The 72089-nt window shown below is 49.0% G+C and overlaps 2 pseudogenes; one reads left to right on the forward strand and one right to left on the reverse strand.

The window, feature by feature from the left end:
- Positions 1-10084: 10084 nt before the first annotated feature.
- LOC129693677 (NXPE family member 3-like) lies at positions 10085-35498 on the reverse strand (annotated as a pseudogene).
- An 18318-nt stretch (positions 35499-53816) lies between these two features.
- On the forward strand, positions 53817-59337 carry LOC129693681 (zinc finger protein 135-like; annotated as a pseudogene).
- Positions 59338-72089: the final 12752 nt, after the last annotated feature.

Consider the following 72089-nt stretch of genomic DNA (forward strand, 5'->3'; position numbering starts at 1 on the left):
CCCCTACACATGGACACACCCACGGCCGGTACACATCATCCCCCCTACACATGCACACACCCACGTCCAACACATCATCCCCCTGCACATGCACACACCCACGGCCAACACATCATCCCCCCTACACATGCAACACACACCCACGTCCCAACACATCATCCCCCGTCCCCAACACATGCATGCACACACCCACGGCCAAACACATCATCCCCCCTACACATGCACACACCCACGGCCAACACATCATCCCCATGCACATGGACACACCCACGGCCAACACATCATCCCCCTACACATGGACACACCCACGGCCGGTACATCATCCCCCCTACACATGCACACACCCACGGTCAAACACATCATCCCCCCCCCCCTACACATGCACACACACCCACGGCCAACACCCCATCATCCCCCCTGCACATGACACACCCACGGCCCACACATCATCCCCCACATGGACACACACAACACATCATCCCCATGCACATGCACACACCCACAGCCACGGCCCACGCCCATGACACACATCATCCATCCCCCCCCCTACACATGCACACACCCACGGCCGGTACATCATCCCACATCATGGACACCCCCCCCCCTACACATGCACACACATGCACCACGGCCAACACATCATCCCCTCCCCCAAGCACACACACATGCACGCCCTACACATGCACACACCCACGTCCAACACATCATCCCCCCCCTGCACATGCACACACCCATGTCCAACACAATCATCCCCATACACATGCACACACCCACAGCCAACACCTACACATGCACACACCCACTCCCCCCCCTACACATGCACACACCCACGTCCAACACATCATCCCACTACACATGCACACCCCACGTCCAACACACATCCCCCTACACATGCACACACCCACGGTCAACACATCATCCCCCCCCTACACATGCACACACCCACGGTCCAACACATCATCGCCCTACACATGGACACACCCACAGCCAACACATCCTCCCATGCACATGCACACACCCACGTCCAACACATCATCCTCCCCCCTACACATGCACACACCCACGTCCAACACATCATCCCCCCTACACATGCACACACCCACGGTCAACACATCATCCCCCCCCTGCACATGCACACACCCACCGCCAACACATCATCGCCCTACACATGCACACACCCACGGTCAACACATCATCCTCCCCCCTGCACATGCACACACCCATGTCCAACACATCATCCCCTGCACATGCACACACCCACCGCCAGCACATCATCCCCCTGCACATGCGCACACCCACGGCAACTGGTCGGCGCTGGGCACTTTCTCCCTCGCTTTGAATTGTGGGAGATGTGGCCGCCATTGCTGTCCAGTCGCTGCCTCACCACGACCGCTGAAAACCAACGCAGAATCACTCCCTGGAGTAACTCTTACTTCTGGTTTCCTGGTCCTCCATAAATATTCTAAATGGAATTTAAACTGGAGGTGGTGGAGGGCTGAACAATAACAGCCTATTGTATTTTATCTGTTTATTTATTGTGTATATATATATGGTCTATGGTATATAGACACACTGAACTTTTATCTCCTGTTAATATCAGGAGATAAAACACTACAACCTTCAAAACTCCTTAGATTCTGGAGTAGTTCCCGAGGATTGGAGGGTAGCTAATGTAATCCCACTTTTTAAAAAGGGAGGGAGAGAGAAAACAGGGAATTACAGTCCAGTTAGTCTAACATCGGTAGTGGGGAAACTGCTAGAGTCAGTTATTAAAGATGGGATAGCAGCACATTTGGAAAGTGGTGAAATCATTGGACAAAGTCAGCATGGATTTATGAAAGGTAAATCATGTCTGACGAATCTTATAGAATTTTTCGAGGATGTAACTAGTAGCGTGGATAAGGGAGAACCAGTGGATGTGTTATATCTGGACTTTCAGAAGGCTTTCGACAAGGTCCCACATAAGAGATTAGTATACAAACTTAAAGCACACGGTATTGGGGTTCAGTATTGATGTGGATAGAGAACTGGCTGGCAGACAGGAAGCAAAGAGTAGGAGTAAACGGGTCCTTTTCACAATGGCAGGCAGTGACTAGTGGGGTACCGCAAGGCTCAGTGCTGGGACCTCAGCTATTTACAATATATATTAATGATTTGGACGAGGGAATTGAATGCAACATCTCCAAGTTTGCGGATGACACAAAGCTGGGGGGCAGTGTTGTTAGCTGTGAGGAGGATGCTAGGAGGCTGCAAGGTGACTTGGATAGGCTGGGTGAGTGGGCAAATGCATGGCAGATGCAGTGTAATGTGGATAAATGTGAGGTTATCCACTTTGGTGGCAAAAACAGGTAAGTAGATTATTATCTGAATGGTGGCCGATTAGGAAAGGGGGAGATGCAACGAGACCTGGGTGTCATGGTGCACCAGTCATTGAAAGTAGGCATGCAGGTGCAGCAGGCAGTGAAGAAGGCGAATGGTATGTTAGCTTTCATAGCAAAAGGATTTGAGTATAGGAGCAGAGAGGTTCTACTGCAGTTGTACAGGGTCTTGGTGAGACCACACCTGGAGTATTGCGTACAGTTTTGGTCTCTGAGGAAAGACATTATTGCCATAGAGGGAGTACAGAGAAGGTTCACCAGATTCCTGGGATGTCAGGACTTTCATATGAAGAAAGACGGGATAGACTCGGTTTGTACTCGCTAGAATTTAGAAGATTGATGGGGGGATCTTATAGAAACTTACAAAATTCTTAAGGGGTTGGACAGGCTAGATGCAGGAAGATTGTTCCCGAAGTTGGGAAAGTCCAGAACAAGGGGTCACAGTTTAATGATAAGGGGGAAATCTTTTAGGACTGAGATGAGGAAAACATTTTTCACACAGAGAGTGGTGAATCTGTGGAATTCCCTCCCATAGAAGGTAGTTGAGGCCAGTTCATTGGCTATATTTAAGAGGGAGTTAGATGTGGCCCTTGTGGCTAAAAGGATCAGGGGGTATGGAGAGAAGGCAGGTACAGGATACTGAGTTGGATGATCAGCCATGATCATATTGAATGGCGAATGGTGCAGGGCTCGAAGGGCCGAATGGCCTCTACTCCTGCACCTATTGTCTATGTTTCTATGTTAAGCTCACTGGCCTATAGTTTCCAGCATTTTCCCTTCAACCCTTCTTGAATAGAGGCACAACACTTGCCACCCTCCAGTCCTCTGGCACCTCACCTGTATTTAACAATGCCTCAGAAATCTTCGAGAGGGCTCCTGTAATTTCCGCTCTAGTTTCCCACAGTGTCCTTGGATATATATCTTCAGGCTCAGAGGATTTGTCTATCACAGATGATGCTTTTCTTTGATGGGCAGATTGTTGGACAAAGGCCAGAATGAAGACAAATGTGAGCTCTAAAGGGATGAATGGTTGTGAATCGTGAAGCTTGGGGATTTGGAATTGTGGTGCCAGAAGGGATGTAAAGAAATGGACAGGGAGAGGGGAGAAGCGAGGATAGCCAGGGTGTGGGTAGTGTGGGTAGTGTGGGTAGTGTGGGTAGTGTGGGTGTGGGTAGTGTGGGTAGTGTGGGTAGTGTGGGTAGTGTGGGTAGTGTGGGTAGTGTGGGTAGTGTGGGTAGTGTGGGTAGTGTGGGTAGTGTGGGTAGTGTGGGTAGTGTGGGTAGTGTGGGTAGTGTGGGTAGTGTGGGTAGTGTAGGTAGTGTGGGTAGTGTGGGTAGTGTGGGTAGTGTGGGTAGTGTGGGTAGTGTGGGTAGTGTAGGTAGTGTGGGTAGTGTGGGGTAGTGTGGGTAGTGTGGGTAGTGTGGGTAGTGTGGGTAGTGTGGGTAGTGTGGGTAGTGTAGGTAGTGTGGGTAGTGTGGGTAGTGTGGGTAGTGTGGGTAGTGTGGGTAGTGTGGGTAGTGGGGGTAGGTGGGTAGTGTGGGTAGTGGTGGGTAGTGTGGGTAGTGTGGTAGTGTGGTAGTGTGTGGGTAGGTGTGGGGTGTGTAGGTAGTTGGTAGTGTGGTAGTGGGGTAGTGTGGGTGTGTGTAGTGTAGGGTTGGGTAGTGTGGTAGTGTGGGTAGTGTGGTAGTGTGGGTAGTGTAGGTAGTGTGGTGTAGGTAGTGTGGGTAGGGTGGGTAGTGTGGGTAGGGTAGGTAGTGTGGGTGGTTTGGGGAGTTTGGTGAGTGTGTGTAGTGTGGGTAGTGTGGGGGGGGTTAGTGTGGGTAGTGTGGGTAGTGTAGTGTAGGTAGTGTGGGTAGTGTGGGTAGTGTGGGTAGTGTGGGTAGTGTGGGTAGTGTAGTGTGGGTAGTGTGGGTAGTGTGGGTAGTGTGGGTAGTGTGGGTAGTGTGGGTAGTGTGGGTAGTGTGGGTAGTGTGGGTAGGTGTGGTAGTGGTAGTGTGGGTAGTGGGGTAGTGTGGGTAGTTGGGTGTAGTGTGGGTAGTGTAGGTATGTGGGGGTAGTGTAGGGTAGTGTGGTAGTGTAGGTAGTGTGGGTAGTGTGTGGGTAGTGTGGGTAGTGTAGGTAGTGTGGGTCGTGTGGGTAGTGTAGGTAGTGTAGGTAGTGTGGGGAGTGGGGGTAGTGTAGGTAGTGTGGGTAGTGTGGGTAGTGTGGGTAGTGTGGGTAGTGTGGGTAGTGTGGGTAGTGTGGGTAGTGTGGGTAGTGTGGGTAGTGTGGGTAGTGTAGGTAGTGTGGGTAGTTGTGGGTGTGTGGGTAGTGTGGTATGTGGGTAGTGTGTGGGTAGTGTGGGTAGTGTGGGAGTGTGTAGTGTGGGGTAGTGTGTTAGGGGGTAGTGTGTGTGGGTTGTGTGGGGTTAGTGTGGGTAGTGTGGTTAGTGTGGGTGTGGGTAGTGTGTAGTGGGGGTAGTGTGGGTAGTGTGGGTAGTGTGGGTTATGTTAGTAGTGGGGTAGTGTGGGTAGTGGGGTTAGTGTGGGTAGTGGTGGTAGTGTAGGGTAGTGGTAGTGTAGGTAGTGTGGGTGTGTGGGTAGTGTGGGTAGTGGGGTAGTGTGGGTAGTGTGGGTAGTGTGGTTATGTTGTAGTGTAGTAGTGTGGGTAGTGGTGGGGTAGTGTGGTTAGTGTGGGGAGGGGGAAAACGGGGAAAGGGTGCTTTGTGGGTTTAGTTACCTCAAATTGGTGAATTTAATCTTCATACCATTGGTTTTCGACCTGCCCAGACGGAATATGAGGTGTTGTTTCTCCAGTTTGCATGTGGCCTCACTCTAGTAGTGGAAGAGGTCTGGAAAGAAATGTCAGTGTGGGAATGGGAAAGAGAGTTGAAATGTAGAGCAACCGGGAGATCCATTAAACTTGGAGGCGTAAATATTCGGTGAAGAGGTTGTCAAGTCTATGAATCTATGAATCTATTCTGTTAAGAATTGTCTTCTGTTCTCAGCATAATTGCTTTTAAAACATTATTGTATTGGAGACAGGCGCGGACTAAGTGGGCGCCTGAAGGGCCTATTTCCACACTGTATCTCTAAACTCTAAAAAACTAAACCTTAACTGATTCCTCAGCGCCCAGTGAAAAGAAAACAACTTGAAGTTGCACCTTTTAACCAGAGTTTCCAGCATGACTTCCAGTCACTAACCATTTCTTTAAGTTCTGCTAGTGAATGTCAGATGTGAAACTCATGAAAATATCTGGGGGTATTGAATTAAATCTCACTTCAAAGGTTTTGCAAGATTCATATAAATAGGCCTTGCCCTTAGTCTGTGGTATTAATAGACTCACCAGCACGATACACATCTCCAGTCTTACTGATTGTGATAGTCTTGTTTTTCACTGATCACATTTGGCCATATAGCTCTAGCTTGCATCTCCTCCCAGGATCCCAGTGTCATTTTTGTTTCCAAGAACATCTGCACATGTTGCGCATTCAAACCAAAAGTTTGTGACCTCCCATGTATCTCCAGCTCACCAACCCAGCCAGGTGGTGGAATAGCTGCCAACTACCAAGTTAATGCAGTTGTCACTGTTCCAGCAATCCAGACTTCATCTCTGGTTAGAGTTTGAACATACTACACACGACCATATGGATTTCTTTCAAGTACTCTAAGGCCACCTGCTTTAGTGTCATCTGCAAACGTACTAAGCATACCATCTCTCCTGCACATTTTCCCCTCTAATTTCTGTTGACTATTTGGGTGTTAAAAGTACAACTCCCAGCAAGGTGATCATATAACCATATAACAATTACAGCACGGAAACAGGCCATCTCGACGCTTCTAGTCCGTGCCGAACACGTATTCTCCCCTAGTCCCATATACCTGCGCTCAGACCATAACCCTCCATTCCTTTCCCGTCCATATAACTATCCAATTTATTTTTAAATGATAAAAACGAACCTGCCTCCACCACTTCCACTGGAAGCTCATTCCACACAGCCACCACTTTCTGAGTAAAGAAGTTCCCCCTCATGTTATCCCTAAACTTCTGTCCCTTAATTCTCAAGTCATGTCCCCTTGTTTGAATCTTCCCTACTCTCAGTGGGAAAAGCTTATCCACGTCAACTCTGTCTATCCCTCTCATCATTTTAAAGACCTCTATCAAGTCCCCCCTTAACCTTCTGCGCTCCAAAGAATAAAGCCCTAACTTGTTCAACCTTTCGCTGTAACTTAGTTGCTGAAACCCAGGCAACATTCTAGTAAACCTCCTCTCTACTCTCTGTATTTTGTTGACATCCTTCCTATAATTAGGCGACCAAAATTGTACACCATACTCCAGAATTGGCCTCACCAATGCCTTGTACAATTTTAACATTACATCCCAACTTCTATACTCAATGCTCTGATTTATAAAGGCCTGCACACCAAAAGCAAGATCATTCCCTTCTTATTTCTCAGCTCCACCCAGAAAGCCTCACGGTAATATCGCTTTGGACAACTGCCTTGATGTTCTCAATCAATAAAAGAACGCCCCCTCTTCTTTTACTCCCACTTGTATCCTGCCTGCCAGGGATGCAGCTGCCACTTATAACCACCCTGTTAAATGTTTATTGGTTGGCATCGTGCCGTCCCGCTCCTTATCAGCTACAATTTAATTCTACATCTGAAATAAATGGGATGAAAGACTCATCAGGGTTACATCTGGGTATGACTGGAGATTACACATTAAAAGGTGATTTCAATGAGACGTGTGTCATTTTGAGGAACTACAGAAGAAATACTCAGAGGCCTGGAGAAAATCTTTATGGCCCTGGGATAGAGTGCAGTGATTAAGCAGTACACACAGTAGGAACAACATTCAACACTACCCAGTGACCAAGACCTTGACATTACTAAATGGCCATCATCCATGTTCCTTCACATACTGTACCATTACAGAATTATAAAGTATACCAACAGGTCAGGCCAGGTTCATTATTGTCACGTGTACCAATGTACAATGCAAAGCTTTATTTTGCATGCTGTCCAAGTAAACCAGATAATATTACATGTCAATACCATCAAACCAAACTCAAGTACAATAGGTAAAGTGAAGGGAAAAATCCAGAGTGCAGAATATAGTTTTCATCGTTGTAGTGCAGCCGTTCCAGAGACAAGGTCCAATGTTGCAATGAGGTTGAGGGGAATTAGACAGTTCCCTAGTCTATGGAAGGTTCTTCCTGATTCCAAAGGAGAAGAACCGGTTCCTGAGAATGGTGGTGAGAGCTTTCAACCTTCTGTATCTGCTGCCCGAGTGGGTATAACAATGAATGGCTTGGGTGGGAAAGGTCTTAGATCATGTTGACTGCTTCCCCCCCTTCCCCCCCCCTCCCCCACACCCCCCTCCCCCACCACACACACCCCCTACCACCCTCCCACCCCCCCCCCACACACACCGCCCCCCCCCCCCCACCGCCCCCCCCCCCCACACCCCCCCCCCCCCCCCCCCCCCCCCCCCCCCCCCCCCCCCCCCCACACCCCCCCCCCCCCACCACCGCCCCCTCCCCCCCCACACCCCCCCCCCCCCACATCCCCCTCACCCCACACAACTCCCCTCCCCCCACACACCCCTCCCCCACACCCACCCCAACACCCCCCCCCCACACCCCTACCCCCTCCCCCACCACCCTGCCCCTCCCCCACCACCCCTCCCCCACACGTCCCCCCTCCCCACACACCCCCACCCCCTCCCCACACCCCACCCCCACCCCCCCCTACACCCCCCCCCCATACACACTCCCCCACACCCCCCACCTCCCCCACATACCCCCCTCCCCAACAACCCCCTCCCCCGCACCTTCCCCTCCCCCATACCCCCTCTCTCCCACACCACCCCCTCCTTCACACACCTCCCCTCCCCCCACACACCCCACCCCACACCCCCACACCAGCCACACCCCCTCCCCCACCACCCCCACCCCCTCCCCCACACACCCCTCCCCCTCCCCACACATACACCCTCCCCTCCACACACACCCCTCCCCCACACATAACCCCTCCCACTCCTGGACACCCCCCCTCCCCCACACCACCCCCCTCCCCCACACACACACCCCTCCCCCCCCCTGAGCACATACACCCCTCCCCACACAACCCCCTCCCCCACACACCCCCTCCCCCACACACCCACACACCCACCCTCCTCCCCACACACCCCTCCCCCACACACCCCCTCCCCACACACCCCCCTCCCCCACACACCCCCTCCCCCCACACACCCCCTCCCCCACACATACCCCCTCCCCACACACCCCCCCCCCCCACACACCCCTCCCCCACACTCCCCCTCCCCCACACACCCCCTCCCCCACACACCCCCTCCCCCACAACACCCCCTCCCCCACACATACACCCCTCCCCCACCACACCCCCTCCCCCCACACCCCCCTCCCCCACACACCCCCTCCCCCACACCCCCCTCCTTCACACACCCCCCCCTCCCCCACACATCACACCCCTCCCCCCACACATACACCCCTCCCCCACACCCCCCTCCCCCATCACCCACCCCCCCAGCCCCCACACACATCACACCCCTCCCCCACACATACACCCCCCCCTCCCCCCACACATACACCCCTCCCCCACACATACACCCCTCCCCCACACATACACCCCTCCCCCCTCCCCCCATACACCACACCCCCCACACACACCCACTCCTTCACACACACCCCCCCCCCCACACACACACACCCCCTCCCCACCCACACACCCCCCCTCCCCCATACACCCCTCCCCCACACACCCCCCCTCCCCCACACCCCCCTCTCCCCACACACACCCCCCTCCCCCACACACACCCCTCCCCCCGACACACTCCCAGTCCTCCACAGACTCCACCCCACACACACCCCTCCCCCCACACACCACCCCTCCCCCACACATACACCCCTCCCCCACACACACACCCCTCCCCCACACCACACCCCCCTCCCCCACACACCCCCTCCCCCACACATACACCCCCTCCCCCACACACCCCCCTCCCCCCCACACCCCCTCCCCCCACACACACCCACCCCCACACCATACCCCTCTCCCCACACCCCCCTCCCCCCACCCCCCCTCCCCACACATACACACCCCTCCCCCACACACCCCTCCCCCACACATACACCCCACACCCCACACACACCCCCCCCCCCCCCACCACATACACCCTCCCCCACACACCCCCCTCCCCCACACATACACCCCACCCCACACACACCCCCCTCCCCCACACACCCCCTCCCCCCACACATACACCCCTCCCCCACACACACACCCCCCCCCACACACACATACCCCTCCCCCACACATACACACCCCCTCCCCCACACACCCCCCCCCCCCCACACACATCCCCCCCCCCCCTCCCCCCCCCACCCCCACACACCCCTCCCCCACACATACACCCCTCCCCCACACATACACCCCTCCCCCCCACACACCCCCCCTCCCACACACACACCCCCTCCCCCACACATACACCCCTCCCCCACACATACACCCTCCCCCACACATACACCCCCCCCCACACATACACCCCCCTCCCCACACACCCCCTCCCCCCCCCATACACCCCTCCCCCACACACCTCCACCCCCCATTGGGGACCAGTGTGACTGGGACCAAACAGGTCCCACTTGGTCTAGTTTTCCTTTAATTTCCCTCCAAATTAATTTCTTCCACACAAACAAAGATTTAATATCAAAGCTAACATTATTAATGTCAGGTAATAGTTAAGAATTATAACTAATTACAATAATGGAATAGAATCAAAAGATACAGTCATAAAGATGAATTAAAAACTTTGAAATCAAAATTCGCAAAATATTTAAAATGACATTCATTTTTAGACAGATAGATTTATGATTTGTAATGTAATTGTGGTGATGCATGGTAAGCAGATGTCGTTACCTTTTATTGGAAGGGCACATGTGTGAAAGAAACACATCTATTTCATTCTTGATTATAATTTTCAGTGGGTGAATGTTATGGGGCAGGTAGTGGGCTATGGTCATTGCCCAAGCATCCACAAATACTACTTTGATGCCCGCAAACATCGTTCTCAATACTAAATGAAGTTGAAAAGTGAACCAGTCACTGTGGTTAAAAATTACATCTGGTACATAGGCCCGTACATTCGCAGTCTTTATAACGACCACCGTATCTGGATTCCTGCTGAGCAGCTGTAGGATCGATCTTCGAATATGCTGCAGCCTTCTGATGTACACTTCCACTGGGAAAGGGCCGAAATGGGCACAGATACCAATGATAATAACTGTGTTTTTCCCTCCTTCAATTTCATTCAGTTTATTTGAAATGTAGTTCACATGATGGCTTGAAAAAGGGACGAAATAGATTGGCGGGCCATGAGCAAAATATTGCAGCAGGATGTTGTTTTGCATGTCGAGGGCCCAGTGAGGGCCAGCTGATTTTGGATTGCCAAGGTCAAATATTCTGATATCTAAACAGAAAAAATACCTGAACACTTAAAATTGATAAGTCACAATATTGGTAATGTTAATATTGAAGAAACTGGGATGGGCACTTCAATCCAAACAACATCACACCAAAGGGAGCTGTCAATTTACCTGCTACCCAAGGTATAGGTTGAACAAAGGGAGCGAGATTGGTGGGGAGGACAGTATCTGTAATGGGCTAAACAATGTCCACCACTTACTGCATCCTCCTTCGTTCTTGAGCGTTTGATGTACCCCATCTAGCACTGCCATTGCACCAGAGGCATCCATATTCCACCTATGCTCCATAGAGGATGTACTTGGTCAGGCTATTGGGAATTATCCACCTTTAAGTGCTTTAAAACCATCAATACCTTCTCTTTGATAAATCATACATGGTCCAAGCCATCAACATCTATGTCCCAATTGTTTAGCTTCCACGACCTTTTCCTCAGTAAAAAAACTGATTAGACATTTTCATTTAATACGTACCTTAACTCTTGTGGCACTACACAAAGATGGCTGTGCTAATACCTAAGGGGACATATTCCCTCTCTAGCCTCCCTTTTCCTCTTAATACACCTGTGGATTTGCCTTTGTCTTGACGGCCAGTGGTGAAATCATTGGACAAAGTCAGCATGGATTTACGAAAGGTAAATCATGTCTGACGAATCTTATAGAATTTTTCGAGAATGTAACTAGTAGCGTGGATAGGGGAGAACCAGTGGATGTGGTGTATCTGGACTTCCAGAAGGCTTTCGACAAGGTCCCACATAAGAGATTAGTATACAAACTTAAAGCACAAGGCATTGGGGGTTCAGTATTGATGTGGATAGAGAACTGGCTGGCAAACAGGAAGCAAAGAGTAGGAGTAAACGGGTCCTTTTCACAATGGCAGGCAGTGACTAGTGGGGTACCGCAAGGCTCAGTGCTGGGACCCCAGCTATTTACAATATATATTAATGATCTGGATGAGGGAATTGAAGGCAATATCTCCAAGTTTGCGGATGACACTAAGCTGGGGGGCAGTGTTAGCTGTGAGGAGGATGCTAGGAGACTGCAAGGTGACTTGGATAGGCTGGGTGAGTGGGCAAATGTTTGGCAGATGCAGTATAATGTGGATAAATGTGAGGTTATCCATTTTGGTGGCAAAAACGGGAAAGCAGACTATTATCTAAATGGTGGCCGATTGGGAAGGGGGGGAGATGCAGCGAGACCTGGGTGTCATGGTACACCAGTCATTGAAGGTAGGCATGCAGGTGCAGCAGGCAGTAAAGAAAGCGAATGGTATGTTAGCTTTCATTGCAAAAGGATTTGAGTATAGGAGCAGGGAGGTTCTACTGCAGTTGTACAGGGTCTTGGTGAGACCACACCTGGAGTATTGTGTACAGTTTTGGTCTCCAAATCTGAGGAAGGACATTATTGCCATAGAGGGAGTGCAGAGACGGTTCACCAGACTGATTCCTGGGATGTCAGGACTGTCTTATGAAGAAAGACTGGATAGACTTGGTTTATACTCTCTAGAATTTAGAAGATTGAGAGGGGATCTTATAGAAACTTACAAAATTCTTAAGGGGTTGGACAGGCTAGATGCAGGAAGATTGTTCCCGATGTTAGGGAAGTCCAGGACAAGGGGTCACAGCTTAAGGATAAGGGGGAAATCCTTTAAAACCGAGATGAGAAGAACTTTTTTCACACAGAGAGTGGTGAATCTCTGGAACTCTCTGCCACAGAGGGTAGTTGAGGCCAGTTCATTGGCTATATTTAAGAGGGAGTTAGATGTGGCCCTTGTGGCTAAGGGGATCAGGGGGTATGGAGAGAAGGCAGGTACGGGATACTGAGTTGGATGATCAGCCATGATCATATTGAATGGCGGTGCAGGCTCGAAGGGCCGAATGGCCTCTACTCCTGCACCTAATTTCTATGTTTCTATGTTTCTATGTCTATGTTTCTATGTCCTCTTTTTGCCTTTCGGATTGATTTCAGTAAACTCCTGCGCTTCGTATACTCACTGAGGGAGTTGCTTGATCCCGACTGCCTATAGCTGATATAGATCTCCGCAAATGTCCTTGCATCTCCAAACTAGGCTTTGTCCAGGGACCCCGACAGTCCTTTCATCTGAGACGGAGGTTCACATGTACTTCTTCTAACCCCACCTACTACATCTGGTGTTCCCAATGTGGGCTCCAATGTACATCAGTGAAAACAAATGTAGACTTGGCGACTTAACATACTTGTTATATTTGACGAAACGTAGACTTATTTTGCTGAATACTTACACTCAGTCCACTGAGACCGACAGGATATCCTGATTGCCAACTATTTCAACACCCCTCCCATTCCCACACTGACCTTTCTGTCCTGGGCCTCCTCCATTGCCAGAGTGAGGCCATTCACAAATTGGAGGAACAGTGCCTCATATTTCATTTGGGTAGCTTACATCCCAGTGGTATGAATGATGATTGGCTAATTTTAAGTAACTTATACTTATAATCCACTCCCCTCTCCCCTGCTTCCTCAACCTAGTCATTTAACCAGTTCCCCAGTCTCCACATTGCTTCCCTCTAGAGATCACACCTCCCTAGCTAACAATGGGCCTACCAGGGTACCGCCCTGTCTGAGGGTCATTTGTGGCCAGCCCTGATCAGTCCTGGTCTTTTCTTGGCTCCAGGTCTTCATAACACCTACCCCTACTCTCAGTCTGAAGAAGGGTCCCCGCTGGGAATGTCACTCACCCTTTTTCACCAGAGATGCTGCCTGGACCACTGAGTTACGCCAGCACTTTGTGTCTATCTTCTTCTGAACTTCTACAAACTGCCCCACTGTTGTCTTCAGTAAAGTCCTCTGCAGTGAGCTGTCTCCTGGCTACCATTTCTCCCTGTCTGGCTGCAAACTACATACTGTATGCCTGTTGACTTGCTAATGCCACATCTAACGCACATATCTACGGTATTTAAACTGGTGACGGTGAATGAAAGATCAAGTGGCGGTGTGAATCCATCTCAGCTGTCTACCCTTGGCTAGCCTTGACTTCTTAGCTGTCCAATAAGAGAAAAAGGAGGTGGCCAACTAGGAAAAGGGGAGATGCAGCGAGACCTGGGTGTCATGGTACACCAGTCATTGAAGGTAGGCATGCAGGTGCAGCAGGCAGTGAAGAAAGCGAATGGTATGTTAGCTTTCATAGCAAAAGGATTTGAGTATAGGAGCAGGGAGGTTCTACTGCAGTTGTACAGGGTCTTGGTGAGACCACACCTGGAGTATTGCGTACAGTTTTGGTCTCCAAATCTGAGGAAGGACATTATTGCCATAGAGGGAGTGCAGAGAAGGTTCACCAGACTGATTCCTGGGATGTCAGGACTGTCTTATGAAGAAAGACTGGATAGACTTGGTTTATACTCTCTAGAATTTAGGAGATTGAGAGGGGATCTTATAGAAACTTACAAAATTCTTAAGGGGGTTGGACAGGCTAGATGCAGGAAGATTGTTCCCGATGTTGGGGAAGTCCAGGACAAGGGGCCACAGCTTAAGGATAAGGGGGAAATCCTTTAAAACTGAGATGAGAAGAACTTTTTTCACACAGAGAGTGGTGAATCTCTGGAACTCTCTGCCATAGAGGGTAGCCGAGGCCAGTTCATTGGCTATATTTAAGAGGGAGTTAGATGTGGCCCTTGTGGCTAAGGGGATCAGGGGGTATGGAGAGAAGGCAGGTACGGGATACTGAGTTGGATGATCAGCCATGATCATATTGAATGGCGAATGGTGCAGGCTCGAAGGGCCGAATGGCCTACTCCTGCACATAATTTCTATGTTTCTATGTTTGTACTGGGGAACCATCTATACCATTGTAAATTAAAATAAATTGTAGATTGAGGATCAAGTGGGATGTGAACTAAATAATTAGGAATGACATGATTAGGAATTAGAAGGCGAGTGGAACATTACAGATGAGGATACACTATCACCAGGATAATTCCTGGGATGGTGGGGCTGTCATATGCTGAGGGAATGGAGCGGCTGGGCCTGTATACTCTGGAATTTCAAAGGATGAGAGGGGATCTTATTGAAACATATAAGATTATTAAGTGTTTCTACACGCGAGAGGCAGGAAACATGTTCCCGACGTTGGGGGAGTCCTGAACCAGAGGCCACAGTTTAAGAATAAGGAGTAAAGCATTTAGAACGGAGACGGGGAAACACTTTTTCTCACAGAAAGTTGTGAGTCTGTGGAATTCTCTGCCTCAGGACTGTGGAGGCCGGTTCTCTGGATACTTTCAAGAGAGAGCTAGATAGGGCTCTTAAAGATAGCAGAGTCAGGGGATATGGAGAGAAGGCAGGAACGGGGTACTGATTGTGGATGATCAGCCATGATCACATTGAATGGCGGTACTGACTCAAAGGGCCGAATGGCCTACTCCTGTACCTATTGTCAATTGTCTATCTGACCTAGACTATGCTCCTGAGGTCATATAATTTTCTACACCATTGCGTCAGTGTCCTTGGCAATGCACTTCTCAAAATCACTTCTACACCCATCTCTGCCCTGTTCCACACTATTTCAGCAAGATGATTGTTTACAATTACTTTGGTTCATTTCACTGATCCACTTGCACACTTTTAGCACCACATTTAAGATTGGCTACTCACACAATTGCTGAAATTTCTCATTTCCTTTCTCATTTAACTCTTTTCCTTATTTCAGTTTTGTACTTGGATATAACACGGATAGGCAAAATAAGCCAGACAAATCTGTATAGAGTGATAAATCACACTAACCTGGAACAAATGCAGTCAAGTATTCAAACCACTGACGCATAGTGGAATCTCCAAATATATGAACCTTTTTCCTACGAAGGCATTCGGTAACATTTGCAGGAGTGTTGAAGCTGCGAATATTGCAGGTCAGTGACATCCACTGGTCCTTATAATAAAAGCCAGATGGTGTAGCCATTGGTTTTCCCCGGATGCATTTGTCAAGAATTGTGGCTGAAAATTTGGGTGCAAAGAGTAACATTTTGCCTTTGGCTATCAATACATTTTTGAGTGGTTAGGTATAATTTTCATGGACAGAATGTACAAAGTAAACTAATCTGAGCAGTACATGAACAATCTTGTGTCAATGAGTTTGGCAGCAGGCCAGCTGGGTGAATAGTGTTCAAGAAGGAACTGCAGATGCTGGAAGATCGAAGGTACACAAAAATGCTGGAGAAACTCAGCGGGTGCAGCAGCATCTATGTCAGTCTGAAGAAGGGTTTCGGCCCGAAACGTCACCTATTTCCTTCGCTCCATAGATGCTGCTGCACCCGCTGAGTTTCTCCAGCATTTTTGTGCAGCTGGGTGAATAGTTCCTTTGTTTTATTTTATTTAGCGAATGCAAAGTCCTTTAGCCAAGCAGTTGCCTCTTGATCTGCTGTATGAAGGGTGACAAGTCCTCCTTTGAGTCTTTGTTCAATGCTTCAATGATGTGTTGCATTGTTTGCTGCTCTCCACAAGCACACCGTGGGGTTGGACTGCTGCCCCATTTGTGAAGGCTGGCCAAGCAGGGGCCATGTCCAGTCCTGAATCTATTCAGCGTCGTCCACTGCTTCCTTGGGAGATTGGTGCCAGGGACCGGTAGGGTGGGGTCTGACACCAGATGTTTATTTGGGACGTCCTTGGACTCCCATTCCTTTTTCCAAGCTGATTGGATGGTGAAATCAGCTGGTGGTGGGTTCTTCCAAATTGGTTGTCTAGATGGAAGTCGAGCAGTGGGTGGGTTGAAGATGTCCGTGTGAATTGGCAGGTGAGGGGAGTTTTTGGTCTTTTGGAGCATCCTTTGAGTGAGGACTACTCGCCGGATGTGTGGAGGGGCTATGTTGGATAGGACAGGGAGCCAGGGGAGTGGTGTTGAGCGGATTGTTCCTGTGATGATCCTCATTGTTGAGTTCAATTGGGTGTCCACATGGTGTGTGTGGGATGACCTGGACCAAACAGGGGCACAATATTCGGCTGAAGAAAATGCATGGGCTAGTGCTGAAATGCGCAGTGTGGGGGCTGCTGCCCTCCACTTTGAGCCAGCAAGCTTACTGAGGAGGTTACACAAAAAAGCTGGAGAAACTCAGCGGGTGCAGCAGCATCTATGGAGCGAAGGAAATAGGCAACGTTTCGGGCCGAAACCCTTCTTCAGAAGCTTACTGAGGAGATTGTTTCTGGACTTCACCTTAGCTGCTGTTCTTTTGAGATGTTCCTTGAAGGACAGAGTCCTGTCAAGGGTCACTCCAAGGTAGGTTGGAGTGGGGGCATACTTCAGTTTGGTCCTGCTCAGATAGATGTTTGGTTCTCTTGTGGCTTCTGCATTATGGAGGTGGAACACACTGGAGACCGTTTTTTCTGGGCTTGGTTTTAGGCGCCAGGTTTTGCAGTACTTGTCCAGTTTAGCAAGGGCTTCATTGAGCACCATGTTCCAATGTACCAAAATCTGGTGCTTGGAAGGCCAAACAGATGTCATCTGCATAGATGAATTTGCCAGATTTGGTTCCTTTGTTAAGATCCATTAACCAGAAATTACTTTCTGAAAGCTGGGAGGGTGGCTAATGTTGCACCATTATTTGAGAAAGGCTCGAGGACAAATCAGAGAAATCAGGGGACAGTGTGGATCCACTGCTGTTGGTTAATATTGTTAGTATATTTATACCTAAATTGCTGATATGGTGGACAGTGAGGAATACTTACACAACACAGCTCATTTTCTCCATATTCTACTGAATCACAAGAGCTATAGAGCATGGAAACAGATTCTTTGGACTACTCTGTCCATATTGATCATTCTGGGAAAATGGGGAATTACAGACCAGTTAGTCTAATATCGGTAGTGGGGAAACTGCTAGAGTCAGTTATTAAAGATGGGTAGCAGCACATTTGGAAAGTGGTGAAATCATTGGACAAAGTCAGCATGGATTTACGAAAGGTAAATCATGTCTGACGAATCTTATAGAATTTTTCGAGGATGTAACTAGTAGCGTGGATAGGGGAGAACCAGTGGATGTGTTATATCTGGACTTCCAGAAGGCTTTCGACAAGGTCCCACATAAGAGATTAGTATACAAACTTAATGCACACGGTATTGGGGGTTCAGTATTGATGTGGATAGAGAACTGGCTGGCAGACAGGAAGCAAAGAGTAGGAGTAAACGGGTCCTTTTCACAATGGCAGGCAGTGACTAGTGGAGTACCGCAAGGCTCAGTGCTGGGACCCCAGCTATTTACAATATATATTAATGATTTGGACGAGGGAATTGAATGCAACATCTCCAAGTTGCGGATGACACTAAGCTGGGGGGCAGTGTTAGCTGTGAGGAGGATGCTAGGAGGCTGCAAGGTGACTTGGATAGGCTGGATGAGTGGGCAAATGCATGGCAGATGCAGTATAATGTGGATAAATGTGAGGTTATCCACCTTGGTGGCAAAAACAGGAAAGTAGACTATTATCTGAATGGTGGCCGGTTAGGAAAGGGGGAGATGCAACGAGACCTGGGTGTCATGGTGCACCAGTCATTGAAAGTAGGCATGCAGGTGCAGCAGGCAGTGAAGAAAGCGAATGGTATGTTAGCATTCATAGCAAAAGGATTTGAGTATAGAAGCAGGGAGGTTCTACTGCAGTTGTACAGGGTCTTGGTGAGACCACACCTGGAGTATTGCGTACAGTTTTGGTCTCCAAATCTGAGGAAAGACATTCTTGCCATAGAGGGAGTACAGAGAAGGTTCACTAGACTGATTCCTGGGATGTCAGGACTTTCATCTGAAGAAAGACTGGATAGACTCGGCTTGTACTCGCTAGAATTTAGAAGATTGAGGGGGAATCTTATAGAAACTTACAAAATTCTTAAGGGGTTGGACAGGCTAGAAGCATGAAGATTGTTCCCGATGTTGGGGAAGTCCAGAACAAGGGGTCACAGCTTAAGGATAAAGGGGAAATCCGTTAGGACCGAGATGAGGAAAACATTTTTCACACAGAGAGTGGTGAATCTCTGGAACTCTCTGCCACAGAAGGTAGTTGAGGCCAGTTCATTGGCTATATTTAAGAGGGAGTTAGATGTGGCCCTTGTGGCTAAAGGGATCAGGGGGTATGGAGAGAAGGCAGGTACAGGATACTGAGTTGGATGATCAGCCATGATCATATTGAATGACGGTGCAGGCTCGCATGGGCCGAATGGCCTACTAAGGCTTGTCAGTTTCTTTGTTGAACTAAATTAAGGCGCATGTTGCAATCAAAAGCGCTTGAACAATTGGTTGGGAAGAAAGCCAAACTGTAAGAAAGACGACTGCGCCTCCTCTTGCTCTTGCATAGTCGGTGCCAAAGCATCAACATGACCTTTAAATGTGCTAAGGACTGGCCAATGGAATTTAACTGTGATACGTGTGATATGTTGCATTTTGGTCTGTTAACCAGGACAGGACTTGCACAGTAAATAGTAGAACCTTGTAAAATGTTGCAGGTGGAGTTGTTTTTTTTGTATTGTTATTTAATGACCACACAGCCAGGCTGGTGGAATTTGTTATCAGTATAGCTCGGTACAGGTTCCAACATTTCATCAAACATTAAACATATAGCATAGATATACATACAAACAGACGCATTACATAATACATAATACATAAAAGTTACTTTAATAAAGAATATCAAATTATGAGAGGCAGCAATAAAGTGAACACCCAGTATTTATCCCAACTTAGAGGATTCTAAAGTTATAGAGCAAAGGGTAAGAAAGATCTCAGAGGCATATTTTTCACTCTGGAATGAACTGCCAGAGGAGGTCACAGAATTGCTACTTTAAAATTTCATATCACCAAAGTGATTAGTGGCAGGTTAACCAATAGTACTTCAAGCCTAAACCTTCATTTATTGATACAGTTGCTGTTGAGAGCTGGCTCGGTGAACTCAATGGAAGAACTGCACTGACTAGATATATGTTGGTGATGACCTGCCTCCACTACTCATGGTCCACACCAGGAAAGAGGGTTCAGTTCCAGAAAAATGCAGTTTTATCTTAGATTATATTTTCAACCATCTATTAAAATTATAAAAATACAATCGGCAACCATATCTCCAATAAGAATAAATGGATTGTATTGGTTGAGAAGTGACAGGTGTATAATATTGAATCAATACTAGCCCTGGAAAATAATACATTTTGCTGAATAAATGTCTTCAAATTCAAGAAAGAGCTACATGTGCTGTAAAATTATATTTTGTTTGTAAGGTCTGCATATTTATAGCGAGGAACTGCTTCACTAATCTATTATTATTTCATCCAATACACTAGACTATAATTTTTTTAGACATGATTGAAAATGATCTTACTTGGTTGAGGTGAAGGCTCTACGATTATATAACCCAAGGCACAGGGTAATATGGGCTTCTTGACGTTGACATTTCTGCAAATGTTAATACCATTCATTAAGTCACTGTGTCAATATAAAATGCATACAAAGGACAGTCCAAGAAAGTCATCAAATAATCTATTTATCCAACCTAGCACATTGCAATTAACATAGTTTCCACAAGTTTAGTTTCAAATGTCATCTTCTGAATAGTATGGAACCTGTAATTTAACAAATCCATCTAAATACAAATTGATCTATGTTAAATTACATTTCTACTGGTAACAATTGATTTTCTTAAAATATCAGACTCTGTAACTAACAACTAAAACATCAGGTTAGAGGATAATCAGAGATTATTCACAATTCAAGCAAAACTTGTTTTCTAGAACAAGGTCCAAAGCCTGGCAGGTCACAGCTGTTCATGCACATGTACGTGACAAAACTTCTCATATCCAGTCATTGTTCCAGTAACTCATTTACATTTTTATAGTCTGCTAAGAGAAGAGTCTATTTCTATTTCCTCCTCCAGGGCCTTCATAATTTAATCCACTTCAAATAAATCACCCCTCAGTCTCCTGTTCCATGGAAACAACTGAATTGCTGGTGCCTCTGGCTGCTACAAATGTGACAAGTGCATCCAGGTAGAGCTCCTGAAGGGCCGTGTTGGGGAACTGGAGAAGCAAGTGGATGACCTCAGGTTCGTCTGAGAAACTGAGTCGTTCCTCGACAAGTCCTACAGTAAGATTGTTACACCTGAGGTACTGGAAGAGAGAAGGTGGGAGACAGTGAGAAAGGGAGGGAAGCATGGAATGCAAACGTCCCCGGGTGGTGTACCTCTTGTGAACAGGTTCATCCACTTAGAAGCTGTCGGGACAGAAGACGTGTTTACACTGAGCGGCGGACTGGCTTACGATGCGAATAGGGCTGTTGAGCCAAAACCAAAGAGGCCAACATCATGCAACGCCATTGTCGTGGGAGACTCCATTGTGAGAGGCACGGACAGGGGTTTCTGCGGCAACAGACGGGATGCGAGGATGGTGTGCTGCCTTCCTGGTGCCAGGATCCAGGATGTCACGGACAGAGTGCAGAAAATCCTCAAGGGCGAAGGTGAACAGCCGGAAGTGGTAGTGCATGTCGGCACAAACGATGTCGGAAAGAGGGGGATAAATATTCTGCAGCGTGACTTTAGAGAGCTCGGAAAAATGCTGAAAAGCAGGACCTCCAGGGTTGTTATCTCCGGTTTGCTTCCAGTTCCCCGTGCTGGCGAGAGCAGGAACAGGGAGATACGGGACCTGAATGTGTGACTGAGGAACTGGTGCACGGGGCAGGGATTTAGATTCTTAGATCACTGGGATCTGTTTTGTAGTAAGGGGGAACTGTACAAAAGGGACGGATTGCATCTTAACAGGTGTGGGACCAGCATTCTGGCAGGCAGGTTTGCCACTGCTACACGGGTGGTTTTAAACTGAATAAGGGGGGTGGGGTGTCGAATGGGATAGTGGAGGATGGAGTTAAAGGGAAAGGGTTTCTTGAATGTGTGAGCGGAGAGACAGAGGGGTGTAAAATGAGGGTAGAAGCAATAGGTAGCAAGGTGAAAAGTAAAAGTGGCAGGCAGACAAAACCAGGGCAAAAATCAAAATGGGCCACTTTTCACCATAATTGTATAAGGGGTAAGAGCGTTGTAAAAACAAGCCTGAAGGCTTTGTGTCTCAATGCAAGGAGCATTCGTAATAAGGTGGATGAGTTGAATGTGCAGATAGCTATTAATGACTATGATATAATTGGGATCACAGAGACATGGCTCCAGGGTGACCAAGGCTGGGAACTGAACATCCAGGGATATTCAATATTCAGGAGGGATAGACAGAAAGGAAAAGGAGGTGGGGTAGCGTTGCTGGTTAGAGAGGAGATTAACGCAATGGAAAGAAAGGTCATTAGTTTGGAGGATGTGGAATCGATATGGGTAGAGCTGCGAAACACTAAGGGGCAGAAAACGCTAGTGGGAGTTGTGTACAGGCCACCGAACAGTAGTAGTGGAGTTGGGGATGGCATCAAACAGGAAATTAGAAATGCGTGCAACAAAGGTAAAACAGTTATAATGGGTGACTTCAATCTACATATAGATTGGGTGAATCAAGTTCGCAAGGGTGCTGAGGAAGAGGATTTCTTGGAATGTATGCAGGAGAGCAGGTTATTCTAGACTGGGTATTGAGTAATGAGGAAGGGTTAGTTAGCAGTCTTGTTGTGCGTGGCCCCTTGGGCAAGAATTACCATAATATCGTTGAGTTCTTCATTAGGATGGAGAGTGACATAATTAATTCAGAAACAAGGGTTCTGAACTTAAAGAAAGGTAACTTTGAGGGTATGAGACGTGAATTGGCCAAGATTGACTGGCAATTGATTTTTAAAGGGTTGACGGTGGATATGCAATGGAAGGCATTTAAAGACTGCATGGCTGAACTACAACAATTGTTCATCCCAGTTTGGCAAAAAAAAAAAATCAGGGAAGGTAGTGCATCCGTGGATAACAAGGGATATCAGGGATAGTATCAAAACAAAAGATGAAGCATACAAATTAGCCAGAAAAAGCAGCCTACCAGAGGACTGGGAGAAATTCAGAGAGCAACAAAGGGCTTAATTAGGAAAGGGAAAATAGATTATGAAAGAAAACTGGCAGGGAACATAAAAACTGACTGCAAAAGCTTTTATAGATATGTGAAGAGAAAAAGATTAGTTAAAACAAATGTAGGTCCCTTGCAGTCAGAAACAGGTGAATTGATCATGGGGAACAAGGACATGGCAGACCAATTGAATAACTACTTTGGTTCTGTCTTCAGTAACGAAGACATAAATAATCTGCCGGAAATAGAAGGGGACCGGGGGTCAAATTAGGTGGAGGAACTGAGTGAAATCCAGGTTAGCCGAGAAGTGGTGTTAGGTAAATTGAATGGATTAAAGGCCGATAAATCCCCAGGGCCAGATAGGCTGCATCCCAGAGTACTTAAGGAAGTAGCCCCAGAAATAGTGGATGCATTAGTGATAATTTTTCAAAACTCTTTAGATTCTGGAGTAGTTCCTGAGGATTGGAGGGTAGCTAATGTAACCCCACTTTTTAAAAAGGGAGGGAGAGAGAAAACGGGGAGTTACAGACCAGTTAGTCTAACATCGGTAGTGGGGAAACTGCTAGAGTCAGTTATTAAAGATGGGATAGCAGCACATTTGGAAAGTGGTGAATTCATTGGACAAAGTCAGCATGGATTTATGAAAGGTAAATCATGTCTGACGAATCTTATAGAATTTTTTGAGGATGTAACTAGTAGCGTGGATAGGGGAGAACCAGTGGATGTGTTATATCTGGACTTTCAGAAGGCTTTCGACAAGGTCCCACATAAGAGATTAGTATACAAACTTAAAGCACACGGTATTGGGGGTTCAGTATTGATGTGGATAGAGAACTGACTGGCAGACAGGAAGCAAAGAGTAGGAGTAAACGGGTCCTTTTCACAATGGCAGGCAGTGACTAGTGGGGTACCGCAAGGCTCAGTGCTGGGACCCCAGCTATTTACAATATATATTAATGATCTGGATGAGGGAATTGAATGCAACATCTCCAAGTTTGCGGATGACACGAAGCTGGGGGGCAGTGTTAGCTGTGAGGAGGATGCTAGGAGGCTGCAAGGTGACTTGGATAGGCTGGGTGAGTGGGCAAATGCATGGCAGATGCAGTATAATGTGGATAAATGTGAGGTTATCCACCTTGGTGGCAAAAACAGGAAAGTAGACTATTATCTGAATGGTGGCCGATTAGGAAAGGGGGAGATGCAACGAGACCTGGGTGTCATGGTGCACCAGTCATTGAAAGTAGGCATGCAGGTGCAGCAGGCAGGGAAGAAGGCGAATGGTATGTTAGCATTCATATTAAAAGGATTTGAGTATAGGAGCAGGGAGGTTCTACTGCAGTTGTACAGGGTCTTGATGAGACCACACCTGGAGTATTGCGTACAGTTTTGGTCTCATAATCTGAGGAAGGACATTCTTGCCATAGAGGGAGTGCAGAGACGGTTCACCAGACTGATTCTTGGGATGTCAGGACTGTCTTATGAAGAAAGACTGGATAGACTTGGTTTATACTCTCTAGAATTTAGAAGATTGAGGGGGGATCTTATAGAAACGTACAAAATTCTTAAGGGGTTGGACAGGCTAGATGTAGGAAGATTGTTCCCGATGTTGGGGAAGTCCAGGACAAGGGGTCACAGTTTAAGGATAATGGGGAAATCTTTTAGGATCGAGATGAGGAAAACACTTTTTCACACAGAGAGTGGTGAATCTCTGGAATTCTCTGCCGCAGAAGGTAGTTGAGGCCAGTTCATTGGCTATATTTAAGAGGGAGTTAGATGTGGCCCTTGTGGCTAAATGGATCAGGGGGTATGGAGAGAAGGCAGGAACAGGATACTGAGTTGGATGATCAGCCATGATCATATTGAATGGCGGTGCAGGCTCGAAGGGCCAAATGGCCTACTCCTGCACCTATTTTCTATGTTTCTATGTTTCTATGACTCCACTAGCCCCTAGAGCTCTATCTAACTCTCTGTTAAATCTATCCAGTGACTTGGTCTCCACTGCCCTCTGTGGCAGGGAATTCCATAAATTTGCATGATAAGCGAGTTTGCAAATGATACTAAAATAGGTGGTTTCATAAACAATGAAGATGATTATCAAAACCTATGGCAGGGTGTTGATCAGCTGAGCAAATGTGACCAGGGTTTGCTAATGGAGTTGAATGTAGTTAAGTTTGAGCAGCTGTATCTCTCTATCGTAGCTACATGGCGAGCAACTAAACTTCTACAAAGCAAGTCATTGTGAGACAATTGTTGAAAATAATCATTCCAGAACAGAGGGTAGACACAAGCGATGGTAGATGCCGGAATTTGGAACAAAAAAATAAACTGCTAGAAGAACATAGCATGTCAAGCAGCATCTGTGGAACCCAAGGGATAGTCGTCTCAGATTGAAACTGATAACCATATAATATAACCATATAACAATTACAGCACGGAAACAGGCCATCTCGGCCCTACAAGTCCATGCCGAACAAATTTTGTTCCCCTTAGTCCCACCTGCCTGCACTCGTACCATAACCCTCCATTCCCTTCTCATCCATATGCCTATCCAATTTATTTTTAAATGATACCAATGAACCTGCCTCCACCACTTCCACTGGGAGCTCATTCCACACCGCCACCACTCTCTGCGTAAAAAAGTTCCCCCTCATATTACCCCTAAACTTCTGTCCCTTAATTCTGAAGTCTGCATACTTACTAATCCAATTTACCACACCTTCATCCAGATCATTGATGTACATGACAAACAACAAAGGACCCAACACAGATCCCTGTGGCACCCCACTAGTCACCGGCCTCCAACCTGACAAACAGTTATCCACCATTACCCTCTGGCATCTCCCATTCAGCCACTGTTGAATCCATCTTGCTACTCCATAATTAATACCCAACAATTGAACCTTCTTAACCAACCTTCCATGAGGAACCTTGTCAAAGGCCTTACTAAAGTCCATATATACAACATCCACTGCTTTACCCTCGTCAATTTCCCTAGTAACCTGTTCAAAAAATTCAAGAAGATTAGTCAAACATGACCTTCCAGGCACAAATCCATGTTGACTTCCTAATCAGACCCTGTTTATCCAGATGCTTATATATATTATCTCTGTATCCTTTCCATTAATTTGCCCACCACTGGTCAAACTAACAGGTCTGTAATTGCTAGGTTTACTCTTAGAACCCTTTTTAAACAATGGAACAACATGCGCAGTATGCTAATTCTCCAGCAGCATCCCCGTTTCTAATGACATTTGAAATATTTCTGTCATCGCCCATGCTATTTCTAAACTAACTTCCCTCAACGTCCTAGGGAATATCCTGTCAGCAGCTGGAGACTTATTCACTTTTATATTTTTCCAAAGTGTCAGTACTCCCTATTCTTTGATCCTCATAGTATCCATAGCTACTCTACTAGTTTCCCTTACCTCACTCACATAATTCAATATCCTTCTCCTTGGTGAATACCGAAGAAAATAAATTGTTCAATATCTCCCCCATCTCTTTTGGCTCTGCAGATAGCTGTCCACTCTGACTCTCTAATGGACCAATTCTATCCCTTGGTTATTGGTTATAAGAAGAGGTTGGACAAACTGGGATTGTTTTCTCTGGAATGTCAGAGGCTGACGGGCCACCTGAGAGAATTATGTCGGGGTGGGAGATTGCAACCTTCACGTGGTCCACCCTGTTTCAACAAATGCAATCAACCCGGCGTGCACTAACATATCAAACAGAACAAGTTGCCTTACAACTGTAGGCTGTGCACACCATACGCAAGAAAAAGATAGAATTATGTTAATTTATGACAGATAATGATAGGCCAGATTATCAGAATCTTTTTTGCAGAGTGAGATACTTAGCACTTGTCCAACTGAAATTCCATCTGTCAGTTCCCAGCCCAAGCTAATACAGATCCTGTTGTAATCTTAGATAACCTTCTTCACTTCCCTATACCAAAAATGTTGGTCTCACCAAGCCACATACACGTTCAGCCAAATCATATAGTTGTGAAACAACGGATCCCTGTGGCACATCATTGTTCACAGGCCGCCAATTTGATCAACAACTCTCCACTATCACTCTCTGACTTCTACACCAAGCCAATTTTGTATTGAATTTTGCTAGCTCACCCTGGATCCAATGTGATCTAACCTTCACAACCAGCCTACCACGTGGGAGCTTATCAAGGACCTCACTAAATACCTTGCAGTCAATGTCCACTAACCTGCCCTTGTCAATCCTCTGCCACCTCTTGAAAAAACTCAATCAGATTTAGGAGATGGGATTTCCCATGCATAAAGCCATGCTGGCTATCCATAAATCACTCCTTGCCTTTCTGAATGCTGCTGGATCCAATCTCTCAGAATTCCCTTCAGTAACTTTCCCACCACTGATGTTGGGCTCTACCGGTAGGCGGCGCGGCTCTCGTCAGCAGCGGCCTCTGCAGCCCGTCTGCGTTTTTATTATTTTTTGTCTATGTTTCTATGTAGTTTTTGTTATTTTTTGTTGGGGTGTGTGTGTGTGGGGTGGGAGTGGCGGTGGGGTGGGAGGGAGGGGGTAACTTTTAAATCTCTCCCTGTACGGGAGACCCGACCTTTTCTTTGTCGGGTCTCCATTGTCGTTGGGGCTGCAACGAGGAGCGGCCTCCAACAGGAGAAGACCGGGGACTCTGGTGCCGACGACTCACCTCACCGTCGCGGAGCTGGCCGAGTCTGGAGCGGTGGTGGAGCGCTGCTGCGGCGGCCCGACCTCCGGAGATTCGGAGGCTGCAACTGCGGGTCTGGCGGACGGCGGCACCGGGAGCCCGTGGGTCCCTGGAGGGAGACCGATTTTCAGGGCTCCTGCAACGGCGACTTCTCCCGCCCGAGTTCCGGGGTCGAAGAGCTCCTGGAGCGGGGCCTAACATCACCGCCCCGCGCGGCTTGGAATGGCCGCGGGACTCTGCGAGCGCACGCCGGGGGCTCTAACACCAAGACCCGGTGTGCGACCTCGCATCGCCCGGCGTGGCTTTAATGGCCGCGGGACAATCGCCATCGCCAACCGGGGGCTATGACTTTGACTCTGACATCGGGGGGGGGGGGGGGAGTGCAGTGGAGATATATGTTTTTTTTGGCCTTCCATCACAGCAATGTGATGGATGTTTATGTAAAATGTAAATTATGTTGTGTCTGGGGTCTATTTGTTTGTAATGTATGGCTGCAGAAACGGCATTTGGGGTCCAAATGACAATTAAATTGAATCTTGAATCTTGAATCTCTCCAGGCTATAGTTCCCTAGCCTATCCTCTCCTTAAATAAAGGCACAACTTTAGCCACCCTTCTGTCTTCTAATACCTTACCTTTTGAAACATAGAAACATAGAAAATAGGTGCAGGAGTAGAGGCCATTTGGCCCTTTGAGCCTGCACCGCCATTCAATATGATCACGGCTGATCATCCAACTCAGTATCCCGTACCTGCCTTCTCTCCATACCCACTTTAGCCACAAGGGCCACATCTAACTCCCTCTTAAATATAGCCAATGAACTGGCCTCAACTACCTTCTGCGGCAGAGAATTCCAGAGATTCACCACTCTCTGTGTGAAAAATGTTTTTCTCATCACGGTCCTAAAAGATTTCCCCCTTATCCTTAAACTGTGACCCCTTGTTCTGGACTTTCCCAACATCGGGAACAATCTTCCTGCATCTAGCCTGTCCAACCCCTTAAGAATTTTGTAAGTTTCTATAAGATCCCCCCTCAATCTTCTAAATTCTAGCGAGTACAAGCCGAGTCTATCCAGGCTTTCTTCATATGAAAGTCCTGACATCCCAGGAATCAGTCTGGTGAACCTTCTCTGTACTCTATGGCAAGAATGTCATTCCCCAGATTAGGAGACCAAAACTGTACACAATACTCCAGGTGTGGTCTCACCAAGACCCTGTACAACTGCAGTAGAACCTCCCTGCTCCTATACTCAAATCCTTTTTCTATGAAAGCTAACATACCATTCGCTTTCTTCACTGCCTGCTGCACCCGCATGCCTACTTTTCAATGACTGGTGTACCATGATACCCAGGTCTCGTTGCATCTCCCCCTTTCCTAATCGGCCACCATTCAGATAATAGTCTACTTTCCTGTTTTTGCCACCAAAGTGGGTAACCTCACATTTATCCACATTATATTGCATCTGCCATACATTTGCCCACTCACCCAGCCTATCCAAGTCACCTTGCAGCCTCCTAGCATCCTCCTCACAGCTAACACTGCCCCCCAGCTTCGTGTCATCCGCAAACTTGGAGATGTTGCATTCAATTCACTCATCCAAATCATAAATATATATAGTAAATAGCTGGGGTCCCAGTACTGAGCCTTGCGGTACCCCACTAGTCACTGCCTGCCATTGTGAGAAGGACCCGTTTACTCCTACTCTTTGCTTCCTGTTTGCCAGCCAGTTCTCTATCCACATCAATACTAAACCCCCAATACCGTGTGCTTTAAGTTTGTATACTAATCTCTTATGTGGGACTTTGTCAAAAGCCTTCTGAAAGTCCAGATATAACACATCCACTGGTTCTCCCTTATCCACTCTACTAGTTACATCCTCGAAAAATTCCATAAAATTCGTCAGACATGATTTACCTTTCATAAATCCATGCTGACTTTGTCCAATGATTTCACCACTTTCCAAATGTGCTGCTGTCCCATCTTTAATAACTGACTCTAGCAGTTTCCCCACTACCGACGTTAGACTAACTGGTCTGTAATTCCCCGTTTTCTCTCTCCCTCCCTTTTTAAAAAGTGGGGTTACATTAGCTACCCTCTAATCCTCAGGAACTACTCCAGAATCTAAAGAGTTTTGAAAAATTATCACTAATGCATCCACTATTTCTGGGGCTACTTCCTTAAGTACTCTGGGATGCAGCCTATCTGGCCCTGGGGATTTATCGGCCTTTAATCCATTCAATTCACCTAACACCACTTCCCGGCTAACCTGGATTTCACTCAGTTCCTCCATCTCATTTGACCTCCAGTCCCCTGCTATTTCCGGCAGATTATTTATGTCTTCCTTAGTGAAAACAGAACCAAAGTAGTTATTCAATTGGTCTGCCATGTCCTTGTTCCCCATGATCAATACACCTGTTTCTGACTGCAAGGGACCTACATTTGTTTTAACTAATCTTTTTCTCTTCACATATCTATAAAAACCTTTGCAGTCAGTTTTTATGTTCCCTGACAGTTTTCTTTCATAATCTATTTTCCCTTTCCTAATTAAGCTCTTTGTCCTCCTCTGCTGGACTCTGAATTTCTCCCAGTCCTCTGGTAGGCTGCTATTTCTGGCTAATTTGTATGCTTCATCTTTTGTTTTGATACTATCCCTGATTTCCCTTGTTATCCACGGATGCACTACCTTCCCTGCCTTCCATTGCATATCCACCGTCAACCCTTTAAGAATCAATTGCCAGTCTATCTTGGCCAATTCACGTCTCATACCCTCAAAGTCACCTTTCTTTAAGCTCAGGACCCTTGTTTCTGAATCAACAATGTCACTTTCCATCCTAATGAAGAACTCAACCATATTATGGTCACTCTTGCCCAAGGGGCCACACACAACAAGATTGCTAACTAGCCCTTCCTCATTACTCAATACCCAGTCTAGAATAGCCTGCTCTCTCGTAGGTTCCTCTACATGTTGGTTTAGAAAACTATCCCGCATACATTCCAAGAAATCCTCTTCCTCAGCACCCCTGCTAATTTGATTCACCCAATCTATATGTAGATTGAAGTCACCCATTATAACTGTTAGGTTAACGATGAATTAAATATCTCTGCCCGAACCCCTGCAATTTATTTCCTCCCACCCCACAATGTTCTAGGATATACTCGGTCAGGCTCCATGGATTTATCCACCTTTATGTGTTTTAAGGCAGCCTTAATAATAAGCAACTGACCTACCAACCAGCATGTATTTAGGATACGAGAGGAAACTGGACTACCTAAATTTTTATTAATGTTAATAAATACTATAAATGACTAAGAACTCCATAAATAAAGAACCAAAATGAATTGTAACTTAAAAGCAAAACGCTGCAGATGCAAGATATCTGAAATAAAAACAGAAAACACTAAATGGAAATATCAAAGTATATAAGATAAAATGTAGGTGGAATACCTTTGGAAAAAAACCCTCTCTTCTCCAATTAAAATATTCCTTATAACTCCACCTTTAGCATGATTGATTCGAGTAGAACATGGAAGATTTTCTGGTTTGTAACAGAACCAAGGCTCTCCTGTCCTGAGATCAGTAAAGTTACATAGTGGTTTAGTTGGAGTTAAAAACAGATTGCAAACAGTAGTCTTTGAAATTGCTCCAGCCTTGAAAGTGCTTTGCATATAAATTCGATCTGGTCGTTCTTCACGCAGCCGTTTTAATACTTTGACCCCTTCACTGGGATGAACGAGGGAAACTGACACTTGGACTTTTCCCGGCCAGGATAAAGTAAAATTAATGTAATAATATCCATTTTGGTTATCTATAACTGTCCCTGCTGAACCAGCCTTTAACTCTGGGGTGTGAATCCGTGCTTGCAGTTAGTCACCTCCATATTGTTTTGGATTTCCGTCAAAGTCAAACATTCGCAGCATCACCTGCAATTTATCTCCAACGTGGAAAATCTTCTCAGGATTTAAAATGCTAAAGCAAGTATGCAATGGGTCGCTGCTTTTCCTAAAGGGCACACTGGTATCGGGAGTCTTTGGCCATTCAATCATTTTCATCAGTACTGTCCCCTCTGTTCTTTCTTCAAGGGTGAAACTATGAGTCTGATAGCCATACTGCATCAGCTTGTGGATCCATTCAGTCTTTGGCATTTTTACTTCCTGCTGTAGTGTGGAATGATTCTTCGGAGCTGGGTATCTGATCCACACTGACTTTGCTCCGGAAATTGAAAATTGCACAAACTATGGAAAACAGCAAAGTCAATGAATTGTTTTTTCAAATTGTTTTACAGCATTTATAATCACCAAGACTAAAAATTTCAAATTTTAGTTTCAATCACAGAATTTTTACAACATGATTAGAATATTATTATTCAAGATTCAAGAGTGTTTTCGTGTCATATGTATTAGAACGGAACTATGACATTCTTACTGGCAGCAGCAGCACAACAGGTTTGCAACAGTACTCAATCGATTCAATCATAAACAAACAAACAAAGATAGACAATAGGCAATAGGTGCAGGAGTAGAGGCCATTCGGCCCTTCCAGCCAGCACCGCCATTCAATGTGACCATGGCTAATCATCCACAATCAGTACCCCGTTCCCGCCTTCTCTCCATATCCCTTAATTTCGCTATCCCTAAAAGCTCTATCTAACTCTCTCTTGAAAACATCCGGAGAACCAGCCTCCACCGCCTCTGAGGCAGAGAATTCCACACACTAACAACTCTCTGTGTGAAAAGGTTTTTTCTCATCTCCGTTCTAAATGGCTTACCACTTATTCTTAAACTATGGCCTCTGGTTCTGGACTCCCCCAACATTGGGAACATGTTTGTTTAAGAAGGAACTGCAGTTGCTGGAAAATCGAAGGTACACAAAAATGCTGGAGAAACTCAGCAGGTGCAGCAACAACTATGGAGTGAAGGAGGTAGGCAACGTTTCGGGCCAAACCCTTCTTCAGACTGATAGGGGGTGGGGGGAGGCTGGGAGAAGAAAGGAAAAATGAGGAGGAGGAGCCCGAGGGCTGAGGTAGGAAGGGGAGGAGACAGCAAGGTTTAACAGAATTGTGAGAATTCAATGTTCATGCCACCAGGATGCAGACTCCCCAAGCAGAATATGAGGTGATGTTCCTCCAATTTCCGGAGTTGCTCACTCTGGCCGTGGAGGAGGCCCAGGACAGAGAGGTCGGATTGGGAATGGGTGGGGGAGTTGAATTGCTGAGCCACCGGGAGGTCAGGTAGGGTCTTGCGGACCGAGCGGAGGTGTTCGGCGAAACGATCGCCAAGCCTACACTTGGTCTCACAGATCAGCTGACATCTAGAGCAGCGGATGCAATAGATGAGGTTGGAGGAGGTGTGCAGGTGAACCTCTGTCACACCTGGAACGACTGCTTGGGTCCTTGAATGGAGTCGAGGGGGTAGGTAAAGTGACAGGTGTTGCATCTCTTGCGGTTGCAAGGGAAAGTGCCCGGGGAGGGGTTGGTACGGGAGGGAAGGGAAGAATTGACAAGGGAGTTGCGGAGGGAGCGGTCTTTGCGGAAGGCAGACAGGGGGGGAGATGGGAAGATGTGGCGAGTGGTGGGGTCACGTTGGAGGTGGCGAAACTGACGGAGGATTATATGGGGTTCAAATTCACCGCAAATGCAACGTTCCAATCGATCTCGTTCCAGAAAAACCCACTCGCAAGATGATTTAAATGCTCTTTTTTTTGGACATTCATGTCATAAGAGCATCTACATCGTCTATATTTTGTGTTATTGTCTACCCATAGTCAATATTTTTATACTAAATAGCAGTTGTAGTCACATGTATTGTGCAAAAAAATTAAAATTTTGATTATATTGAGTGGATGTTTCTAGATTAATTTATGGGAATTAAACATCAAATTCCTTCCATCTGACAAATGAATTCATGACAGTGAGATTTAAATATCATGTTATATTGTGAATTCTTGTGTGAATGGGATTAGTTTGTTATTTGGATACTTAGGCTATTTCAAAAAATATATCATTTTCTTAAGAAATGGAATCTACAGGACATTGTTAATGGGAAAGTAGTGGGAGAAAGGCATGTCATGCATGGTTTGAAGAGCAAAAACTTGTAGTTTACAATGCTGCCAAAATTGAAAAGTTGAGGAAACACAAGGTGTACAGAGTTACAATCTGAGGAGTATGATGATGCTACTGATTATGATATGCCAATGTACCAGCTAGCAACTGATCTTCTCCATAAAGACTTGATCTATTGCTAGAAATTGTAACTTATTTACCTATCTGTTACAGACACAGCATATAATACAATAATATTAAAGTTCTGATCTTGAGAATATCACATGTTTTAATTTTCAAGGCAGTCTGGGTGTTTCCGTCACAACGGCCAATTATGTAATTCGCTACAATTAGGTAATTAACTAATTATATGCTTTAATTTCAGGTCATCCAAGTCAGATGTTTTATATTTGTTATAAATATTTTATATTTATGCTTCAATCTATAATAACTGAAAATTGTATTCAGTTCTCTGATTTTTTAAGAAAGTTGTGGGCTTTTGACTGTCCTCATCACAGCTTTTGTGTTGTCAATGCAAAAGCAATAGGGAACAAGATGCTAATTTCCGAGTATGAAAATGGCCATAACTTTTTTAATACTGAAGATATGAAAGTGAATTAGGTGTCAAATTAAACGTCTTTTTATGCTTTATCTGATGGGATAAATTGCAGACTTGATTTTTTAAATCTCAAAATGTTGTAACATTGCTAAATTATGTCCGGAAACGTGGCCGACGGGCAGGACTTCAGGTCAGACTGAAGCGCATGGGACTTCGGCCCCCTCTCCCTACTATCCTACTGGCCAATGTACAGTCCCTTGAAAACAAAGTGGAGGAATTAAGGGCAAGGCTGCTTTATCAAAGGGAGCTGAGGGAATGCTCTGTGTTCTGTTTCACACAGACATGGCTCACCCCCAGCTCTCCAGACTCAGCGGTCCAGCCTGAAGGGCTCTCCACCCATCGTATGGAGCGTACACTGGCGCCTGGGAAAGGGAGAGGAGGGGGCGTCTGCCTCATGGTCAACTCTACGTGGTGACATGAGCGTTAGTTTTATCTTTCTACGCACCTTTAGAGACGCCAATACCAGTGCCAGCAACGCCACGATCAGGAATCGTCCATGTTTGTCCATGTTGGAGGCCCCCGCACTCCCGTGTACATCTACAACTAATACAACAATTAACAGCTCGAGAGTTTCTGCCCGTGGTTTCGCACGTTAACTTTACAAAATGACAGTGGGAGTAAAACTGTGGCAAAGGACTGGAGGAATATCTTTGGTATGAAGTTAGTTACGTACGTGAAGTACAGTGTTTTGTTAGAAAATGTTCACCCGGCCGTCGCGTTACATGCGTGACTTCTGCTGAAACTCTCAAGTTTTGCACTTGGTTTCAATGTCATTATAGTCTAATATTCTGATCCCTGAACCCATGAAGACACCGGGTAAAACATCCGCGCGCATCCTCCGCAATTTTCCGTCCATCATCGTGAGTCAATCTATGATCTGCCCCGTGCTTCAAACATGAAATAATCGTTTTATGAATCAGCCCTCCATCGAACAGTTTACTTCCGAGAGTTCAAAGCTGCAGCTTTTATCTGGAGGCATCTCTGGAAAACATCGATAAGATAGAGTTTGTCGTCGAGTCCCTTCTTCAGACTGATTGTGGTTGTTGGTCGGATATTACTATTTCTAGGTGGCACCAATATCTATCCCTAAAAAACTTCTCCGCGCCACACTCAGTCTGAAGAAAGGTCCTGACCAGAATAATCGCCTATCCAAGTTCTCCAGAGATGCTGCCTGACCCGCTGAGTTACTCCAGCACTTTGTGTCTTTTTCTTTGTCAACCAGCATTTGCGGTTCCTTGTATCTGCTTTTACCGCGAGGGTGTTTTCTCAGGCACGAAGTTTATTTGGTTCTAAAACATAATAACATTAAACGAGTTGGCGACAGCGTTGAATTACCTGCGATCTGCAATTATTTTCTTTTCATTGATGTCGAGAAGCTTTGAAATTATCTGCAGGAGACGGATTGATGTTGGTATTACCCGGTCATATTTAGCACAAATGAATGCGTCAAACATTGATTGAGAAGTCGTCTCCTCCCAGTTTCGCTGTCCTTTTGCATATTTATCTTGATATAATGGCACACCCATTACACATTCGACACACCCAGTTCCGTGACACTTATTTTTTATAAAAAATAAAGTATTCAGTAAAAGTAATTTCGTTTGGCCATTGACATCACGAACAACACGGAGTCAAACTGTGTCTTGAACCTCCATGAGAACATTTCTGACTTCCTCAAGAGGCAAGAACAATAATAAAAAATAGGTCAAGCAGGACATCAGTGCTCGCAATGAGAACATCGAATTCATGGTAGTGCAAGAGGTGGGCTGAAATGTCCCGCTGCCAAGTCAGGATTAGGGTTATGCAGGTTGGTTCAACACCTGAAAGTGGGCAAGTCAAGTCAAGTCAAGTTTATTTGTCACATACACATACGAGATGTGCAGTGAAATGAAAGTGGCAATGCTCGCGGACTTTTGTGCAAAAGACAAACAAGAAAACAACCAAACAAATTATAAACACAATCATAACACACATATTCTTTTACATAATAAATAATGGAAGGAAAAATAATGGAAGGAAAAACGTTCTGTAGAGTTCTGTACAGTCAAGGTGCTTTCTCAATAGTTTATGCTGAATCTCTTTAAACCAAAGAAAGTTTAAGGTGATCAGGGAGTGAAACAAAATTGACTTTTCAGGTCAAGGACTCTTCATTGGAATGAAAAAAATAAGAAAGCAATTTTAAAAGTCTCTTTCCCAAAGAACATCTTGAAAGGGGCTGCACAATGGATTGTTCACCCTTAAAGATGGCCACAAACTCTTTCAAGTGATTTGGGATCAGTGCCAGACTTAATGATACAGTTAAAAGTTAAAAGATGTCTAGTTGTGTAAGAGAGTACAGAAGTTATGCCATTTTATGTCAATAAAATAAATTAGTCAAATTCAGATTAGTTTGTCGTTATATATATATAGGTTGCAATTAATTTGCTTGTTCAGATGACGTTTAGACAGCGAGCAGTATATGGCAATGATAGATACACATAAATACTACAACAAATGCAAAGCAGCAGATTGGGGAAAAGGTTTGAAGTGCAATCGTGGAATAACTATTTCAGGTCGTGTTAAGAATAAAAATATGTCAGCACCTTTGGAAGGGCGTGTGAAATAGGTGGTTGGTTCAGGGGATGAAGCTGTTTTTAAATCTGCACGATAGGCTTTCAAGCTCCTGTCTCTTCTCCCAGAAGGTAGAAAAGAAACACAAATATTTCATGTTTATTATTGTCACATGGAGAGAGGTACAGTGAAAAGCTTTATTTAGATGCTATTCAATCAAATCAGAAAGTACACACATCAGTACAATCGAGCTAAACTCAAGTACAATACGTAGCAAAGAGAAATTGGCTTCTCCAATCTCATCTAACACATGTTCCAGAGAAAATTGCAATGTCCAGATTGGCGTAGGTTGGAGAATTGGAACTGTAATCTAGCTTATGAATGGACCGTTCAGAAGCCTAATAACAGGTGGGAAGAAGCTATTTGTGAGTCTGACGGTGCGCGCTTGCAAGCTTCTATTTCTCCTGCCTAAACAAAGAGCAGGGCCAGGGTGCTTGATCATGTTGGCTATGATCCTGAGGTATGGTGAAATGTTGAGTCAATGGAGGGGAGACTGGTCTATGTGATAGTCTCAGCTTCTTCCACAACACTTTGCAATGTTTTGTGGTCTTGGGCAGAGCTGTTCCAAACCAAGATGTGATGCAACCCTCCAACAGTTTCATTGGTGCATCTGTGGATGTTTGTAAGAGCCATTGGAGAATGCTGAATTGTCTCAGTCTATTGAGGAAGCAGAGGTGTTAATGTGGCTACTTAGTTGTCACTTCAATGAGGTTGGTCCACGACAGCTTTTTGATAATATTTACGCTAAGGAACTTGAAGCTTCCAACCATTTCCACTTTAATAATAATAATAATAATAATATATTTTATTGTCATTGCACATATGTGCAACGAGATTTGGTATGCAGCTTCCATCCGATGTCAGAACTTAAACTAATAAAATTTAGATTTAGATACCCCGAGAAACATGATTTATAACAAGAACAGTAAAACCGTCTAAAGTGCAATTGTGTCTGTGCCGGGTCGATGTGCGACGTGACTATCCGAGAGAGACAGTCCATGGGGGGGGGGGGGGCACTCAGCAGGGCCGGTTCAGAGCAGCGATAGCTCTGGGGATGAAGCTGTTCCTGAGTCTGGAGGTGCTGTCGTAGAAGGCCTTGTAACGTCTGCCGGAAAGTAGGAGTTCGAACAGTCAATTACAAGGGTGTGGATGCTGATGGCCTTCCTGAGGCACCGTGTGTGGTAGATGCCCTCCAAGGCTGGTAGCTGTGTCCCAATAATCTTCTGCGCTCTGTGGACCACGCGCTGAAGAGCTCTCCTCTCCGCCTCTATGCAGCTGAGATACCCCACAGAGTTGCCATATGTTAGTATGCTCTCTGTGGTGCAGTGGTAGGTTGTCAGCAGCTGTTGGGGCAGACCAGTCTTTTTCAATGTTCTCAGAAGAACAGTCATTGCTGTGCCTTCTTGACCAGCGCAGCGGTGTTGGTGGACCATGTGAGGTCCTCTGAGATGTGTGGCATTATTGATGCTGATTGGGGCATCTACTTCACCGCGCCTTCTGCGGTTGATAAATATTTTCTTTGTCTCGCTGACATTGAGGGGATGGATATTGTCCTCCATCCTCTAACTAAGGTCTCAATCTCCTTTCCATATTCTGTCTCTTCATTGTGCATGATACAACCCACCACAGTGGTGTCATCTGCAAACTTGTAGTTGGAGTTAGAGTTTCCCCACAGTAGTCGTGAGTGTATGGAGAGTATAGTAAGGGACTGAGAAGACATCCTTGAGGGGCTCTGGTGTTGATGATTATTGTGGAGAATGTGTTGTTGACTATCCTCACTTATTGTGGTCTATGGATCAGAAGGTCGAGGATCCAGGAGCAGGGAAGTATGCTGAGTCTTTGGTCCAGATTTTGGAGATGGGGACAGGGGCCAGTGGCATTCTGTCGAATCACTCTCAGGAATGCCGATCTTACATCTGCCACAGTAACCAGTTTAGGTGGAATTATGGTGGTGAAGGAGGACCTATAGGTGATAAATGGGAGTTTGGCATAGGTGTCTATGTTGTCCAGGTGTTCGGGAGATGAGCTGTGAGACAGGGAGATGGTGTTGCCATGTAAACAAACTGCAGTGAATCAAGGCTGGTGGCTGGTGTTAATGTGCGTTACCACCAACATCTCTGAGCACTTCATGATGGTGGATGTCAAAGCCACTGGATGATAGTTATTGAGGCACACTACCTTGCTTTGCTTTGGCCCCTCGATGATAGTGGTCTACTAAAAGCTTCGATCGACCCAACTGCGGATGGTTCGACTGCCCCAACCGCGGGGAAAAAGGAGGAAGAAGATAATACGTTATTGCATTCCATCACAGTGAATTTTGATGTAGTTGTGTGGCTTGCTGCTTTTTCGGTACGACTGTATGACAAATCAAATTCCTTGTATGTTCTTACATACTTGGCTTTGTAACTCTTGTAAAAGCAGGTGGGGATTTCAGAATGGAGTAGTGAAAGATTAAAGATGTCTGTGAATATTTCTGGCAGCTGGTCCATGGAGGCCCTAACAACGTGACTGGAGACTCCACCCAGGCCAGTGGCTTTCTGCTGAATCATTCTCAGGCCGATCTTATGATAAGTGATAAATCTGGCTATAATTTTTTTTAATCGCCCATGGTTCCCAAGTGGGTTTTTACATACAAAATGAAAATCTGAAGACAAATTTACAGCCAGATTTATCACTTCTGAGACATTTTAGATACCAGTGATGTAGGGGTATTGCGTTTCCCTTTACTCCACTTCGGGCCCAACTGCCCGAGTTATTCTCTCCCTTGTCGGAGGGTCAAACGGCCACCACTCCACTCGAGCGGTTTCCAAGAGAGAGAATACAACAAAAGGGATTCCCCTAGGTTCTAGACCTCGGAATTATGGTGGGATATGATAAAAAGGTTGAATTGACCAGAGTGTGCTGATGGGGATGTACGGGGATTGTCCGTGTGGACAATGCTACTGGAAGCACCAGTGTCCAGCAGGTAACTCCCGACCCCATCCTGGACCTCCATCTTGACCCAGGGTCTCCCACATGGGCCACACTCTAACGGGCATAGGAATGTGGGCAGTTTCGCTGGCAGTCATAAAGGTGCCGGGGGTGGGGATATGGGCGCGCCCTGGCCTGTTGCCATGGCTACCTGTCCGGACCCTCCCGCCTTTGACTGCAAATAGTTAATTAGATCTTTTATATCTATTGTTACCTCCGGGGCTGGGTCGGCTGTTCCCGGGGTCCTATCCCCCACTGCTCTACTTGGGTTTCTGCACTCCCTCTTGTAGTGCCCGGGCTTCCCACACCCATAGCACACTGGCCTCATCTCGGAAGAGGTCTGGCTGCCTTCCTGTTTCCACTGCCTCCCTTTGGGGGGTGCCGGTACTATTTCGTGCACCTTGCCCTTATAGGGCTTCTCCTCAATTCTCTCCCCATTGCGATACACAAGGGTGAGCTTCCTGATCACCTCCGCCTCGTTAAGGTTTGGGTCAGCTGGGTCGAACCAGTGCTCGGCCTTTGCCCTAACTCGCGGGAGACAATTCGCCACCAGAGTCTTCAGCCAGTGAGCTGTTCTCTCATCTAGATTCTGCCTATCTAAAGACATCCCACACGCTCCCTCATACACTGCCCACAGCCTGTCTGCGAACATGTCCGGGGACTCAGCTACCTGCTGCTTCGTCTCCCCCACCCTGGTGAAAGGACTACCCTGATTCAACCCCATGGCCTCCAGAACCGCTGTCTGTGCCGCTACCCATGTTTCAGGTCTTCCCCCTACCCTGGAGGTCACCGCCCCTTTGCCCCTGGGGATTCATCTGCTGAGGGAAGCCCTCTGCCCCCTGGGGACCCCCCTGGTCCTACCAGGTGAACCCGTCCCCTAGTCTTCGACAGAGTCTCCTCCAGCTGCGCTATCCTCGCCTGGCAAGGCCCGTGATCACTATCCCCTAGCTCGCTACGGGCCACCCTGTATGCTGCTTGGATATCTTGGAACTTTCCCTCCAGCTCCCTGCACTTCTGTGTACTCTGAGCCAGGAGTTCCTGGGCGTTCCGTTCCCTCTCCTTTGCCTCTACCACCTGGCATTGGAGAAATTCCTGGGTATTTCTGTGGGACTCCCTCGCCTGCAAGATACACTGCCTGGCTTTACTGCATTCCTCAGATAGCCCTTCCCCTTCTCTAGCACTTTCTTCAGCACTGGCCCTAGCTTCTCTCAGTTGCTCTTCCAGTCTATCTACCTGTCTCTGCATTTTTGCTACCTGCTATGATAGGCACGCTAGCCAAACTGCCTTTTCCTGCCCTTTATTATACGCCTTGCTTTCCGTCCATTGAGCAGCAGCTACTGCAGGCTGCTCTGCTGTCACCAATGCTATCACCCATTGTTTGGTGAGATTGATTTTTTTAAACAGATAAGAGGAGATTCTCTCCTCCATCTTGCTACGTTCTCTCACCCCCTCTGGCAAATCACATATTCCAAACCACCGAGGTCCTGTCATGGTCGCCATTCTGTAGGGGTATTGCGTTTCCCTTTATTTCCCTTCGGGCCAACTGCCCGAGTTATTCTCTCCCTTGTCCGAGGGTCAAACGGCCACCACTCCACTCGAGCGGTTCCCAAGAGAGAGAATACAACAAAAGGGATTCCCCTAGGTTCTAGACCTCGGAATTATGGTGGGATATGATAAAAAGTTGAATTGACCAGAGTGTGCTGATGAGGGAAAACAGAAACCAAGATGGACTCAAAGCAAGTCTAAAATTTACAGGCTTTATTAAACAATGAGAAATCGAATCTCACCAACACTACAAAATACGTGGCTAAACTTATGCTTTAAACTAAGAGTATGGACGGAAAACTATCGGGCACGTCGTCAAACTTACTTTACACAATTTTACCTGCAAGTATATTCCCCCCCCCCCCCCCCCTTTTATCTCAACAATGCTATCCTATTTCGGGAATTTCACCAGGTCACTGGGATACTTACAGTTTGGGCTCACGAGCCGTCCAGCAGAGCAGGAAGAAAGAGAGAAAGAGTTCTGGCTTGACTTCTGTTTTATACCTGAGCTTCCTTTGAAACCCCCAGGTGGTCCTCTGGATGAAAAGGGTTCTTTTGATGATTCCCAGTTTCGATCTGGCATGAACAATAGGCTTCCGATGATAAGGGGTTTGCTGATGTCATGATCCCTCAGCCTGATCGTTATCCCATCGCCTGGACGGGCTCCTATTGTCTCGATGGATGGGTCATCCTGCTGAGGGTTGGTTCCTTCCCTTGTGTATCCAAGATAACCTCGTTATCTCCGTCTCAGCCTTTCCTCCCCAGCCTTTCCTCCCCACACCATTCGCCCAGTTGTTTGATGCGCAAGTCCACATGCCAGACAGGTTTGTGGATTGGGGGTTATTCTTTTGCAGCCAGCAAATTTGTCTTTTTAAAATGTCCATGTCCTTATCAGAGTTCTTCCATGATTTTGGAGGATTTGCCCCAATAACTTGGTATTTCGGTAGGCGGCGCGACTCTGGTCAGCAGCGGCCTCTGCAGCCTGTCCGCGTTTTTATTATTTTTTGTCTATGTTTATATGTAGTTTTTGTTATTTTATGTTGGGGTGTGTGTGTGGGGGTGGGGTGGGAGGGAGGGGGAAACTTTTAAATCTCTCCCTGCACTGGAGACCCGACCTTTTCTCGTCGGGTCTCAGTTGTCGTTGGGGCTGCAACGAGGAGCGGCCTCCAACAGAAGAAGCCGGGGACTCTGGTGCCGACTCACCTCACCGTCGCGGAGCTGGCCGAGACCGGAGCGGGTGGAGCGGTGGAGGAGCGCTGCCGCTGCCGCTGCTGCTGCTGCTGCTGCCGCTGCTGCTGCTGATGCGGAGGCTGCTACTGCGGGTCTGCGGACGGCGGCACCGGGAGCCCGCGGGTCCCTGGAGGGAGACCGCTTTTCAGGGCTCCTGCAACGGCGACTTCTCCCGCCCGAGTTGCGGGGTCGAAGAGCTCCTGGAGCGGGGCCTGAAATCACCGCCCCGCGCGGCTTGGAATGGCCGCGGGACTCTGCGAGCGCACGCCGGGGTCTCTAACACCAAGACCCGGTGTGCGACCTCGCACCACCCGGCGTGGCTTTAATGGCCGCGGGACAATCGCCATCGCCAGTCGGGGGCTTTGACTTTGACTCTGACATCGGGGGGGGGAGAGTGCAGTGGAGAGATAAGTTTTTTTTTTTGGCCTTACATCACAGCTATGTGATGGATGTTTATGTAAAATGTAAATTATGTTGTGTTTGGGGTCTATTTGTGTGTAATGTATGGCTGCAGAAACGGCATTTCATTTGTACCTCCAGGGGTCCAAATGACAATAAAATAGACTATTGACTATTGACTATTGACTTACATGCCCCTACGATACGTCCAGGCTTGCACGGACCGTATCGATTGACAAAGTTAGTGGGCAATCCTCCAGCCTCAAGAGCTGTAAACACTCCTGGTGAGAAGGTGAAATTATGTGCCCCGAAAGCCCCCCTTAATTGCTAAACTAGACCCTCGAAGCACATTAACACACTATACACCTTTTACTTTACATCAATCCCACAAACCATACAGTACCCTCACGACCATTCCCTGAAAATGCAGAGATTACAACATATGTACAAAAACTTGCACTAGAGTACAGACATTTTACAGTGATGGGGTGTCATTATGGTGACGTCGGGCGGCTCGATTTACCAGCTGTTGTAATTTGGCCATCCTCCTCCGCCTTTTAAATTTGCAATTAATGCAAATACAGCACAATTATCATCTGGCAGATGATCAGAACATGGGACACGATGCGGATCCATGCTGGAACTATGATCCAGGACTCCAGGTCCCACCAACTTGGAGACTTGATCTCTTCGATCTCCCTGGCGATATCCAGAGTCTTTTGTTCCAGGGAGAAGAAGTGTTTGTGCGACAACTCGACCGCATTCACTGGGGGAATATCATACCCAAAATGGGCAACATAGTTAAATAAGTCAGTTACATTTTCTCGTACCGAGAGGTGAACCGAAGAAGGTTCGGGGATGGGTAATATTCGCTGCTGTGCCACATGGACTTCTGCCCTGGGTTTAAAGCAGAAGCTGCTGTACGGTATTGGGCACCACAGCTGTGATCCGTGCTGATACCGCTGGGCACTTGTGGTGACACAGTACGTCCCACTGCCTATATACGCCACCTGTGGAGGGACATGGTCTGTTGCCATCGCCTCCATGGTGCAGTTTATAGGCTGTGCCCCAACAGCCCTGAACCCACACTGAGGCCTAGTCTCGGCGCCCATGTGCTGGGGACAGGATTACCTGTGCTCCCCGGCTCCGACAAGCCAAAAGGTCAATGCCTGTCACAGCTTGCTCCCTCACTATAACATATGGCGGGACCTTCCCGTAGCGAATATGCACCCCCCCACGAACAACTCCCACGTTCTCCACTCGGTACAGAGGAGCTGGTCGTGCCGAGGTTCCCATCACCGGGATTCTTACGACCACTCCCATTATGGTGTGATTGGATTTTCCGCAATCCACCGGTACCGGGTAGGCCTCGGAAGCCACACGAAGCTGACAAGGACTCAAAGTGCTGTTATAAGGGTGTAGCGCTGCTAGGTGCTGGTTGCTTATCCAGGAGGGGACCCGACCTTGCCTCAGGTCTTCCAGGTTGCTTCTCCCCTCCCCCAACAACCACGCACCATACAGCCCACACACCTCATTCTGTGCAGCCTGATCGGCCACATTCCGGTCCTCTTTAATCAAAGCGTTTATCGTTTTTGCATGTGTCTCCAATTGTGCTATGATTCCTTTTAGATGTAGAGTCATTGCCACCTCTTCGTGCAGTCCCGATCCTACCACCGCATTTTCCTCCCCTAGAACCTTTCGTAACTGGCCCTTCAACTGATTGATCTGCAAGGCCAGTTCTACATTGTCCATGCTATTAATAATAGACGTCCCCGTGTTAAATGCTGTAAACCCATCGTTAACCACCCCTCGTCTTTGCCTACCGGACCCCAAAGTGAAATCCCCTCCCCCGCGGTACATCTCTTCTATGTCTATGTCCCCAAAATCCAGGTTGTGGAATTTCTGGAACATGTCCTTTAGCAGGGCCTGATATAATAATTCTGTCGCGCGGGGGGACCATGCGGGTAACCGCACTTCAGTCAAATCCGATGGACTCCTCCATGTCCCCGTGACGCACCACGCACATCCGGAGGCACATCGTTACCATCATCCATACGGCGGGGCTACTTATCTGGAAGACAAAGCAAAACACCTCCTTGCCTCCACAAAGCTATCCGCCTAAAATGGCATTTGGGGTTTTGATTTTGTCTGTTGTGGTTTACTTTTCCACAGCACATCCCTTCGATCCCATACTGTCTGTCCCTGTACTACCCTGTAGCTATACAAAACCCTATATCTAATTACGCTAACATTTACTTACACACAAACCAATGCTATATACAACGCCACCCGTCTCCAGGTGGCCAACTCATAACTGGTCCCCGTCACGCTGGGGCCACCCCTCTGTTGGGCCCACCCGTGCAGGCCAGAACTCCTGCAGTCGATGGGCCTGACTGCCCCTCACCTCCCCGTGCACTACGGGGTTTTGAGATACCCCTACGTTCCCTGTGGGGACTGGGCTCCCTCCAGCCGCACTCCAAAGTGCCCTGTTTCGGCCACTCTCCTTCCCGGCCCTCCTGTGGCCGGCCCTAGCTCTAGGTTTAATTAGGGATGGGGACCACCTTACTGGGGATTTAGTGACCCTGTCACTCCTACGTCTGACCGGGGGTTCCCACACCAGAGGTGATACCTCCATCTCCTCTGTTTCTGCTAGTTCTGCCTCTCTTAGGCAGTCTACGGTACCTGCCTGCGGAGGGCTGGAGTCAGCCTCCTTCTCCGCTGCTTCCAGTCCTTGCCCTGGAACACAGCCGGCTACTTCAGGCTGACTACCTGTGGACTCGCCTGGCTCCCCTACGGTTTCCACATCAACCCGGGTCTGTTCCTGATCTTTACCCCCATACGGTCCCTCTATCTTCCCCTGCCTGCAAATGGCTGCTGAGGCAGCCTTTAAAATAGGGTCTTGTGCCTGGACCGTGGTCAGGTCCGGAGCCAAAACCACTCCCGCACTCTCCTTTTCTCGTGGCTGCTCCCTGGCTGCAGCTACCTGTCCTTCCTCATGGGGATCCCATGCTTTCCCACTCCTGGCTCCTTCCCTGGCCAAGCGATCCACCCTCTGATTCCCCTCGCCCCGTGGACTATAGGGAGCCCCACTAGATAGAGGGGATGTACGGGGATTGTCCGTGTGGACAATGCTACTGGAAGCACCAGTGTCCAGCAGGTAACTCCCGACCACATCCTGGACCTCCATCTTGACCCAGGGTCTCCCACATGGGCCATACTCTAACGGGCATAGGAATGTGGGCTGTTTCGCTGGCAGTCATAAAGGTGCCGGGGGTGCGGATACGGGCGCGCCCTGGCCTGTTGCCATGGCTACCTGTCCGGACCCTCCCGCCTTTGACTGCAAATAGTTAATTAGATCCTTTATATCTATTGTTACCTCCGGGGCTGGGTCGGCTGTTCCCGGGGTCCTATCCCCCACTGCTCTACTTGGGTTTCTGCACTCCCTCTTGTAGTGCCCGGGCTTCCCACACCCATAGCACACTGGCCTCATCTCGGAAGAGGTCTGGCTGCCTTCCTGTTTCCACTGCCTCCCTTTGGGGGGTGCCGGTACTATTTCGTGCACCTTGCCCTTATAGGGCTTCTCCTCAATTCTCTCCCCATTGCGATATGCAAGGGTGAGCTTCCTGATCACCTCCGCCTCGTTAAGGTTTGGGTCAGCTGGGTCGAACCAGTGCTCGGCCTTTGCCCTAACTCGTGGGAGACAATTTGCCACCAGAGTCTTCAGCCAGTGAGCTGTTCTCTCATCTAAATTCTGCCTATCTAAAGACATCCCACACGCTCCCTCATACACTGCCCACAGCCTGTCTGCGAACATGTCCGGGGACTCAGCTACCTGCTGCTTCATCTCCCCCACCCTGGTGAAAGGACTACCCTGATTCAACCCCATGGCCTCCAGAACCGCTGTCTGTGCCGCTACCCATGTTTCAGGTCTTCCCCCTTCCCTGGAGGTCACCACCTTGCATAGGTATGAATCTAGGGTCATCAGTAGCAGCTTTACCCGTTCTACCTCATCGCAATCGTTTATGTCGGCTGCCTGCTGCACCTCCATAAAATGCAATGACGGGTCACCCGCCCTGGTTAACCTGGGAAAGTGAGCCACCATTGCCCTCAGCACATGTGCCCCATGGGGAATGATGATATCACTCTCAAGTCAAGTCAAGTCAAGTCAAGTTTATTTGTCACATACACATACGAGATGTGCAGTGAAATGAAAGTGGCAATGCTCGCGGACTTTTGTGCAAAAGACAAACAACAAAACAACCAAACAAATGATAAACACAATCATAACACACATATTCTTTTACATAATAAATAATAGAAGGAAAAACGTTCTGTAGAGTTAGTCCCTGGTGAGAAAGGCGTTTACAGTCCGAATTGCCTCTGGGAAGAAACTCCTTCTCAACCTCTCCGTTCTCACTGCATGGCAACGGAGGCGTTTGCCTGACCGTAGCGGCTGGAACAGTCCGTTGCAGGGGTGGAAGAGGTCTCTCATGATTTTGTTTGCTCTGGAGTTGCACCTCTTGTTGTATAGTTCCTGCAGGTGGGGTGAGTGAAGTCCCCATAGTGCGTTCGGCCGAATGCACTACTCTCTGCTGAGCCTTCTTGTCCTTGGCAGAGCAATTCCCAAACCAGATGGTAATGTTCCCGGACAAGATGCTTTCCACCGCCGCTGCGTAGAAGCACTGGAGGATCCTCGGAGACACTCTGAATTTCCTCAATTGCCTGAGGTGGTAAAGGCGCTGCCTTGCCTTACTCACGAGTGCTGAGGCGTGTGATGCCCATGTCATATCCTCAGAGATGTGGACTCCCAGATATTTAAAACAGTTCACCCTATCCACAGGATCCCCATTTATACTCAATGGAGTGTACGTCCTCGGATGATGTGCCCTCCTAAAGTCCATGATCAGCTCCTTCATTTGGGCCCCCTATCTGCCTGCCCTACTGGGGGACCATATTTCCTTTGCCGTACCGGGCACATCTGCCCTACCCGGGGCTGTTGCCCATTTACCCCCGGCTTTCCCACCATGATCGGTAACCCCACCACCCCGTGGTGTGCTACACATGGCGCGGAAGCCGCTAACTGAGGGTGCTCTCCCGCCCCTCCTTGGGCCTGTCCCTCCCCGGACAACCCGAACCCCACCTGCCAACCCGGACCTATCCCCGGCACCTCAGGAGGCGGTCTATTCCCCTTTGCCCCTGGGGATTCATCTGCTGAGGGAAGCCCTCTGCCCCCCGGGGGACCCCCTGGTCCTACCAGGTGAACCCGTCCCGTAGTCTTGGACAGAGTCTCCTCCAGCTGCGCTATCCTCGCCTGGCAAGGCCCGTGATCACTATCCCCTAGCTCGCTACGGGCCACCCTGTATGCTGCTTGGATATCTTGGAACTTTCCCTCCAGCTCCCTGTACTTCTGTGTACTCTGAGCCAGGAGTTCCTGGGCGTTCCGTTCCCTCTCCTTTGCCTCTATCACCTGGCATTGGAGGAATTCCTGGGCATTTCTGTGGGACTCCCTCGCCTGCAAGATACACTGCCTGGCTTTACTGCATTCCTCAGATAGCCCTTCCCCTTCTCTAGCACTTTCTTCAGCGCTGGCCCTAGCTTCTCTCAGTTGCTCTTCCAGTCTATCTACCTGTCTCTGCATTTTTGCTACCTGCTATGATAGTCACGCTAGCCAAACTGCCTTTTCCTGCCCTTTATTATACGCCTTGCTTTCCGTCCATTGAGCAGCAGCTACTGCAGGCTGCTGTGCTGTCAACAATGCTATCACCCATTGTTTGGTGAGATTGATTTTTTTAAACAGATAAGAGGAGATTCTCTCCTCCATCTTGCTACGTTCTCTCACCCCCTCTGGCAAATCACATATTCCAAACCACCGAGGTCCTGTCATGGTCGCCATTCTGTAGGGGTATTGCGTTTCCCTTTATTTCCCTTCGGGCCAACTGCCCGAGTTATTCTCTCCCTTGTCGGAGGGTCAAACGGCCACCACTCCACTCGAGCGGTTCCCAAGAGAGAGAATACAACAAAAGGGATTCCCCTAGGTTCTAGACCTCGGAATTATGGTGGGATATGATAAAAAGTTGAATTGACCAGAGTGTGCTGATGAGGGAAAACAGAAACCAAGATGGACTCAAAGCAAGTCTAAAATTTACAGGCTTTATTGAACAATGAGAAATCGAATCTCACCAACACTACATAATACGTGGCTAAACTTATGCTTTAAACTAAGACTATGGACGGAAAACTATCGGTCACGTTGTAAAACTTACTTTACACAATTTTACCTGCAAGTATATTCCCCCCCCCCCCCCCCTTTTATCTCAACAATGCTATCCTATTTCGGGAATTTCACCAGGTCACTGGGATACTTACAGTTTGGGCTCACGAGCCGTCCAGCAGAGCAGGAAGAAAGAGAGAAAGAGTTCTGGCTTGATCCTGATCTTCCTTTGAAACCCCCAGGTGGTCCTCTGGATGAAAAGGGTCTTTTGATGATTCCCAGTTTCGATCTGGCATGAACAATAGGCTTTCGATGATAAGGGGTTTGCTGATGTCATGATCCCTCAGCCTGATCGTTATCCCATCGCCTGGACGGGCTCCTATTATCTCGATGGATGGGTCATCCTGCTGAGGCTTGGTTCCTTCCTTTGTGTATCCAAGATAATCTCGTTATCTCCGTCTCAGCCTTTCCTCCCCAGCCTTTCCTCCCCACACCATTCGCCCAGTTGTTTGATGCGCAAGTCCACATGCCAGACAGGTTTGTGGATTGGGGGTTATTCCTTTGCAGCCAGCAAATTTGTCTTTTTAAAATGTCCATGTCCTTATCAGAGTTCTTCCATGATTTTGGAGGATTTGCCCCAATAACTTACAGTGAGCAAACGGCCAATGTTCTTCAAGCACTCTGGCTGTTGTTGTCCCTTCAGCTCTCACTTCTATCTACCGTCATTTCTCCCCACTTTTGGAATTGTGAAGTAGGCTAAATGTCACTCAGGCTTATCCCGATTTCCATAATTATTTACAGCGCAAAAATTGACAATTTCAGCGGGTTTTAATGGGCCCGCTACGCTGGAAACAATGGTAAGTGCCTACCCGCAGTTCATCGCGCGTACTCCAGTTGGCGTAGCGTAGCAACAGTGGGTCATGGGTCGTGACCCGACTGCCGTGAAACCTCCCTATAAGAATTTACACAAGGATGGTTTAATATTTGGGAGCCTTTTGTCCTTGATTTCGGTCCTCAACTACAAACAGGACATTACTGACACGTGAACATTACTAGTACTTGGCAAAGATCTTAGAGCAGAGCAAGATGGGTTACTCTCACGCAAACGTGTAGTATGCTCATGGGCGGATTCATGGGTGATTATAGGACCCATTTTAGCGACCAGACTCCGCCATCTTGCTTCCGGCCAAAGATTGGATCCGCAGCGGGGAGAGGGAGTGTGGGGTCCGGGGCAGCGGGGAGAGGGAGTGTGGGGCCCGGGGCAGCGGGAGAGGGAGTGTGGGGCCCGGGGCAGCGGGGAGAGGGAGTGTGGGGCCCGGGGCAGCGGGGAGAGGGAGTGTGGGGCCCGGGGCAGCGGGGAGAGGGAGTGTGGGGCCCGGGGCAGTGGGGAGAGGGAGTGTGGGGCCCGGGGCAGCGGGGAGAGGGAGTGTGGGGCCCCAGCGGGGAGAGGGAGTGTGGGGCCCGGGGGAGCGGGGGAGTGGGTGTGGGGCAGCGGGGAGAGGGAGTGTGGGGCCCGGGGAGAGGGAGTGTGGGGCCCGGGGAGAGGGAGTGTGGGGCCCGGGGAGAGAGAGTACGGGGCCCGGGGCAGCGGGGAGAGGGAGTGTGGGGCCCGGGGCCCGGGGCAGCGGGGAGAGGGGGGGCGGGGCCCGGGGCAGCGGGGAGAGGGAGCGTGGGGCCCGGGGCAGTGGGGAGAGGGAGTGTGGGGCCGGGGCAGCGGGGGAGAGGGAGTGTGGGGCCCGGGGAGAGGGAGTGTGGGGCCCGGGGCAGCGGGGGAGAGGGAGTGTGGGTGGGGCCCGGGGCAGCGAGGAGAGGGAGCGTGGGGCCCGGGGGCAGCGGGGAGAGGGAGCGTGGGGCCCGGGGCAGCAGGGGAGAGGGAGTGTGGGGCCCGGGGCAGCGGGGAGAGGGAGTGTGGGGCCCGGGGCAGCGGGGAGAGGGAGAGTGCGGGGCCCGGGGAGAGGGAGTGTGGGGCCCGGGGCAGCGGGGAGAGGGAGTGTGGGGCCCGGGGCAGCGGGGAGAGGGAGTGTGGGGCCCGGGGCAGCGGGGAGAGGGAGTGTGGGGTCCGGGGCAGCGGGGAGAGGGAGTGTGGGGCCCGGGGCAGCGGGGAGAAGGAGTGTGGGGCCCGGGGCAGCGAGGAGAGAGAGTGTGGGGCCCGGGGCAGCGGGGGAGAGGGAGAGTGTGGGGCCCGGGGCAGCGGGGGAGAGGGAGCGTGGGGCCCGGGGCAGCGGGGGGGAGAGGGAGCGTGGGGCCCGGGGCAGCGGGGAGAGGGAGAGCGCGGCCCGGGGCAGCGGGGAGAGGGGCATAGGGGGGGGAAGACATTCTAGTGTGGGGGCAGGCGAGGGAGTGGGGGAAGTGGGGGGGGGGGGGGGGGGGAGAGTTCAGGGTGGGATAAGGCCTAGTGTGTGTGAAGTTGTGGGGAGGTTTACAATGTTTCTTATTTAATGTCCCCTGTCTAGTCTGAAATAAAGTTCATCATTGGATCAGAAGAAATATAATTGTGTGTGTTATATGATTATATACATTTATATCACATTCATGTATGTGTGTTTATAAACATTTTATTCTTTAACAAGAATTAACAGAATTACGAATCTAACCCTATATCACACACAAAAACTTCCCCCGCAATGTCAATTACCCTGCGGGTCAGGTCGGGTCGGTTCCGGTTACTATAAAATCAACATAAACTCTGCTTGTGAGCCATTTAGAATTAATGATTTAAAAAACATTAAAAAAAGACAATTACCAGAGTCAAATTATATTGTTGACAAGAATTATGATCTAATAGAATTATGAATCAAACCCTATATCACACACACAAACTGTTGCCCCGCAACGTTGATTACACCGCGAGTCGGGTCAGGTCGGCTCCGGTTACTAAAATGGGCGGGGAAAGATGCCCAGGATCCCCTCCGTCAACCCATTGTGGCCCATCTTGCTCCGCTCTAAGGTCTTTGGTACTTGGTGATTGCCGGGGTTAGAGACCTCCCCGTGACGTCAACCCGCCCCCCCCCCCCGTGACGTCACCCCGCCCCGCCCCCCCCCCCGTGACGTCACCCCGCCCCGCCCCCCGTGAAATCAACCCACCCCGCGCCCCCGTGACGTCAACCCGCCCCCCCCCCCCCCCGTGTTAAAGAGGGAACTGCAGATGCTGGAGAATCGAAGGTTACACAGAAAAGCTGGAGAAACTCAGCGGGTGCAGCAGCATCTATGGAGCGAAGGAAATAGGCAACGTTTCGGGCCGAAACCCTTCTTCAGACTGATCAGGGGTGGGGGTGGGTGGGGACAAGAAAGGGAAAAGGAGGAGTAGCTGGAAGGCTGGAGGGTGGGAGGAGACAGCAGGGGAGCTGAGGAAGGGGAGGAGACAGCAAGGACTAACAGAATTGGGCGAAGTCGATGTTCATTCCCCCGGGGTGCAGACTCCCCAAACGGAATATGAGGTGCTGTTCCTCCAATTTCCGGTGCTGCTCGCTGTGGCCATGGAGGAGACCCAGGACAGAGAGGTCGGAGACGGAGTGGGAGGGGGAGTTGAAGTGCTGAGCCACCGGGAGGTCAGCTAGGTTATTGCGTTCCAGGTGCGACAGAGGTTTACCTGCATCTCTTCCAACCTCATCTATTGCGTCCGCTGCTCTAGATGTCAGCAGATCTATATCGGTGAGACCAAGCGGAGGTTGGGCGATCGTTTCGCCGAACACCTCCGCTCGGTCCGCAATAACCTAGCTGACCTCCCGGTGGCTCAGCACTTCAACTCCCCCTCCCACTCCGTCTCCGACCTCTCTGTCCTGGGTCTCCTCCATGGCCACAGCGAGCAGCACCGGAAATTGGAGGAACAGCACCTCATATTCCGTTTGGGGAGTCTGCACCCCGGGGGAATGAACATCGACTTCGCCCAATTCTGTTAGTCCTTGCTGTCTCCTCCCCTTCCTCAGCTCCCCTGCTGTCTCCTCCCACCCTCCAGCCTTCCAGCTACTCCTCCTTTTCCCTTTCTTGTCCCCACCCACCCCCACCCCTGATCAGTCTGAAGAAGGGTTTCGGCCCGAAACTTTGCCTATTTCCTTCGCTCCATAGATGCTGCTGCACCCGCTGAGTTTCTCCAGCTTTTCTGTGTAACCGCCCCCCCGTGACGTCAACCCACCCCGCCCCCGTGACGTCAACCCGCCCCGCCCCCCCGTGAAGTCAACCCACCCCGCCCCCGTGACGTCACCTCGTCCCGCTCCCCCGTGACGTCCACCCGCCCCGCCCCCTTGCGCCGTGACGTCATCGCCAATCGGAGGGAGTTGCGTCAGGACGAAGTTGCAAGATGGCGGTTGTTTTAAACGTTGAAGGTGAAGACAAAATGCTGCAGTAACTCAGCGGGACAGACGGACAGAGAGAGACGGACAGAGAGATAGACGGACAGAGAGACGGACAGACGGACAGAGAGACGGGCAGAGAGACGGGCAGACGGACAGAGAGAGACGGACAGAGAGAGAGAGACGGACAGAGAGAGAGAGAGAGAGAGAGAGACGGACAGAGAGAGACGGACAGAGAGACGGACAGACGGGCAGAGAGAGACGGACAGACGGACAGAGAGATAGAGACGGACAGAGAGAGACGGACAGAGAGACGGGCAGAGAGACGGGCAGAGAGATAGAGAGATAGAGACGGACAGAGAGATAGACGGACAGACGGGCAGACAGAGAGATAGACAGACAGACGGACAGACGGGCAGAGAGACGGACAGAGAGAGACAGACGGACGGACAGAGAGAGACGGACAGACGGACAGAGAGATAGACGGGCAGACGGGCAGCAGCACCAGCAGCTCTGGACAGAAGGAATTGGGCGACGTTTCAGGTCGAGGCCCTTCTTCAGACTGAAGGTAGACACAAAAAAATGCTGGAGTAACATTGTCATAGAGTGATAGTGAAACAGGCCTTTCGGCCCAACAGTACAGTAAAGTCTCCTTTATTGGCATTAAGGTTAACGCTAACCCTAACCCTAACCCTAATGCATTTAAACTTGTTAGTTTGAACAAAATTAAATACCTCGCAGTCATAACAGAGAATAAAATAACAGAACACACAATGAACACAGTTCAACATATTTGCTATATTTAAGAGGGAGTTAGATGTGGCCCTTGTGGCTAAAGGGATCAGGGGGTATGGAGAGAAGGCATGTACAGGATACTGAGTTGGATGATCAGCCATGTTCATATTGAATGGCAGTGCAGGCTCGAAGGGCCGAATGGCCTACTCCTGCACCTATTTTCTACGAATCTATGAACATCCACCACAGTGAGTCCACCAGGCATTTCCTCTCTATGATAGACAATAGATGCAGGAGGAGGTCATTCGGCCCTTCGAGCCAGCACCACCATTCATTGTGATCATGGCTGATCGTCCCCTATCAATAATCCGTGCCTGCCTTCTCCCTATATCCCTTGATTCCACTAGGCCCATAGAGCTCTATCTAACTCTCTCTTAAATCCATCCAGTGACTTGGCCTCCACTGCCCTCTGTGGCAGGGAATTCCATAAATTTACTACTCTCTGGGTGAAAAAGTTTTTTCTCACCTCAGACTTGAATGACCCCCCCCCTTTATTCTCAGACTGTGGCCCCTGGTTCTGGACTCGCCCAACATTGGGAACATTTTTCCTGCATCTAGTTTGTCCAGTCCTTTTATAATTTTATATATTTTTATAAGATCCCCTTCATCCTTCTGAACTCCAGTGAATACAAGCCTAGTCTTTTCAATCTTTCCTCATATGACAGTCCCGCCATCCCAGGGATCAATCTCGTGAACCTACTCTGCACTGCCTCAATCACAAGGATGTCCTTCCTGAAATTAGGAGATCAAATCTGTACACAATACTGCAGATGTGGTCTCACCAGAGCCCAAGACAACTGCAAAATAACCTCTGTTCTGGATGCTTCTGTATCTATATCTTGACGTATAATCACCATCACTGGTTGTCACATAAGTTAGGAGGGTTATCTGCAAAGAGGCAATTAAATATTAAAGTGGGTAATATCGATTGTTTCCAGCTTTGTCTCGAAGTTCTTGATGTCAGGTGCAGTGTGAATGTCATGGTGGAGATGATTCCATTGGTGAATTGTCTTTGGGTACAGTGAATACCTATAACAATCTTTATTTCCTTCAGTCTGAAGAAGGGTTTCGACCCGAAACGTCGCCTATTTCCTTCACTCCATAGATGCTGCCTCACCCGCTGAGTTTCTCCAGCATTTTTGTCTACCTACAGTCTTTATTTGTTGGGGTGATGTTGTATTTGAAAACCCCCGATTGCCTGGTCTTTGTTTGACTGGATGAATTTGTAGATCGAAGATGACTCTTGATGTTGCTTGGAATATAGATGCATTTCTTCATAGATGGTCGTCAGGCATAATTTGATCCTATTGTCTTGAAGAGTTTCCCACTCTAGATCAGCAAGGATTTTAGTGATACTGGATTCCCTGCTGTAATCACCAACGGTAAACCTTGCAGCTCCAGAGAGTTTCAAGAGAGTTTCAAGTTTCATCCATTCCTTCTCTCTATAGATGATGCCTCACCGCTGAGTTTCCCCAGCATTTTGTGTCTACCTTCGATTTTATCCAGCATCTGCCGTTCTTTCTCACACTTCTTCAGACTGATGTCAGGGGAGGGTTAGGGTTAGAAGGCTGGAAGGCTGAGCTCACCTCCCCTGCCCACGTATCCGGGCCACCACGGGGAGGGGGTGGGTGGAATGTGTGCAAACTCCACATGGACAGCGTTTGTGGTTGCCCTGCCCGGAGACATGCCCTTCGGCCCCTCTTGTTCGTGCTACCCCGGGCTGTCTGCAACACAATCTTGCACTGTTCTGCACTGGATATTGTATTTATTGCATTTGTGAGGGACGGAAGGAGGTCTGGGCGCCCTCTGGTCCTCCGACTGCAGCCCCTCCCTGGCGGCGGTAGGCTGCGGCGCACCGTCTTTGTACCGCCCCTGCCTATTGAAAGGTCTTGGTGCAGCGCCTCTAGTCCTCCCAGTGCAGCGCCTCTGGTCCTCCCAGTGCATCACGGGGCAGTGTGGGGGTACGTCACGGGGCAGGGAGGGGGTACATCACGGGGCAGTGTGGGGGTACGTCACGGGGCAGGGTGGGGGGTACATCACGGGGCAGGGAGTGGGGGTACATCACGGGGCAGGGTGGGGGTACATCACGGGGGCAGTGTGGGGGTACATCACGGGGCAGGTGGGGGTACATCACGGGGGGGGGGTGTGGGGGTACATCACGGGGCAGTGTGGGGGGTACATCACGGGGTGGGGGGCACGGGGCAGGGGGGGGGGGTACAACACGGGGCAGTGTGGGGGTACATCACGGGGCGGGGTGGGGGTATCACGGGGCAGTCACGGGGGCAGTGTGGGGGTACGTCACGGGGGCAGGGGGTACGTCACGGGGCAGAGTGGGGGTAGCAGGGGCAGTGTTACTGGCGGGGCATGGGGGTACGGGCGGGGCAGTGTGGGGGTACAACACTGTGCCCATCACGGGGGCAGGGTGGGGGTACATCACGGGGCAGGGTGGGGGTACATCACGGGGCAGTGTGGGGGTACATCCCGTCCCAGTCTGGGGGTACATCACGGGGCACTTGCTTCCACGGGGCAGTGTGTGGGGGTACGTCACGGGGCACCCTTTACATCACCAGGGTGGGGGTCACACACGGGGCAGGGTTCTTCCCCTCCCCTCACTTCCACGGGGCAGTGTGGGGGGTACAACACTACGTCACCATGTCAATTTGCCCCCCTGGGGCGGGCGGGACGACACTGTGCCCGGATGCTCTGCTCCCCCCCCCCTTCTCCCCCTTGCTTCCTCCCCCACCCTTTCCCCTCCATTCACACCCTCTCCCTTCTTCCCCCCCCTTCTTCCATCCCTCCCCCCCCCCTTGCCCCCCTCACCATCTCTCCTCCCCCCCCCCCCCTCACCATTTCTCCCCTCCTTCCCCCCCTCCCTTCTCCCCCTCTTCCTCCCCCCCCCCCCCCCCCCCCCCCTACTCCCTCCCCCCCCCCCCCCCCCCACCCCTTCAAACACTTGTAATGCTCACGCGTTAGTAATGTCCTGTTTGCCAGCTTGTTGACCCTCTGTGTTCCCCTCCTGCAGGGTTTAGGAGCCGTTGCTGTGGACGGAGAGACGGGGACGTGAGCGGCCATTGAGGGCGGCCAGGGTGCCAGTGAGCCCCCCCCCCCCCCATCTGCTCGGTGTGCGGGCTGAGCTTCGAGGGGCTGAGCTTCGATGGAGGACCACATGACGGGGCACAACAAGGAGAAGCGTTATGAGTGCGACGTGTGTGGCAAGGCCTGGCAGAGCCCGAGCCAGCTGGAGATCCACCGGCGGGTGCACACGGGAGAACGCCCCTTCGACTGCTCCACCTGCGGCAAGAGCTTTGCCCGGTTGTCGGGGCTGTTGCAGCACCAGCGGGTGCACAGCAGTGAGCGGCCCTTCACCTGCTCCGACTGTGGCAAAGGCTTCAAGTCGTCCATGGCCCTGAAGGCGCACAGGCGCCTGCACACCGGGGAGCGGCCCTACACCTGCAGCGACTGCGGCAAGGGCTTCACCCGCTCCAGCAACCTGCTGGTGCACCAGCGCACCCACACCGGGGAGCGCCCCTACACCTGCGCCCAGTGCGGCAAGGGCTTCACCCGCTCCAGCAGCCTGCTGAGAGCACCAGCGCACCCACACTGGCGAGCGCCCCTACACCTGCGCCCAGTGCGGCAAGGGCTTCACCCGCTCCACCTACCTGCTGGTGCACCAGCGCACCCACACTGGCGAGCGTCCCTTCACCTGCAGCGACTGTGGCAAGGGCTTCACCCGCTCCACCTACCTGCTGGAGCACCAGCGCACCCACACCGGCGAGCGCCCCTACACCTGCATCCAATGCGGCAAGGGTTTCACCCGCTCCAACTACCTGCTGCAGCACCAGCGCGCCCACACCGGTGATCACCCCTACACCTGCGCCCAGTGTGGCAAGGGCTTCACCCACGCCAGCCGCCTGCTGGATCACCAGCGCACCCACACCGGGGAGCGCCCCTACACCTGCATCCAGTGCGGCAAGGGCTTCACCTGCTCCAACTACCTGCTGGTGCACCAGCGCATCCACACCGGCGAGCGCCCCTTCACCTGCACCCAGTGCGGCAAGGGCTTCACCCGCTCCTGCAACCTGCTGCAACACCAGCGCACCCACACCGGCGAGCGTCCCTACACCTGCGCCCAGTGTGGCAAGGGCTTCACCCGCTCCTGCAAGCTGCTGCAACACCAGCGTACCCACACCAGCGAGCGTCCATACACCTGCGCCCAGTGCGGCAAGGGCTTCACCAGCTCCACCTATCTGTTGTCCCACCAGCAGGTGCACGCCGGCGACCGTCCCTTCCCCAGCCCGGTGTGTGGAGAGCGTTTTGCCACGGCCTCCCATGGCGTCTCACCAGCACGTGCACACCAGTGGCCAGCCCTACGACTGCCCGTACTGCGATGAGCCATTTGACGGCTTGCGGGGGTCGTGGCATCACCGGCAGGCCCACGCCGGCAACGGGTTGTTCACACTGCAACAAACGTTTCAAGAACGCACGGGGGCTGCGGGAGCAGCAGTGGATACACAGACCATGATGGAGAAGGTGAGGACAGACTCTACGATGGCAGTATAAAACTGGACCATCATTGCCTGTGGCAGATTGTGTTTTCCGCAAGAAGTACATCCTCTGTTGGGCTTTTTTGACTGTGGAGTCGATGGTGGCCTCCCATTGATCTATCCGACAATGATCTATTCCACATTTTAATTGAACCATTCCCTTGCCCTGTTTTCACTCCTTACACTTCCTTCTTTCTGTACCTCCCATCAGACTGAAGACCTCGAGCCGAAACGTCACGCATTCCTTCTCTCCACAGACGCTGCCCGACCCACTGAGTGACTCCAGCACTGTGACCTTCTACCCACTCATGCCTCCCCCATGTGATACAGCGGCAATCACTGGAGGGGCGGTGCCGGTAGTCCCCCTCGCATTGGGGGTGACGTCAGGGGGCTGGTCGTGCACGACGTACGTGTGGCAGACGTCACGGCGCAGGGCGGCAAGCTTACGGGCGGGTGGGCGGCTCGACCCGGTGCCTGGATGTTATCATAATTGATAAAAGGAGCGAATGAGAATATCCTAGTTATGTAAAAATTAGTAAGATTAAATGAGAACTTACCAGTTTGAAGTTTGATCTTTATTTTATGAGGAGTAACGTTGAGGGATTACGTGAAGTCCCCGCCAGTACGCATGTGTGTCAATTTTCAAAGCAGCGGTGTGAAATCACAGACAACAGTAAATGAACTGAACATAGTAAGATTAGAGAAATAGGACACCAGTTGAACTTTATGATCGAGGGTGGGCGTGGAGGGCACGTAATCCCTCAACGTTACTCCTCATAAAATAAAGATCAAACTTCAAACTGGTAAGTTCTCGTTTAATCTTACTATTTTACTTCGTAGTCACGTGAGTGATGACGTAAAGATTTTAAAGCTCTGTGATTTCATGCCGTGGAAACGAGTCCAGGCGTCATACACTGCATCAGTAGACCAATGATGAGTGAACATTAAGAATGCATTCAGACATGACATATAGACATGTTGATGCTATTAATGAACAATAGTGGCAATAGTAACCTCCCTCAACCTGGAGGAAGTATGAACCATACCTAACATAGAGTTGGCAAATACCCCTGATCTGGTAATAGGTTTATTCTGAATATTTGGACAGATCAATAGTTTGACCTTCCTGCAACCGCTAGGATGTGATCCATCCCTGCTGCTGAGGTATAGTGGTCCTGGTGGAGTGAGACTCAATGTCAATGCACACTCCTGTATATGCCAGACCCATATAACCATCTGGAGAAGGTTCGTAGTGATTCCTTCTAACGAGGTTTTATGTAACTAACAATATTGCTGTCAGAGCCTATAAGGTTCTTAGGAACCTTGACATAGATGCGTGATCACACGCAACCCAAGGTCCATGGGATATGCAACTCTAGTTTGGTCTTGTGTCCCTGTCTAATCTGCTTGACTAATCATAAATAAAACCTGTTATTATAGCCCGCAGATATGATCATCCTATCCATTGTAGCAATGACTGGACCCGTAGTGCTGTAGTCAGCACCATGGCATAATCACTAGTACGTGAGTTTGACCATGGACAGGGATGTTGCTGGTGCCCATCGGTGAAGTGACGTAGTACAATGTTAACAACCCATATCTCTGCGTCCCTATGCCTGGGAGGTTTTAAGTTGACGACACCTTCATATTCTAGATGTCAGAGGGTGAGACGGGACAGTGATTTATGTTCTCCACAGCCAAATGATGAGGAGGTACTTCAGGCACAGTAATGGAATATTAACTTAATGTTATAATCCCATAAAACTGAATTTCAATGTGTCAGTCATCCGTGCCGTGTTAAACGTAAGGAAGCATAAACAATGCTTCCCATCTGTGGCTGATTAGGAAAAGGGGAGATGCAACGAGACCTGGGTGTCATGGTACACCAGTCATTGAAAGTGGGAATGCAGGTGCAGCAGGCAGTTAAGAAAGCAAATTGTATGTTAGCATTCATAGCAAAAGGATTTGAGCATAGGAGCAGGGAGGTTCTACTACAGTTGTACAGGGTCTTGGTGAGACCACACCTGGAGTATTGCGTACAGTTTTGGTCTCCTAATCTGAGGAAAGACATTCTTGCCATAAAGGGAGTACAGAGAAGGTTCACCAGACTGATTCCTGGGATGTCAGGACTTTCATATGAAGAAAGACTGGATAGACTCGGCTTGTACACGCTATAATTTAGAAGATTGAGAGGGGATCTTATAGAAACTTACAAAATTCTTAAGGGGTTGGACAGGCTAGATGCAGGAAGATTATTCCCGTTGTTGGGGAAGTTCAGAACAAGGGGTCACAGTTTAAGGATAAGAGGGAAGTCTTTTAGGACCGAGATGAGAAAATAATTGTTTACACAGTGAGTGGTGAATCTGTGGAATTCTCTGCCACAGAAGGTAGTTGAGGCCGGTTCATTGGCTATATTTAAGAGGGAGTTAGATGTGGCCCTTGTGGCTAAAGGGAACAGGGGTATGGAGAGAAGGCAGGTACGGGATACTGAGTTGGATGATCAGCCATGATCATATCGAATGGCGGTGCAGGCTCGAAGGGCCGAATGGCCTACTCCTGCACCTATTTTCTATGTTTCTATAACCACAAGATGACGAGTATTGTATTAGTGACAAGTATACTTTGAATGGGTACAGCCACCTGTGGTTGATTTGTGTTCAAAGTCATGGCTGCAACTCTGTATAAACATGTGACCACGTTTCCAAAATACTATAAAAAGATGCTGTATGTCTTTGTTCAGTAGCAGTCCCCCCCCCCCCCCCCCCCCATCCCCCCCCCGCCCCGATAGCCCGAGCTTCAAGTCCCCCCCCCCCCCCCCCCCCCCCACCTCAAGCACAACCTCATCACCACCCTGCTGGAGAAAACGGGGCCGATGGTGGTTTGCTGTGTGTTTAGGCTGCTTATTACTATTACTACATTACACATTACTAGTGCTTGAAGGGGGGGAGGGGGGGGGAGTGGGGGAGGGTTGGACTGGGTGAGCGAGTCAAGGGGGTGTGGGGCGGAGTGGGGGTCGAAGTGTGGGGGGTTGTGGAAGGGCGGGGAGGCGGTGAGTGCGGGCTCGGTTTAGTGGGGGGGGGGGGGTTGAGGGAGTGGTGAGTGGAGGGGATAGTGGGGTGGTGATGGGAGGGTGGGGATGAGGGGGTGTGGGGGTCAAGGTGTGGCGGGTTGTGGAAGGGTGGGGAGGGGGAGAGGTGGGGGGGGTGAGAGGGCCAAGGGGGGTGTGATTGGCTGAAAGGGTGGGGAGGGAGTGAGTGGGGGGGGTGAAGGGAGGGTGGAGATGAGGGAGTGTGGGGGAGAAGTGGGGCTTGAGGTGTGTGGGAGGCTGTGGAAGGGTGGGGAGTGGGTGAGTGTAGATTGGTTACTTCATACTAACCAATTGTAGTGCCTGTTAGTAGAAGCTCCACCTACTATGCGGTTTATATTATCAGAAGTCTGCTTAAGTAATTAGTTTGTAGCTTCTAACTTACTGTAACACCATGCAGACAAATGCTATGAGTGAACTTCAATAAACACTAGACCAAATGGGACCCATTAGGTCCCATGTTCACACGGGAGAGCTGGTCCCCCAACGCAATATTCCACCTCGCCACCAATTACAATATTGTTGGCCAGTAGGGGGGTTAGTATGGGTGTTGCTATGGAGCGCTAGTATGGGTGTTGTGGGCTGAAGAGACTGGTTTCCATAGGGCTAGTATGGACATTGTGGGCCAAATATATTCTTGGGTTGGCAGCTCAATCACTCAGGCCTGGTGGGCTGGCAGCTCAGTCACTCAGGCCTGGTGGACTGGCAGTTGACTCACTCAGGGCTGGTGGGCTGGCAGCTGACTCACTCAAGGCTTGTGGGCTGGCAGTTGACTCATGGCTGGTGGGCACACACACACCCTCCATCACACACACATTTCGAGCACAGTGCAGGCCAACAGATTCATTTCATTTCAAACAGAGCGCAGGCCAGCAACTCATTTCATTTCAAGTACAGTGCAGGCTCACAGTTCTGGACTCAACTCTCACTCACGGTCTTCCATGGTGACTGAATTATGTCCGGCCTCTGGGGCTTTATACTCCTGGCCCCCCCAGAAGGGGCGTTACCTTCATCATGGTGACTGGCAGGCGAGAAGACCAATCAGCTGATCTAACATTCATAACTTTTATAATTATGTCACCGGTCGGAAAAAACCTTGGGGTGCTTGGAAGAGAGGAGGACGGTGAGTAAGATGGCAAAAAAATCAGCGATATAGGGTAGCGTTTTTCTAAAATGTATTTGCAACGTGGACAGGAAGTGGTCAAGATGAGACTTTTGGTAATAGTATAGATAGATAGAAGATGTGTTGTATCTTGACGTGCGTGTGAGTTGACTCATTACATGGTGTCAGAAGTAGTTTCTTACCCCAGCGGATGGTCTCCCTGGATGTCATAGCTACAGTTACTGACCCATCTGACTGGATTTCCACTGGTGGTTGCAACGGAAAAAAACAAGGAAGAAATCCGTATCTGCATCAACCCCAAGGACCTAAACACAGCAATCAAACGCCCACACTACCCTAAGTGAACGGTAGAGGAAGTTCCTGCTCAAATAGGCAACGTGTCCGTGTTCTCTGCTCTGGATGCCAAAGGCTCCTTTTGCGAGATCCCACTGGACCCAGACTTGTCCAACCTTACTACGTTTGGCACCCCATTCGGCCATTACAAGTTCTTGAGAATGCCCTTTGGCATCAACTCTGCCAGCGAGGTTTTCCAGCGGACCATGGAACAACTGTTTGTGGGATATCATTCTTGATGACATTCTCATTTATGGAGGTGACTTGGCTGAACATGATGCCAATCTGAAGAGAGTGCTGGACTGTGCCAAAGGCATTCAGCTCAAGCTCAAGGAGAGAAGGGGAGTGATGGAGGGTGAGTGAGGGGGGTTGAGTGGGGGGGGGGGGGGGGAGGGTGAGTGGAGGGGGCGCCGCACAGACCTGGAGGTGACAAGCACCCGGGAGCCGCCCGTACTGCACCATGACGTCAGTCGCATGCACGGACGTTGTAAGTCTGGGGCCCTGATGTCTTCGCCAATCCGAGGGAGTTGCTTCAGGAAGAACTTGCAAGATGGTATTTTTTTTAAATGTCGAAGGTGGACTCATAATCCTTCTGTAACTCAGCGGGGCAGACGGGCAGCATCTTTGGAGAGAAGGAATTGGCTGATGTTTCAGGTCGAGGCCCTTCTGTTTCAGACTGAAGGTAGACACAAAAATAAATGCTGGAGTAACTTTGTCATAAAGTGATAGTGTGGAAACAGGCCCTTAAAGAATAAGGGGTGCGCCATTTCAAGATTCAAAATTCAATTTAATTGTCACTTAACCAATTAATGTACAGTGAAATGAATGAATGAATAAGTTCATTGTGTGTACACATACAAGGAATGTGCCTTGGTGCTCCGATCACATGTAACAACACGACACACAGTAACAATTAAGAATTGAGTTACCAAGGGTGAAGGCCATTTAGAACGGAGATGAGGAAACACTTTTCACCCAGGGAGTTGTGAATCTGTGGAATTCTCTGCCTCAGAAGGCAGTGGAGGCCAATTCACTGGATGTTGTCGGCTGAATGGATTCTTGGGCTGGCAGCTCAGTCACTCAGGGCTGGTGGGCTGGCAGCTCAGTCACCCAGACCTGGTGGGTTGGCAGCTCAGTCACTTGGCTGGTGGGCTGGCAGCTCAGTCACTCAGGCCTGGTGGGCTGGCAGCTCAGTCACCCAGACTTGGTGGGCTGGCAGCTCAGTCACCCAGACTTGGTGGGTTGGCAGCTCAGTCACCCAGGCCTGGAGGGCTGGTAGATCAGTCACCCAGGCCTGGAGGGCAGGCAGCTCAGAAACTGCCAGAAATTCTGCCCAAAACAGGTGAAAGATAGAGAGAAGAGGGAGGGTGGAGAATCAATTTTAGTCATTTTTCATCTTTTTCTACAGATCACACCAATGAAGGAGGAAAGTCTGGATCTCATATGGGAGGCAATGAAGGGAGAAAAATACTGGGGTGAGATTTAACACTTACAGGGGGAATACTTACTGGTGGGCTGAAGGGACTCCTTCTGGGCTATTACAGGCCTGATGGGCCTTTAAAAAGAGTGGAATCTCAGTGAAAGGCACTTATTTCTGGACGTTTCCTGGCCTGGCACGGGCCTTCTAGGCCAAAATGCTCCTCCTGGGCTAATACTGGCATTTTGGGCAAAAGGGTTTCTGGGCTAATAGGGACCTTGTGGGCCGAAATGAGTGGTTTCAGGAAGGCCAAAGGTGGGCTGGCAGTTCACCCACTGACTCACTGCTGGTGGGCTCACAAACACACTCACACACACACACACGCACACACACACACACACCCTCCATCACACTCACAGCCACACAGACACCCTCCATCACACTCACACACGCTCCATCCCACACAAACATAGACACACACACTCCATCTCACACACACACACACACCCTCCATCACACTCACAGCCACACAGACACCCTCCATCTCACACTCACACACACACCCTCCATCACACACACAGACACCGTCCATCTCACACTCACACACACACACCCTCCATCACACTCACAGCCACACACACACACACACACACACACCCTCCATCACACTCACACACACACCCTCCATCACACTCACAGCCACACACCCTCCATCACACTCACAGCCACACACTCCATCTCACACTCACTCACACACACCATATATATGAAAGTAGAACGCTCTTGAATCTACTCGCGCGGCTGAGCACGGCCTCTACACTGAGCAGGACCTGCAGCGAGTGGAACTTCCGGAATGAGCGCGACCTCTCCACTCAGCGGGACTGCCAGAGTGAGCGGGTCTTCCGATATGAGCGGGACCTTTGGACAAAGCACAGTGCAGACCAACAATTCATTTCAAGGACAGTGCAGACTTACAGCTAAGTTCATTTACGGCGTAGACTCACAGTTCGGACTCAACTCTTACTCAATATCTTCCGGGGTGACTGGCTCACCTCCGGCCTCCGGGGCTTTGTTCTCTTGGCCCCCGCGGAAGGGGCGTTACCTTCATCATGGTGACTGACAGGCGAGAAGACCAACGGCTGATCTCACGATTTTTTAAACATTCTTAACTTTTTATTATTTCACCGATCAGAAAAAGCCTTGAGGCAGTTGGAGGAGAGGAGCACGTTGAGTAAGATGGTGAAAAATTTAGCAATATAGGGTAGCGTTTTTTCTAAAATGCATTTGCAACGTAGGCAGGAAGTGGTCAAGATGAGTCTTTTAGTAATTGTATAGATGGGGAGAAGGCAGGAACAGGGTACTGATTGTGGATGATCAGCCATGACCACAGTAATTGGCGGTGCTGGCTCGAAGGGGCGAATGGCCTACTCCTGCACCTATTGTGTAACTCAGCGGGACAGGCAGCATTCATCGAGAGAAGGAATGGGTGACGTTTCGGGTCGAGACCCTTCTTCAGACATTCCTTCTCCCCATAGAAGATGCCTCACTGCTGAGTTCCTCCAGCATTTTGTGTCTTCCTTCGATTTTATCCAGCATCTGCCGTTCTTTCTCACACATCTTCAGAATGTTGTAATGTCAGGGGAGGGTTAGGGTTAGCTCGGATTGAGGCTTGGAAGACCGAGCTCGCCTGCCCTGCCCCGACCCGTATCTGGTCCACCACGGGGGGGGGGGAGATAGGTGCAAACTCCACACGGACAGCGTCTCTGGTCGCCCTGCCCGGAGATAGGTCCTTCAGCCCCTCTTGTCCGTGCTACCCCGGGCTTTCTGCAACACAATCTTGCACTGTTTGGCACTGGATATTGTATTTGTTGCATATGTCATCAACGTATCTGCACTGTTTGCTCTGGTAGTCCGTGGGCCAGAGGGGCATATCATGCACCCCCCCCCCCCCCCCCCCTCCCCCCCCTATGATCCTACTTCTTGGGTGTCATTTTGTTCATTGGTATGTCTCCTGTCAGAAAAGTTATATTCCCAAGAAAACAACTAATTTGGACCATGTTTTTTAGCCCCTTATTTCAATCCATGTCATAATTGTGTTTTTTTCACACTTTGCCCTCTTTCTTGTGGCCCTCTTTCATCATCCTATGTCAACCGGAAAGCAAATCCAGATTTTAGTGGGCAGCACTGGAAGCATGATGATGGGGATGAAGCATTCAAACAGTGTACAAGAATAGATCTGACATGGATGCTTTCCCGGAAAGCGAGTAGTGAGAAAGGTCAAGAGCTTCCAGCTTGGGCTGGATTTGGCTCAGCAACAGGTGAGGTGCCTTCAAATGTGACCACAATTGACTACTATCCTGTGATCAATCATCCCCACGGAATGTTTGAGAGTGTTTATGAGCTTCTGAAGAAGCAAGTCATGAGGTTGGCCAAGAATATGTCATTACAATATTCGACTTGGGTGTCTGCAAGAAGGCATATCCTCTCATGTGGAGTCATCCTACAGGGTACAAGAAACATATTGTGTTGAATGCCACATTTCATGTCATTTGTACAAACTGTAAAATGCTTGGAAAGAAAATGGAAGGATCGGACTTTAGGATGTCCTCATGGAATCGGGACTCGTGTCTACTGGTTCTATGAAAGGTGTTATGACAGGAAAGAACTACAACAGAAGTCTGCACTGCCACAAGACGAAGGTGGAGTGCTTCGAGAGACTCCCTCTTGGTGAATTCCTGCCTATGGCTGGAAAAGATGCAGTGCTGTCCGGTATACCAGAGGAATCACAGGGCATCTTTCAAGAGCTAATCCGATTGCCAATAAAGCAGGCACTTGCTGAAGTCATGGCCAGTGCAGATCTCAACACATTGATGGAGTCGTATGAGAGCTTCAAAGCTGATGTTCGAAAAGGATCTCTCGGGAAGACTGCACAATTTTGGTTGTCGTACATGGATTCTGTGTGGATTGCTCTCTCATTGATTAGGTCTGTGAAAGAGAACCACTTTCTGTTGTACTTGCAATGTCGGTTTCTTATGCCCGATCTCTTCTTCACCTTTGATGGTCACAATTACTCCCGCTATCTGACCTACCTTGCTGTGTTCTTGGCAAACATCGAAGAATCATCGATGTGCTGTTGACAAAACGATTAAGGAGACGATCATAAAGCATGACAAATCTCAAGGTGGTTGTGTTGGGCTCTCTGGCATCTTGGAGAATCACAGTGCTTCTCAGAGATGGGTTCGAACTTCAACAGAAAGGGCACTTTCTAGTAAAGAAGCTTATAAGATTACTCCCGTGTCCGAGCCTTTATTCAAGTGTGCTAAGCATCCCGAATACATAACAATTGGCGACGAGGATAAAAGAATGAAGATAAGAACAAGGCCAGCAAGAAGAATCAAAAACAAAGTTATATATTTAAAAAAAAAGAAGTGTATTTGGAAACAAAGTGGAAAAGCAGAAAGCCTAAAGATTTGGCGCCAAATGGATTTGAATTGGCGTCAAAAGGAAAAGAACTTCAGCAGAAAGGGCACACTTTCTGCAACTCTCAACCTCGCAGACATGAATTCAGGTACCAATTGCGGAATCAACAACCAACTGAGAGAAGGAAAAGTGAGGCATGTGTAAAAAAAGCCATTGATGCTGTAAAGGGCTTCCTGAATCCTGTTGACGTAGATGATGAGCGTGTTCCGGCTGAAGATGTCATAAAGGTACTTACCCCAGGGAAAGAACAGAACGAGAAGTTCATCAGAGAGCGACTTGAGGAAAAGACAACGTTCTCCGAGCCCATCAACAATCTGAAGCTCAAAACCATGGCAGAAACAAAGAAAAGAATGAAGCTGAAAACATCTGAACAAAAGGTTATAGAGTACAAGCAACAAGGAGATATTGTTTTTCAACTGATGGTCCAAGCACAAAGTTCTGGCAGTCAACTCAATCTACGGGAGATTATGAAGTACTCTCTGACCCCTGTACCCTACTCCATTGGTACATCAGACAACTTCTTTGCAAAGACTGATAAATCCAAGGGCCTACACTACCTATTGAAATATGTAGACAACTCACAACCTCCTGCCAGTAACAAGACATTGATAGTGGAAGATGGCAATGCTGCATTCTACTATCTCAAAGAGATTTCTGCAAACTTCAAAGAGATTGGTATCAAAATCTTCAATGCATTGTCATCTAATGATGTAGTCTTCAGTACTGATATATACAAACCAGATTCAGTGAAGTCAAGGAGTGGGTGTGCGGAGAAGAAAATAATCAAAGGAAGAAAGACCAAAAAACCAAGAGATTGGAAGCAGTTCTTGACCAATGACGAGAAGAAACAGCTCATTGAACTTCTTGATGTGTGGAGTGAGCATTACAAGGCAAAGAGGCTACATGTGACATTTATTAAGGAAGGAGGGGCTATGTCAAAATGGGAAAGAGACACTGCAGTCTGAGATTCAATCCCTAAAGTCAAACCAAGAAGAAACAGACTCACGAGTCATCCTATACTGCAACTATGGCAAAGAGCAAGGATATGACCACGTACAAGTCAAAAGCCCAGACAGTGATATCTTTTTCATATTGCTTCACTATGCAAACAGCATTCAAGACACCAGTGTTCTTTGACACAGTGAGAGGCACCAGGCAAAGGCTAATAGATGTCACCCATTTTGCAAATCAGTCCTCCTCGGAATACTGCTCAGCATTACTTGGACTGCATGCATTCTCAGGCTGTGTCACAACAAGTGCCTTCAAAGGAATTGGCAAAGTCAAGCCAATCAAACTGATGCAACAGCGTAACAAATTCGTGAAATCTCTGGCAGAGTTTGGTGATTTTCATAGTTGAAGATGATATGGTCCTAATTTAGTGGATTTTTTATGTATCTTTACTAAGAAACAGACTCAATTCAAGTACCAAATTCACAGACCCCAAGAAAGAGGACGAAGTGTGAAAAAACACAATTTTGACATATATTGAAATAACATAGTCCAAATGACTTTTTTTCTTGGGAACATCATTTTTCCGACAGAAGAGGTACCAATGAACAAAAAGGCACCCAAGAAGTAGAATCATAGGGGGGTGGGGTTGTCAATGTGCAGAACAACAAACTAATGAAGCATCTGGAACACAGTTCTCCTGGGTTGCTGCAAGCTGAAGCATCAAACTACTACCCTGTTCAGCCCCGTCAGTCCCACAACACAGAAACACACAGCCATGCCTATCAAAGCTAGTCCCACAAGCCCGCATCTGGCCCCTAACCCCCTCTGCCTTTCCCACCCACGCCTTTAGAAAGGAGATGAGGATTTCTTTAGCCAGAGGGTGGTAGAATTCATTGCCACAGACTGCGGTGGAGGCCAAGTCACTTGGTATTGTTTAGATTTTAGAGATACTGCGCGGAAACAGGCCCTTCAGCCCACCAAATCCTCGCCAACCAGTGATCACCCCGTACACTAGCTCCATCCTACACACACGAGGGACAATTTTACAGAAGCCAATTAACCTACAAACCTGCACGACTTTGGAATGCGGGAGGAAACCGGAGCACCCGGAGAAAACCCACGCAGGTCACGGGGAGAACGTGCAAACTGCGTACACACAGCACCCGTGGTCAGGATGGAACCCGGGTCTCTGGCGCTGTGAGGTAGCAACTCTACCGCTGCGCCACCGTGCCTCACATTTTAAAGTGGAGATTGTCAGGTTCCTGATTAGTACAGGTGTCGGGTTATGGGGAGAAGGCAGAGAATCGGGTTGAGAGGGAGAGATAGATCAGTCGTGATTGAATGGTGGAACAGACTCGATGGGCTGAAAGGCCTCATCATAATCATTGTTAGGTATGTGATAGTTAGCATATGTAATTAGTGTCCTGTCATATGTTGTGCAAGTACGCATGTGCGGGGAGACTCAAGGTGGCGTCCTGTAGTAAAGAAGCTTGTAAGATTACTCCCGTGTCCGAGCCTTTATTCAAGTGTGCTAAGCATCCCGAATACATAACAATCATAATCATACTTTATTAGCCAAGTATGTTTTGCAATATACAAGGAATTTGATTTGCCGTACAGTCATACCAATAAAAAGAAACAAGACACACAAAATACATTTTAACATAAACATCCACCGCAGTGACTCCTCCACATTCCTCAAACAAACATAAAACAAACCAGAGAACATTAACAAACTTTTTAAAACACACTAAAAATAACAAAAAGATGAAGTAACAAAAAGACAGATCTTTGGCGAGGCTGCCATCACTGACGGCCCCACTCGGTGGAATTCTGCTGCTGTGAGACCAGGGCCGGATTTAGATGAAGAGAGGCCCTAAGCTGTTCCACTTGGGAGGCCCCCTCCGCGTTGGGTTTTCAGCGCTGGCGGCCAAATCTCCCACAACTCAAAGTGAGGGAGAAAGTGCCCAGCGCCGACCAGTTGCCGTTGCAGTGCGCAGGGCGGCCGATGATGTGTGGGCCGTGGTTGCGCTCATGTACAGGGGGGGGGGGGAGGACGTGCAATGCACATGTGCAAGGCGGCCTGCCGTGCTGGCGGATGAGGAGTGAGCGGAGCCCGGCAGCCCGGACACGGATAGCGGGGGGAGGTGGAGAGAGATAGAGAGGGGGGGGGCGCCCAGAGTTGAACAGTAGGTGTCCTGCCTTGGCCGGAGGCCCCTCTAGTTCTCGAGGCACCAGTTCATTACATAACATTAAACTATAATTACCTTCTCCCTGGTAGGCTCCAATACAAGCTGCTCTAAGAATCCATCTCAGAGGCACTCTACAAAGTTTATTTCTTGGGGTCCAGTACCAACCTGATTTCCCCAATCTACCTGCATGTTGAAATCTCCCATAACAAATGGAGCATTAGCTTTACTATGATCAACGAGAAAGAATGCAAAAAAGCTCTGCCCAGGTATCTAGGTAAGACCCAAGCACGGACATCTATCTATCCATCTATCTATATATTAAAACTCTGTGGCTGGCTGTGTGTGTGTATTTCTGCCTGACTTGTGGGTGCCAGTCTTTGATTAGTTGCTACGCCAACACCAGACCCAGAAACGCAGAGATTTTTTCCATTTCGGTAGAGATTCCAAGTATCCACTCCTCATTAAATTTCGTCGTGTTTATGTACACATTTTAAATAATATCCTTCTACCCCACCTCTCGCCTCAAAGACGCCATTTAAAATCAGCCGCACTGCTGAGTGCTGGAATCTTATGTCCGGGAACGGCTTGAGTTGGAGGACCACGTCTCCCGTGGGGGCAACGGGTAAGGAACGGCCGTGTTGTAGGCGGCGCGGCCTCTGCAGTCTGTCCGCATTTTAATTATTTTCTGTCTATGTTTTAATGTAGTTTTGTTATTTTTTTGTTGGGGTGTGT

Source organism: Leucoraja erinacea, unplaced genomic scaffold (assembly GCF_028641065.1).
Source record: "Leucoraja erinacea ecotype New England unplaced genomic scaffold, Leri_hhj_1 Leri_388S, whole genome shotgun sequence".
Lineage (NCBI taxonomy): Eukaryota > Metazoa > Chordata > Chondrichthyes > Rajiformes > Rajidae > Leucoraja > Leucoraja erinaceus.